Source organism: Dermacentor variabilis, chromosome 3 (assembly GCF_050947875.1).
Source record: "Dermacentor variabilis isolate Ectoservices chromosome 3, ASM5094787v1, whole genome shotgun sequence".
In the NCBI taxonomy this organism is placed as follows: Eukaryota; Metazoa; Arthropoda; class Arachnida; order Ixodida; family Ixodidae; genus Dermacentor; species Dermacentor variabilis.
In genome coordinates this window covers 205714439-205785414 of record NC_134570.1, presented here as the reverse complement: position 1 = coordinate 205785414, position 70976 = coordinate 205714439, and the positions used below count along the sequence as shown (strand labels likewise).

The window sequence follows — 70976 nt, the reverse complement described above, 5'->3', positions numbered from 1 at the left end:
GTCGTGCTGGAATAAACTAGAAAAGTTGTCATACGCGTGACTCTCAAAGCCAACATAACAAATTTATCTGCACCTTTTCTAGCTACTTTTCCTGACCGTATAATGGTGTTATACCTAGGAAAGTGCATTTCCTTATTCGGCTCTGTAAAACGTCCGGACATAGCTTAGACTGAGAAGCGTAATAGGAACTTTCGAACACAACAAATTCCAAATAAATTGGTAGGAGGAATGCTGCACATACTCTTTAATAGAGCATTGGCGTCGCGTATGAACGCACTTTTCATGATATATGGCACGCATGTTCAATGTTATCGAGTATATCTGCATGTATGTTTTCCGTTGGAGCTTATTATATGTACTTTAGTACGCGAGGCGCTGCCTTTATGTGACAGCGTCTCTAAATTTCTCACGAAATATATTTTATAGTCTGAAGCATTCTCGCCTTACACTTGGGTTATTTATTCAGGTGGTCAGAACATTTTTAAGTATATCGGTGTCCCACGTAACTTGGGTGAAAGTCTAATCTTGTGAAAGCGCCACGCAGCTGAACAGAATCAAGGTGATGTTCATTGCCACTGCCTTGAGCTAGTCAGACTGTGACATCTTTCTTTTTTTGGGGGGTGGGGGGGAGGGGGGTATTTAGCCTAAATAAATTGTAGTGGCAGCACCATTGGCGTCGCGTGAATGAAAAAAACAGACGCTCGCAACCTCATAAGCAGGGCTGCTGCGCTAGGCACTCGCCAACGCCAGCTAGTTCTCGGCAGATTAAACCAAGTCTGAGACATCGCCGGCCCGTCCTGCCTGCTCGCTTCGGAAGCCTGTTGAAGGCGGGTTCGCACTGTCGCCCGTCACCACATTTTGGATGAACCGGACGTGATCCAGGCCACATGTGTCTGTGGCACCGACAACCATGGATCCGACCAACGCTACAAATTTTCCAGGCCACAACCCTCTCGAGCAGTGTGATGAGCACTCCTGTTCAATCGTTTCCGTCCGCCTGTCACAGGTACTGGGACCAGCATCCCTAAGCATGGTTAATACCGGTCGAATCACAATTTCAGGTCGCTGGCTTCCGTAAAATTTCACTAGGCTAATTCAGTGCTCGCACCCGCTGCTCTTGGCGAAGTAGCGGATTTGCTGAATTCCCCCTTGTCTGCGACCGCTTACGACGACCTCAAGGCAACCTTCTTGCAACACACCGCAGCTTCCCAGCGTTCTTGGATCCAGCAGCAGAAGAGTTCGGGCACCCCAGACGTTGATAAATTCTTCGCGCCGCATGAGACAGCTACCTTCTCGGAGACAACACAAGTTCTATTGACGACGCGCTCTTACGCGTTTTGTTCCTGCAACGGCTCACGGCTAACCTGCAGAAGGTCCTGGCGATAGCTACTTCTTTGGATTTGACCGGACTGGCCACCTCGGTGCACAGAGTCATTGGAGTAGCCACCCAATCTATCGCAACTGCCAAACCGTTTCAAGGTGACAATTCGACTGCGCAGCGCACCATTGCTAGCTATTCGCAAGCACAATATTCTCTCGAATCACTGCGTGACCGCCTCGAACGCATGTTCTTTGCCACGGAACACCATCACACGCCATCATGTCGTCTATGTGGCCGTAGTTCCGATATATACCGACGCCCACACACGATCCGTTCAACCTCACAAAAACCTTTGGCGTTTGCCCCAATTTGACCTGGTTTGGCCTCAGTTTCTCCTGTGTTGAGTTAGTCTACGGCACCAGCTACGACTTCCATGCGATTTCTTCGCAACCGCCAAAGACGCCTGCCGCTGCCTTCACTCCTATGCGTGGCAGGAAGACAGGGCGGCCGACCTCTAGCAGTGGCGAGTGGTCTAGCCCAACCTACAAGTTGTCTTTTCTCCCTAACCGACAGAGTCACGGGACAGCGGTTTCTTGTCGACATTGGAGCCAACGTAAGCGCATTTTCTGCCGAACGCTCGGATCGCAAAGCGACACCTGCGATCTTTTTGCAAAGGCACCCTTTTGCAAGGTGCCGTCAGAGGCACCAGGACTGTGGTGGTCTCCTCACACTCCGTCACGCTAAACCTTGGCCTTTGACAAGCGTTCCGCAGGATTTTCCTGGTTCCAAATGTCTGACACGCCCTTATTGGAGCAGACATCCTACACCACTACTGCCTCCTTTCCGATGTAAAGACCCGCCGTCTCGTTGACTGTGTTACACAGCTGATCGCTTCTGGAATTCCTGCATCTACCAAATTATCGATCACGCCCTTTTATAGCATGTTGCAAGCGGCGTTTACTGCAACGATCCGCGAGTTTCCCAGCTTGACACGACTGCCGGAGTGAACACAACCGGTGCAGCATGACGTATGCCACCACATCGTCACATCTGGCCCTCTGGTACATTTGCGTTGTCGTCGCTTGTTTCCGGAAAACTCAAGAACGCTCGCGTGGACTTGAAACACGGGCTGGCACTCGGTATAACCCATCCTTCCTCTAGTAATTGGGCATCAGACATCACATAGGGCCTAAGAAAACTGTGAACTGGTGTCCATGTCGTCGTTACTTGGCACTAAATAACGTAACAGTGGCCGATCGCGATTTACTCTCGAACATTCAAGACTTCACTGTAGCGCTACACGGCGCGGCGATCATTGATAAGACCGACCTCGTTCGTGCCTATCAAGAGGACCTGTCGCTGAGGAGCACATCCCCAAAACCGCCATCACCCCACCATTTGGTGTTTTTGCATTTCTACGGGTGCCTTTGGCCTACGGAACGCTGGCCATTGATTTCAACGATTTATTAATTCCATCACCGAAAGCATAACTCTCGTTTTTGCGTACATAGACCACCTCCTCGTCAAAAGATCGCCCGTTCAAGCTCATCTGTGCACACGCAGCTGGTGTTTTCTCGCCTTGCTAGTCGAGGTGTTGTTATCGCCGCGGAGAGCCAATTCGGTTGTCCGTACCTCGAGTTTCTTAGACATCTAATCGACGCCAGTGGTACTGGACCACTGCCGTGCAAGATTCCTTCCATCGAAGGCTTTCCACCATCAACCAGTGACCAAGTTTCGTGAATTCCTTGGGTTCATCAATTTCAACCGGCACTTTGTTCCAGATTGTGTCCGAATTTTTACTTATCTATATGTTCTCCTTGGCTTCAAACGTAACGATGTGCTTCAGTGGAATGATGAGTCTGCTCAAGCTTTCGAAGGTTTCAAGTCCGCTCTCGTCGCGACCAAGCTGCCGAGATACCCAGAACCTGACGTACCTACTGTCATCACGACTGACTCGTCAACACCGCTGTCAGTGCCGTTCTGCATCAGTTCATCAGCGGTGTGTAGCAGCCACTCGCTTTCTTCTCCACGAAGCTGAAGCCTGCGCAGACCTGCTACAGCGTGTTTGACCGCGAGTTAATTGATGTTTTTCTCGCTGTTTCGTCATTGACTAGAGGGTCACACGCTTACAGTCTTTACAGACCACAAGGTCTTTGTGCACGATATAAGCTGCTCCACGTCCTGTTACACACCACTAGAGAGCCTTACTTTTCCTACACCTCCAAATTCACAACCACATCCCATTACCTCAAGGGCCCTGGCAACATCCCCGTCGATGCCCTGAGCCGCGTCGATGCGGTTTCCAACACACTAGAGGAGCATTTTCGTATCGACGTCGACCTACTTTCCAGTCACCATCACGACGACGTAGAACTTTGTACCCTCTGCAGCTTGTCGACAGACCTCCGATTAGAGGACGTCACTTCCCTTATAAAAATGTCTAGCAACGTTCTTTACACCGTCGTCAGACTATTGTTACTAAAACCTACCAACAGTCAACTGAAGTCCTACCAACTGTCTTTATACATCCTAACAACGCTATAGTATCACCCTAAAAACAATTGGCCAACAACTCCTAATAGAAATGTGTTCATAAGATATCTTTAAGCTTCCTACCAATTTCATATGAACCGAGCATATGCAGTGACCCAAGTTGGCAGCAAAAAGGCACATTGAAAAGTGACACACAGTCAGTGAACAAACTTCGCATCGATGAGCTTCATTGAAGAGTGGTCCATAACCAGTGGCACATACCTTCTGACCCAAGTTAGGATGATAAACGCTCATTGAAGAACGGCACATGCCCAGTGGCGCATTCCCCGTAACCCAAGTTTACATGAAACAGGTTCATTAAAGTGCTTCACATAGTTATTGTCACATGCACTTTCACCCAAGTTGGCCCGGCAGTTCTATATGATTTGTTTTTGGGACTCAAAGGCTGATAGCAATTCAAGGAGCTCTATAATATATGCAATGAATCTATGTTCTAAGCATGCGCGGTCTGGTCCTGCGTCGGCGCAGCATGTTCAAGCGGCTCAAGAACACCCTCCTGGTAGCCGTGTGCTTCAACTCGGCCTTCGGGGGCATCTCCAACTTCCTGCTGGGCCCAGCCACGGCTTCTCTCCTGGCAAACCTTCAGAAGTAGGCGCCGCTCTATCTCGCTCTTTACGCTACTCCGGTGGGACGAGAAGGGCATGTGGGCGCAAAATGTTCGCGTGAGGGCAGCTGCGCTTAAAGAGTTTTGTTCAGGACACTAAATATGAGCCGGGTTAGTCACTTAATTTACATTTGCTGTCTTTATTGCATGAAATTTGGCAGGTCCTTTACATCACAAGTCCCAAAATCACAAGTCCAAGCAGCACCGCACGGCGTTTGTTGAGTGAGAACTGACGCCGCGTCCAGAGTCATTTCTAGAACACGATGTTTAATTTTTTTTTGTTCTGGACAAATATGTGCCACTAAGCCTTTCAAATCATTCGGTTTATTTGTTTACAAAGAGCAATAAACGAAACCTTCTGGGGAGTCTTGCCGTCTAAAAGCTCCTATCAATACGTCTGCAAGGCCGGGCAACAAGGCACATGGCAAAACGACAGACATCATTATGTATAATTTCCAAAATCCAAACTAATGCAGTGACAGCTACATGCAGAGTTTCGCACTGTGATTGCACGTTCTGAATTAACGAAAATAGGTGTATTCTCCCATATATTTATCAATTCTTGAAGAACATCAAAGCGAAACAAGAGAGAAACAAGCATTAGACATACTTTCAGTAAAAAGCACTGCAACAGGCTCGAACTGCTTGGCAAAGCATTGCGTGTTTACAAAAAACAACTGCCGGGGGTCTCTCAACGTCGAATTTATTCTATGCTTTTACTGATAAAGTAACTTTCAATAAAGTGCAGTGCCATACTTGATGTTTATATATATTTTGAAGATGTGACACGTACCACACAACATTATTTCCAGTACATGAGTGAGTGCACCCAGGTGCTAGGCACACAATAGCTTTTAACAAATACTTAAAAGCCTCACACGCAACGTAGAAGGAACGCAAAAGACTAAACGCATGCATGTGCTCAATTTAACAACATAGCTTAACTGTTTACGCAGGTTTTATCGACGACACATAATCTAGATTAGAGGTATCAGGAATCATTTTTTTCTTGCAAAAGCTTACGCTTTGCGATGCTTTAGTTGTAGTTACACGCACACGATTGTGATAAATTGCATGAGATAAAATAGGCGTGCTGTACTTTCATTTTTACGTTTCACGGGAGGAGCCCTCAACAGCCAACTACAGAAGTGGCTGTCTCACACAGCTTGATGATATGCTAACTCCAAATAGGCCAAGACGAAGAAGCGGCACCAAGCATTTTGAGTTAATTGACAAAAATAATTTCCTGGCAAGCGTCCGCGAGGGCCTGTGTTAAGTGAACATTCTTATGTATAGCTCGAAAAATTGCGGCTGTTGAAGTCGATCGAATAAATTTGAATAAATTTTGATTAAACCAAAGAAAGAAATTGTGTAGTTGCTTGTTAGACCTAGTAATTCCTATACGTCTGGTCTTGAGAGTAGCATGCTCGTGTCATCTACGTGTATTGCAGTTCACAGTATTGTCGTTAATATAAATAATAGGAGACCTAACACACTCTCTTGCAAGGCTGCATTTAAAGGAGACAAAAAGTACGATTCCAAATTGTCGACATGAACGCGTTGTAATCGCTTTCATAAAATATTTGCAAGGCCAGTAGTATGCCAGGAATACGGTGGATGCGCAGCATGTGTAATATTTTGTGACTTAAGAAATGTTACTGAAACATGTAAAAAGACGTGCTATGAAGAAATATTCATTGACATTTTGCAGCATAATTTACTTGCCAGTAACGCTGTTGCAGTTTACTTGCGTTTTCTAAATACGAACTGTGAATGAGGTATTGTATCTTGGGAATTTCACAGACACACAAAAAATTACCTGCGAGATAGGATTATTTTTTTCAGTCTTATTAAGATAAAAAATGAATGACAGTGTGCATATAGGCCTGTAATTCGATGCATATTAGTTGCATCACATCTCTTCAGTACTAGAGTTACCCCTTTGTTTTTGTTTTCATATGTTGGACAATACTCCTGGTTAGGTGGTCTGATTGAACCTATAAGCAAGTGTAACAACTATCTCTTGTAAATGCTTCACTGCTGTAACCTGAAAGTTATGAATTATGTTTTGCTATTTTTTACGTTCATAAAAGTGGTGAAAATATTTTGCTCATCGCTTAGCGCAAGGAAATTGCTACCTGGAGAATGGCCCGTCAATATAATTACCATTGGACACTCCACTGTGAGTAAACACTCTGGTATACCTCTGTTTACTAAGTCGCTACTGACCTATGAGCGCTTCACCGGTCAGTTCGTCTCTTGCAGCATTTTTTTTTTTCTTTTGCGCTGGTTTCCCCTGCCTGGCCGCGGCCTTCGTTGCTCACCCTCTATACTAAGTCAGAGGACTTATTTTAACTGTCACCAAATATTGTGTCAATGTAAGGTCTCTAGGTCACCTAAATTCGTAATCCATTTCTTTTTTAAAACACTTCTAAATGTTCTCGAGCATGAGATTTCAGGAAGACATGACAACGTTTACTTTAAGCCATATCAGTCTGCTGACAGAAAGTACAACCCATTGTTTCACCTTCTTGGAAGTTAAACGGTGAGCTTAAATATGTGCAAAAACGACTTTATTTGTGCGATTTTATTTGTACGACTGTGTTGTACATTTTGATAGAGCCTGTGTTTTGAACAGAGCAAGTAATCAACTTACAAGGGAGATATTGGAAGCGCTTCAGATCATTAAGCGTGGTGTTGCTTGTATCAGTGAACCCTCAGTTTCTCTATCGACAACAGAACTGGCGTGTCTTGGGAGCGGTACATAGGAGCTGTTCTGTATCGTGTGTTCGTTGCGTGATACAGATGACGGCACTGTTTTTCCTTGTTGTTTTGAATCTTGGCAGAAGCTGTTTATTCCTGCGTCAAGAAATAAAACACTCAGTTGTTAGCGCGCCTACGTGGTTGTCCCGTGTCGTCTTCCTTCGTAAGTTGTTCTATTTAGCGTCTTCGTTCTGAACATGTATTGCAAAGAAACAACGACCAGCAATGTTACTAGTGTCACGCTTGAAGACCTTAGCGCAATAAGCGCTGCAACTCCGGCAAACCAACCACTCGTTTTCATATAACGGCGGGGCGCCCTGGCGGCGGATGGCTGTTTAAATATAGGTGATAAAATCGTATAAATTAATATGTGTAAATCGGGCTTATTGTTGCAGCGTTTTTATCACTAATACATCATTAAGATAAAACAACTTCTACGGCATGAAAAGAAACTAGATCGATTTACCTTTCCTTCACTTGACTCTAAAAGCCTACTGGTTCTTCTGAGACGGCGATGGCTGCTCAGCTGAACTGGCTCAGTCGCTCAAGCGTGTTGCGGGTGTCGTTCAATTTTGTGTTCGTCATCTTTGTCCTTGGGAAGATAGATAATATAAAACTTCGGAACCATCTGGGTTTGCGGGATATCAAGGCACGACTGATGCAGACGAGCTCGCATGAGACGAGCCGTCAGTGGAAAGGAGCGCATAGACGCCAGGGGAAAAGAGAGAGGAGGGCGAAAGAAGACGTGCGTCACGTCACTTCAGCTTTTACGTTTGTGGTTTACTCTTTTGCCGTTGATCACCAGGGGAGCAATTGGCGCTGTTTGAAGGCCTGACGTAATTGGGACGTGATTTGGCCCAACCAATGGGGGGCATACAGAGCTGCCCTGACATGTACACTGCGTGACATATGAGGACTTCGATTCGCCTGCACCACTTCACTGAGTTCATGAGGTGTTGCCCCCTACAACTCGTTACAGCGGTGCGGCATTGCCACCCTGTCAACCGTGTCATACGTTTCAAAACGTGAACGAAGGGTGCAGGGTTGGGTCACAATTTTTCTGCACCTTGTCTGCTGTCGCTGCCGACTTTGTGTCGGCATACAAGTGCGAACTAGCAGCGCAGCAGGTGACGCGGCACACAGACACAACTACTCTTAAAACCCTACGTAGCACTTCTGCTGTGTCTACGTAAGTGAAGGCTGTACCTAAGCCTCGGAAGTCTATCATACTTCAAGTCTTCAAGTCTATCAAGCTCACGCACTCGGTGACATTACTCGCACAAAACAACGCCTGCACCGCGGGTGTACTTCGGCATTTGTTTCTAGTGTCGTGTTGTGCCTGCACTGCTGCAATCAAGGCGCACACTTTCTGAACTTCTCGTGCACCACCGTTAACTGGCTCACAGTGGTTTAGGCAAATGCAACGGATCTCCGGCACTTGTGGATACTACTTTCTAGTTTTAGTTTCTGTGATATTAGTTCTAGCTTCAACTTCGGATCTATATGACATTGAAAGTAAGCAGATGCCATGCATGGGTGGCAATCGTTGCATTGCAAAGCATACTGCAGCCTCCTGGATAGCCATCACCGTTCCGGATTCAACAGAGTGTTACCAGGTGCACCACCCTCTTTGTGTAAGGCAAACAGCTATGTCGCACATGAGTGTGTGTGTGACTACAGCAGCGACACGACCGTGGCAATGATCGTGTGACGCCTACGGCCTGATTTCTTTTCCGTCATGTGGCTCAACCACAAATTATTTTTTAGCGTAGAGGACGGGAGGGCACTCACTTAATCGGTGACTGGGCGCGGGAGAAAGTGAGAGAGGGTTTCGAAAGCCGAACACTAACAGAAATTTCAAGGTGGGAGGCAAGTTCCCAGTGTGTCGCACCCTACTTACGCTACTGATTGCGGCCATTGGACGCCTGCTTATAACATGCCCATTGTTGAGTTCTACATTGGTACTGGACAAGCGTAAGCAAGAGAAACAACGGTTATGACGCCATCGTCGACTACATGTTATACGATCGTAAGCACCTATGGCTATGTCATGTGGTGTATATTAAAGCGACGATGATGTTTGCTCACCTGCGATGCAACGTTAAAAGCTGCTTGACTTGGGCCGGTAATGAAGGCGGTTCAGCGTTGCACAGTCTTTTACGTAGCGGTAACTGCTACGAGGAACGTACTAAGAATCTGCACCGATTCTGTGGACGGTGCAGGCTAACACAGCATCTCAAAGCGCAAGTTGCCGCGAGGAAAAGAACACGAGAAACTGGCACGTGACGGTCATGCCTGTCGGTTAGTCGATTTCTGCGCGAGCGGAGTGCGCGTGCGATTGCGGGCTAGTGATTAGAGCATTGGGCTACTATGCTGATAGGTAAAGGTTAGATTTTACTATCGGTCATGGTTATATTTTTATTTCACGAGACACCGAAGTGGTGGAGACACAGGAAATATCTACCGGCCTGTCGGCCTCCGGCATAGGGCGTGGAATTACCGAAAGAATACCTCGCGTTAAAACTGGACAGTAGGTAGGCATTAACATCGATGAAACTGCCATGTTGTGGAATACATTATACACTTAAGTTTTATTAGCTATTTTACCTCGAAAGTGATGGCGAAAACAAACATTGCGAGAAGGAGTTAACAGCATTATAAGACACGAGCTCCGCTGCGATTTAGTAGACGATCTTTTTGTCCTTTTTATTGCGATAACAATTGCGGGCACTTCAGGCGCATTTCAGCCATCGGTGTCGCCGTGATTTTCTGTAAGTCCAAGTGCAATCACATCATCGCTTTGCTCCGTATGCTTTATCTGCGAATGAAAGCGTGGGAAGGTGAGCCGGCGATGGTGGCTCAATCTCGCGCCCACGAGGGAGGAAAGCGGGGAGTAATTGCACCGTATTCCGTCGCGCACAACGCATTGGAAGGGGGGGGGGGTCGCCCTACTCCGGCGGCGGATGCATGTGGCGCGCCGCCTATATTGAAAGCGATCTGCCATGGGGGGACTGAGTGTGCCCAGTGCGCATAGCTTGTGTTCTTAGTGTGAGCTGTGTTATTGGCAGTTAGTTCGCGTTGAAGCAAGGCAGCACGATGGTTAATTCGCTCGCTCCCGATGCCACGTTTCCTCACTCCAGCGTTATGACAGCTAGAGTGCGCGGTCATCGAGTAAGATGTGTTCATGTTTACTTGTGCGTGCGTGACAGCATGCTTGTTAATTTAGTTAGTAAGCAATGTTTACAAGATTATACAGCCGATAAATCTACTATCCTTACTTCATAAGCTGTCTACTAATTTGCTATCGCTATCGATGTTTCGTCTTTCGAGCAAAACTGCGACATTTTTATCAAAGGACTGTACGTGGGACACTATATTTGTTACGTTGCTATTTGGATGTGGCTTCTGCTGCTAGTTGAGATTACAATTCAACTCATGGCAGCCTGGGAATGTGGCAGCCAGAAACTGCTTGCTCTTTACTTACATTCTTTCTGGATATCGAGACTACGATCTGTTAACGCATGCGGTTTTCTGGTATAGAAGTCATGCTGTAGTCAGTTGTGGAAAAATTCTTTTTAATGTAAATTTTTAGGAAAATTTGGTTGAGTACGGGACCAAAATCGACAGGATAATTAAACGCGTTGTCGAATAAAGCTAGTGTACCTGCTCATTTCATCCTGTGCCAACTAAATGGGCTTGCTCTTCTGCGGTCTCAGCTCGGACGCCGACGAGCAGGTGAACGCGCTGCAGTGGTGCCTGGTGAACTTCCCGGCGTCATTGGCTGCTTCGGCCTGCTCCTTCTTCTACGTCATCTACGCAGGCCTGTTCAGCTGGTGAGCCAAAGGAGCGCTTTGGGAATACCATTGCACATTAGGACGAACGGTTTCGATGCGCATCACGACGGCCCATTCATTGCCGCAGGGCCACAATCAACACCGCAGCGCTGCGTCTCTCGCCTTACTATTCTCCAGCGCTGCCACCTTTAGTCTCACTGGCTATTCCGCGGGTTTCTGTGATGACTGTCCTAGATTAATAAAAACGGCAGACTCGAGACGAGATGCTAGTCACCGTTCTGATTATTTGAATGTTCAGTGTTTTTAGGAGGTACGCTGTACCTACACAGTAGAGGTCAGCCGGTGCAGAAAACATTTTCTTTTACTAGCGCCCTTGTTAGCAGCAGTCTCGACAAGTAGACTAAATATGTACCGTAAGATGCATTGCTGTTGCATTGACTATGCCCTTCACACTACATTTTTCAACTTTGTGGAAACAGTGCTGCAGAGCATTTCGCTGCAGAATTTGTAAATTAATTTCTCGCCATTGTTGCAAAGCTGATAACTTCTAGCAAACCGCGATGTCTCGTGTACAGGCTGACTATGATTCTTGAATTAAAGCATGCTTGCTCAGTATATAATTCAAGATGGATTTCGTGAAATTTCTTCTTTTTTTTTTTGCTTGGGGGTGGTGATGCTGCACTGTTCCTAAGTAAAATACAATGCCCAATCGATAACGCAAACGTCATTGCGCCGGTCAGGGGGTGATACAGGCTACAAGTGGGCCAGAGGAGAGCAAGCTTCCGCCTTAGCACTGCCGAAGGATGAAGAAAGAAGGAACGTCTGGGAACAAAACCTGCATCGCAAGGGGGATTGACACGATGAGAGTCGCTCTGTCTTAGAGTGTCGTTTCGAGCTTATTGCATCGTACGACATTACTTATACGTTGTTGACTGGAAAGGTGATAAGCATTTCGCAAAGAAAGCCGTAGTTGCTGCCCTGATAGCGTACCAAACTCCCGGACACGCCTACCAAACACGCCCTGCTATTTATCCATGAAGACGCCGCAGCTTCGGGAGCCATCGAAGAATTCTACGGTGGGGTACTGATTCTAAAAGGCATTCAACGTAACAAAACAGCCGCAATGACTGTGAAAACAAATACTGTCCACCTGGTAGGCCAGTGCAAAGTGACGCAGCCTAACCAGAGTGATTTGAGGCCACGTGTGCATGGCCTTCGCTCTCTGCTTGTGCCTTACGTATACTATCGCTGTCACAGCGTACCGTCCAAACAATGGATTTTATACTGCAAGCTCACAATGTGCAAGTCTGAACAATTTGTCTGTGAAAGAGAGGTTTTGCTTACAGGGCACGACGTACCTGAAGTCACACACACAGCGCATCTGTAAGGTCGCGTCGTCAAAGGCAACCATTCTGAGCCGTGCACAAGCAGCGGACGTTCTTCTAAGTACTAATTCGCATTATGTCTGCCCTGGCGCCTTTCTAATGATCTGCGTGCACACGTCCTGCAAAAGAGGCAACTGCAAATGAAAGAGAAAAAGAAAAGAAGAAAATGCGCACTTTGAATTGGAGGTGGTTCAAAAAAAGCCGAAATCCTTCACTACGATACTCCTTCCGGCTCGAGTGTTGCTTGCGCATATTAAACCAATTTATCAATGAGTTTTCTTTCTTGCGCCTTCGGGTAATTTCTGCCTACGTGGTAGCGAGGCAAAAATGTATCCTAAGCCATCGCTCTCAGATTTCTTAACTAACGCGTGAAATATGGGCCCCCGTTGAGATGCCCTATGGATAAGTGCACATACACTAGTTCGTCCCTTATGCGAACGTAGATTCAGGGCATGCATCTTCACATGAGCCGAGCGTTTGCATCTCTATTTACCTGCGACGGACGACGATTACAATATTTTAACGCGCAGTGCGCCGTCAGTTCTGTATACCCCATGCTCCTACAACGCTGTTTCGCTTTCCGCACGAATCGCTTCAGCGGCAAGCGCTCCCTGCACACACTCTCCCTTATTCTAGTGCACTGTATCCAGGTGGCTAAATAAAAATAGTTACAAATTACCTTAAGTGAATGTTAAAAAAAATATCCACGCGAGTTTAGACTAGTGCCGCTCCGGTGCATGCTTCGATGTTATAGTTTCACCGCCAGGCGGCATTGAGCGAGACGAGCTGCGTGGATCGATGCACAAGCACGTGCAAGCAACGAATGAGAGGAGCGAACAGACCAGCGGCACGCCTCTAGCACGCGGCCAAGGGCCTTAAAATGGCCAAAGAGCTTGCTGTCGCCGCCGAGCTACGCGATTGGAGGATAATCTCCATTGCGCTAGCTCATTTGCGTAGGGGTAGCTGGCGTTGACGAGAGGTGCGTCGCGCGCATGGTTATCTGCGCTCAACCGGCCGACACGGTGGCCTCCGGACGCGCCCTCTGGCGTGATGTGGCTTTGATATGATACGAGCTGCTTTCGCAGTTACCAGCTGCTTCTTCGTTCATTCACGCGAAAAGAAAGGAGCGCGTGACTCGAACCACTCGTTCGATCGGCTGGGCCGCTTAATGCCACACAGCCGCCCGATGGTATAGCATTAGAGAAAGAAATTATAAAGCGCTCGCGCAAAGGAGCCCGTCTTCTTTCTCTTGGCACAAACCACGAGGCGCTGCCGGCAGTTGCCGCTGCTTTTAGAAGGGCTTCGCCTACCGAATGCTCGTTGCACCACACCACATGTGTGACGTAGGGGGCGGGGGCATTACTACGCCGACTGGAGTGACTCCACTATTCTAACATCCCGATGAAGGCTAGTTGGTTCACCCTTTAGATATAAGCCAATAGAGCGCGACTAAAACAAGAACACAGCGAGAAACAAATAGCGTAGAACAAGCGTCGACTGCAGACTGTTTATTTGAATAACTCCCTCCTTTTACACCCTGCCCTAAATAGACACGCGTACACAGATACGTATACATAAAAAATCGAGTCTTTTCGTGCAAGCGCACAATGTCTTTCTTATAAAGCAAGCGAGGGCGTTCTTCGAGCCGTTATTATATTAAATACTCCGTTATTTCTCTTTCCGTCTCAGTTCCATTCGATTCCTTTATTTTCGCATTCATCTTTGAAAGTACAAATGCTCGGACAGGAGCAAAAAATCCCTTTTATTAGCGGCTTGACAAGAAGCCCTGCCCGTATCGTATTTGGCTGCAGAAAGTTTGTGAACTCTTCTCTTATCATACATCAATACATCGATACATAAAATATATTGTGAGGCAGCTGTTAAACCTCGGCGGTTTATTTAGCAGGTCACGCGCTGAAGACGATGACGCTGGCCATGATGGTGAATATATACAGATGAAGAAGATGAATGAGTAATATAATGCTTACACAATTCCACCCGTACGTGGAAGCGGCCAACCGGGCCGCTGGTTATGACGGCAAACGCCGTATGAAAGGCTTTAAATGCGAAATATGTACAACCTCTGTGGCACGACAGCGGCCGTCCAAAGGCGGAACAACTGGAGTGACACGATGGTTAACCGGTTAGGTCTGTTTCCGAACAATGTAGGGCCCGATCAATCCAAAATCCAAAATATCTATCCAAAATAGCCATGGCAACCTTCTCTTAAGACCAAGATCGAGGGTAAGGGACGTCTGTGCGTAAGATGCGATGACGGAAGAGTTGATAGCTTGTAGGGGGTTCACTTTGCGCGGACACGGTGGTCATCTTTGGACGTAGTAATTATGCTGACTTACGCACCAGTGTCTGCCAACAAACGCAGCCCTGTGGTTCGGTCGGTTACATGGAAAAGGCGGCTTGACGACAGGCCTGAGTGTTTGCCGCATGCCTCGAACAAGGTAACACACATCGACAAGCCACGGCCCGAAGACGTCGGTGATAGTAGCACAGGACCAGCGATGAAAAACAGTGCTCAAGTTTTTGGAGCGGTTGTTGCATAGAAGAGGGCGCGAAAGGCTGATGAGTTGGATAGGGTCAGTGATTTAAATTACGAGTGTTGCGCATTTTTTGATGCAAGTCGGCGACTTGAGATGTGAGCTCTTTTACTGTTTCCTGAAGGGAAAAAATTAAAATTAGATTATGGAATTTTACATGCCAAAGCCGTGATCTGATTATGAGGCACGCCGCAGTGGGCGATCCGCAAATTCGGAACACCTGGGGGTCTTTGAGATACACCTAAATCTAAGTACACGGGTGTTTTCGCCCCCATCGAAATGCGGCCACAGTGGCCGGGATTCGATAACGCGACCTCTTGCTTAGCAGCCCAACACCATAGCAACTACGCAACTGAGGCGAGTTTTTGAAGGGAATCCACTTCTGCAAGTGCATAGCTACAGACAGTACTTGTGACGGCTGGAGTGGCGTCCATCATATGATCGGCCAGTTCGGCGAGTTATGACAAGGGATTATGCTTAGCTGTGACGAGAGACATGCGTACGTTGAGTGGAAGACGCGTTGTAGAAACAACTCACGTAATAGGGCCGTTTCCAAGGCGTCTAGATGGTCACTAATGAGGTGTTGCAGGTCACCTAGAAAATGAGTTGGACGTTGGTCACTGAGCTCTTCGTTGTTCAGGAGCTTTAAAATACGCCTATGCGCAGGCGGGACGAGACGGCGAATGAGGGCCTCTTTGATTGTCCTATATGGCGTCTCGTGATGTGGCTGGATGAGGATGTCAAGTATCTCGGCCATGGCCTGTAGCAGCAAAGCTTCAAGTAGGAGTTCATATTTGCGAAACTGCGACGTGACGCGATGACTGCGGAACTTGTTATTAGCTTGTATGAACCATAACGTAGGATCGGGAAGTCATAGCTGTTGTAGCGTAATGGTAGTTGTGGGCCCTACAACACCTGTAGAAGGTACCTGACCGGTTGCAGAGATAGTAGGACCGGTGTCGAGGTCGTCTGGAGTCTGGGTTTTATCCATTAAAAGTCGCGTTCGTAGTCCGGGTCACCAGTGACTGTAGAACTACCAAGCGCAGTTAAGAGCACCCGGGTTTTATTTTTACGTCTCATCACTTCATCGACTCCATCGTTTATAACTCCTCTTCCTCGTCTCTTAAGACGTACCGCACTACTCTCTCATGTCTAAAAGCGGCGACGGGCCTGGGCCGCTATTTTGTAGCGATGCCTTATGCCGTATTCTATGCTATTCTTATCATTCACCACACACGGCCGCCTGATCGCGTTGATAATGTGGGCAGACCATCGCTCTGACCAGTGGCCAAGCGCGAGAAGCCTGAAAAAGCATAGAATCGGAAAAGGCATCGCTACAAAATACCGGCCCAGAAGAAGAAGAAAAGTTTGCCACACGTGCTATTTTGTGTACGAAGAGCTTTTCTTACGGTAATGCTTGTATGCTATTTTTGAATAACGCTTGTTTCACGGCATTTTAATTGAAGTTGCCACGTTCCCCAAAGCCTTTCTAAGGTATTCCTAAGGACTGCAGTGCAGTCATAAATAATTCGGTTTCAGGGAGGGTGAAGCCATCAAGCGAGCCGAGGAAGATGCCCGGCAGAAGGTCGCCGAAAGACGGAAGAGGCATGGAAAGTGCAGGTGCGTAACAGTGCTCGGGTGTGACGCTGGGGTAACTACATGAAGTAGACACCAAACACGCAGACAGTGAGCGCATGTTTCGCCGTCGACAAACGGTGCTTTTATACCGGCGTGACGGACCCTCATGGTTGGCACCTGAGCTAACGACTTTTTCGAACACTAGTCGTGCTAATCGAAGCCATCCATGATGCTCTCAAGAGATGTTAATGTTTTTGTGACAAACGAGACTGACCCTCAATGGTTAAGAATCAGCGAAAAACGTCAAGCATTAAATAACGCTTCCTCAATGGGGACTCATATTCGTGAGGGCAGTAGTATGATTCTTTGGCTGGAATTACGGTATACGAAGACAGCTACATAAACCCTGGAATAAAGAAACTGCTGTTTGTTCAAAAAAAAGCTCAGCTGTTTAAACGTTGGCTCCGGAGCCAATACATCGACTAGTTAATCACTTTGCCTCAGTATTCCCGTTCACGCAATTTTCTAGAACGTTGAAACAATCGCGCGTGCTGTGGACTTTCATTTTACAGAACCATTGAAGTTCTACGAATTATCTGCACTTGTAAGTGCAATTTAAGAAACTTTGCTGAAAAATAGATGTCCACCAATTACTGCCCTTGTACAGAAAAAACCACAAGGTGGTGCTTAATTTGCTTTAGAAAATCTTACATTTGCCATAACGGCTCCTGGCAGCGTTTGAGAACTTGGAGCGTCGCTGAAGGTGGGGAACGGGTGGTCAACTGTCAGCGCATTGCATTACAAGCGACTGCGCTCACTTATGTGGCCGTGCCAATGTTGCACGTGAGTAGAAGGGCCATTCCGATGCGTCCCTTGAAGCCGATACGATCAGACAATTTCGGACACGTGTACGAACGCTGACAACCACTACATCTTATCGGTAAACACGCACGTATACTGTTTTTAGGCATTATCCAACAATGCGGGTGTTTCACTATGTTATCCGCTTGTTATACGGCGCTTTGGTGTAATAATTATATGGCGTATAGCTTTCTTGTAAATGATCAGTGTTGACACTTTAAATTATGGTGGCAATTTCCTTTATTTCCTTCTGCTATTCTCAAAGGCACGCAACTGTTTTTTAAATCTTACTTTATTAGCAAGTACGGCATCCTTCCGTCTAATTTTGTGTCCTGCATTGTGTTTACAACGCCTAATCCACACTGCATAGTAAACCAATTACTGTGCTGCGATTGATGCGAAAGCTAAGAGTGTCATTTTAGCTGGGGTGCTATAACGTGAAGCTATTCCAAACTTTTCTATTCCAATTCTGCAATCAGCCCTCCACGATCGGTCAAAAAATTTTCGCAACACCGCCAATTGGACTTTCTTACACGCGTTGTCACGAAATCGGCAGAGACGCCCCATTTGATACCCTTTGTCCACACTGATTATGCGTGATTATAATAAACGAAACGAACATAATTATTTCTGATTCGATGCGTTTTTCGACATTAGCTCTCTGCTATTGGTCAAGCGTTTTCGGGCTGCGTTCACATCGCCAGTCTCTCTGGCGCCGTCATAAAACGACGAAAATTCACCGCGTTAAAGTGACGTGTACGCGTTAAAGGCGCATTATTACGCCGAACAAAAGTGATTTTTTTTCTGAATAGCCAGGCAGTGCCCCATTCCAAAAGAAATAGGAGATGGTTACCCGCCGATCACTCTGGCACTAGCAGTCGGAGCTGCCAGGGAGCATGCATTTATTTGCGTATAATAAACCTTCTTTGCGTGACAGCGTAACGTTAACGAGCCCTTTCGGCACATATACGGCGTTGTTCTGCCGGCTCATCTTTGCTGAGGATCCGTTTTAGCGGCATCTTTCTCCTACCGTTACACGGCACTACAATTTTCGACCAGCTACCGCAAGCTAAGCTAGGGAAAACGGCGCAATCGCAGAAGCCGGCACCACCCTTCCCATCCGACTATCTGCTTTCACTGTGCTGACTCGGCCACATCGAAACCCTCTCTACTTGAGCGTGCTGTTCGCCTCGTGTAAGCCAATCAGATAAGAATAACTGCTTAATGGAGACAACGCTGTTCGCTTTTAAAGCAAAATAAGTGTCCCCCTATAAACGAGGACCCCTTCGATTGGGCTTTTCAAATAACGCTGTGTGTTACCACCCCGTGCTTGAGTCGCTGGCTACGTAAATTTGACTTCAAGAGATGGGAATAAAGCAGATTGGAATAGGTTTACGTTAGAGGGTCCCATGTTGCATTTTAGTTGGCGATTTGACATTTGGCATTAAATCGCCTGCCGCGCAGGATCGGCCTAGCCAACAAGCGCTCTCCAGTATCCAACAGTAGAAGACTGCTCCGGTTCTGCCCATAGGATTGGCCACGAGATTTGTTAGTAGCGACAGCAGAATGTCAAGAGGATCTCACGAACTTTCATACCTACTCCTTCCAAAACTTCGTCAAATAGACAGCTCCTGCCTTCGTCGTATTTTCAAAAGTGTTCTCGTGCACTGCACGAGAACAGTCTCATTATTTATCTCTCACTGAGAGATAAATAATGAGTCTGAATTGAATAATTTGCATTGAACAGGATAGTAAGTCCACAAGTGCGAGATTGGGCTTTTATTTAACTAACAAAGAAGCCTTGAAGAGGGACGAAATTTATTAGAAGCGTATACAATCTACCGAGTCATCAGCTCGTCTACAATGTTGGGCATTAATTGCGACAGAAATTTGTATGAGAATGCTTACTCATGATGGGCCTTATGTCATTTAGCCTCGGGCTGTCGGCAAAATCCACCGTACTGCAACAATTATAATTAACAATAACGTTGCAGCTGTAATTCTTCTGCGGACAAGTTTCTTCAGACGCGACGTTTTCGTGTTACTTCCTGAACACTTTGAAGCACCCATATAAAAAGTGATGAACGAGGTGCCCAGGCTAAACACAGAGTGTCTCACCATATTACCTAGAGGGAAATTTGGCGCCACCGCCTATGGGAGTTTTCTAACGAGCGCTGTGCCTTCATGGGAATGATGGTGTACGGGTGTGCGAGGCTTGTTTAGCTGGTGTTGTACGAAGCTTCGTCTAAAATGGGGTAATGGCTTCACAGATAACACGTTCTTCAAATAAAATCTTCATAAATGGTTTTCATTCACCCATATTTCATTTTTCAGTAAAGTTTATTGACCTACAGTGTATAATCAAGCGAAGAAAAGCAAGAGCAGACGACAAAGTATTCTAAAGCCAGCGGGAATCTTGTCTAGTCTTCCAACTTTAAGAGCCCACTGAGGCGTTGTATGATTCATATAATTGTACATTCAATCACAAGTACTCCTAATTAAAATTGTGTTTTGTGTAATATTAAAGATAAGACAGCTCTATACGCGCTGATTTAGTTGGAAATGGATCATTGTGCCAGACGGAACGGTGCTAGCCAGGTGCGTCTTCAAGGTGTCCCTGTCCGAGAACGATGCCAATCTGAAGTCACCATACACCGGCATTCCCATGCATGCAAAAGCTCAGCAGACAAAGATTTCCCTCTAAGTAGTACAGTGAGAAAATCTATGACGCTAAGACATTCAACATGGCGACCAGTGCTGATGACAGGAGATGGACAAGTGACATGAACAGGGCAGAGGCGCTCTTTTTAGCCAAAGCATCCTATTAAATTGTCTTGACCCGTTGTCTGTGCCGTTTGCATACAGGAAAGTGATCGTATGCCTCATGTCTTTATCACATCCGGTTGTCTGTATTGTAACGCACAGTTTTCCTACAGCTACGCAGATCTCCTGCTCTGCTATATGTTCACTGTCTTCAGTATCTTCTATGTCACCTGGTCCTATGCAACTGCCTACGACGTGTAAGTAAAATCATCTTCAATATTCGAGGATTTAAGCTTATTGACAGGGAACGGAAAGCGATATATCAATCGCTGACTCCGCAGGATATTACTGGGGCCTCTTCGTAGAGGCAGTTCTCATCGAAAGCTGTCATACCTTATCTACATAAACTTTATATGATATACCAGGTGATAAATTAATCGAAGCAGTCGAAAGAGCGGAACAGGTAGATGTATGTTCGGAAGGTGGTGGCGCTTCTCTTAGCCTGCTTGCGCTCAGCACCGACGGAAACATTATCTCTCTATTGAAAATAGGCACACCGGAATGGCTTTGAACAAATTGCACAGTCATTTTGTTTTTACTGTGTAGTGCTTCTGAATTTGTGAAAATGAAGCAGCCATTGCTGTATGGAGCGGGAGTCCACTGCGACCAAACAGATGGGGAAAGTTGAAGCGAGCTGAGGAACCACGTGCGACACCGTGGTACGATCCACGATTCTTTGGCGCATGGACAGTATAATAGCGGCAAAACCATGTGCTCTGTACCAGGTGCCGTGATTGAGAAGGGCTCCTGCTGTGCGTGATATATTTGTCGCTATGAGTAGCCGTACCAGCGGTTCTATATGTCACGACAACCACGTCTGTGTCTAGTGAAAGAAAATAACTCAATAATCAGGCATAGCTACTTATGCGCATATGAACAGTAGAAAAGTGACTGACAACTATACGCCTCAAGATCACCTAAACAGAGCACGCAGAAGAAAAATACTCCTAAATATCGGAGGCGAAGTGAGGAGCTTGTTACAAAACTGGCCCCCACTCCACGCCTTACAGAGAAATATGAAGCATTATCACAAGCTAATTTCCACTACTGAAAACGGAAACTATAGAACACGCATAAGTAAGGAATATGACACGAGATTTCACAGCCCAGATTTATCTGCTCGAAAAAGCTCACGTTGGTACACCAAATACCCCAAAGAACGTCTGCGTGATAATTCTTCAATATTTCAGAGCTCCCAATGATAGTAGATATGTGATCTCCCTGTCTGTCCGTCCGTCTGTCTGTGGTAGGCAGACTTATATAACCTTCAATAATAACAATCCGGATAAATTTGTATGTAGTCCACCTATTACTTCTGTTGCATTTATCTCGAGATACGTTTACGTTCATCAGGGAAGAATTAGAAGGACGTGCTTGCAGTTCAAGGCAGGCAGCCAGCTCCAACACAGGTTACTGCGCCAGAGCTGCGGCCTCTTAGAAGAGAGCAGAGCACGAATGCAATTATCTGGCCGCTTATGACGGCTTCCACACAAAAAAATTCACGACAGCAGCCGACTCAAGCAACGGCAAACATTTCCGTCGGCAAAATCGTTTGAAATAATTACCTTTCTACACAACAAATGACTATAGACTAGAGGAACCATTACACGATGGACATTCACGACAAAGTTGGCCTTGTGGTTCTGTGATCTCATTATGCTGCATCTTGTGGGGATCGGGGTGCCCTCCCGCGCCTCCTACTCCAGCTGGCGCGTTGTGGGTAGCTCGATCGCCGAGATCCGCGGCCACAATGACAACATGGCGGACACGGCTAGCGCGCAAGAGCAAATTTCGCGCTCAAACCGTTCTTCCCCCTCCCGGGGTGCATTTTTAACGCGTAAGCCTTTAGTCGCTCATGAGTGTCCGCGCACAGTCCGTGGTGGACGCAGGAAAGCGGTGATCAATTACAGCAGGTAAAAACTGTCACAGCGCTTGATGGATGAACCTTGGTGATCAATCAAAGTTGATAGGTGGCCTTATGTGAACAATGGGTGATCTATCAAAGTTGATATGTGGTTCCGAGGCATGCGAGAACAGAACAGCACAGAGAAGCATTGCCCACGGCTGAACATCATAGATCGCCTCAGAACCGCCATTGCCCGCAAAAAAAAAGAAACAAACAAAAAGTTAAAAAAGAATGATCAAGTCAGTAGGATGTCTCCGAAGAGCGCAATGGGTTCGGATCTTCAGATCCCACTGGCGGCACATTGGGGAAAAAAATACTAAAGCCCCCCAAAATTAAAAAAAAAAGAAGAAAAAGAAAAAAAACATAGCCGAGTATATCGGAACTCTCCGAAGAGCGCGCGAACTGCGCTTGCATCCCATGCTCGCGGCCACTGCGGCGTCCGTTCGTAGTACAGTTCAGACAACAGCAACAGAGGCGGTCATAGATAGGCTTTCGCCTATCGCAGTTTAACTCAGCAAAGTGCCCATAGATTTTTACAATTGCTAGTAGGTACAGCGGGGCGTGGCGTTTCTCGTGGCGCTCGATGTTTTCGTGCAGGCGTGAGTGAGAACGGGTGCGAGAGAGAAAATCTGGGGGCCTTTGCTCCTTGAATATGTGACTCTGCCTAGCCACTACGGAGGAAGTTAGCGCGTGTTCTATGCGCTTGTCCCCTAGACATGCCGGCATCGCGGAGTGTGGTCGAGTTTGTTTGCGCCGCGCCGCTGGCTGCCCGCGCGGTGACGCCGTGGGCACGGACGCTCCATTTGGTGATCGCTGTGTCTGAAGGGGCAAGGTTCTGGGGCCCTTTTTTGTCGCGACGATAGAGTGGATGTTTTCAAGCACTCCTCCAGGAGGGCACATGTAACCGGCGAAGGGAGGCTCCAGGAAAGCACCTGAGGTTATAATAAAGTAGGCGGCGCAGGATCTCCAGGGCACCCAAGGCGTAGCGGGGGGATCGAAGCTGGTAGCAGGGCGGCCCGTGGGTTGGGGCCGCGGACGCCGCAGCGTGCCAAAGGGTGTTCGCATAAAAAAAGTGGGCTGTCTGCGATAGCGGACAACCGATCTTATACACCCTTGGCACGCGCAGGCCTCAGCGATCCCCAACCCACGGACCTGTCTGGGTTCTAGCTTTGCTGACACCGTTGCCGCTTTTGTGTCATAGAGGCGCCTCCAGTAAAGCGAAATATTGACACGTTGTTTCAACTAGTAAAAAAAAAAACACGATTGAATAAATATATTAACGTAAAGCCGCCAACTTAAGACACTAAGTTCATCACTCCCACTCCCCGCGACTTCTGCCGGCACGCCTAGGACCAAACGCGTAGAACACGCGCTAAGAAACTCCTCCGTAGTGCCTAGGCATAATCATATATTCAAGGATAAAACGTCTCCACATTTTCTCTATCGCACGCGCTCTTACTCGCGCATGTGCGCAAACGTCCGGCGTCTCCGCAAGTGCGATGCCCCGCTATACCTACTAGCAATTGTAGATACGCTTCCGGGTTTGAGTCACTGCGCAAGCAAACGCCAACGGGACGCGTCCTGATTGGCTTTCCGATTAATTACCCTTGGGCGCCCTTTCCACCCGAACTTTCTTCCGCTGAGCGCTTCATCGCCGCTGCGGATGCGGCCCCCCGCAAGAAGGTGGTTACGTGGGGCCTTTGATTCCGCGACTTCTCGTCCTCGCGTTTGGTGGACCACTGCCCCGTTAGCCCTAGCGCAGCGGGTACGAATACGAGTACTCGATCGGTCTTGCGGTGAACCCTTCCCGTAAGCGCCGTGACTGTGTCACTGTTCTGCATCTTGGGTGAATAAAGCCGTGCCTGCTGAAGCCTTGTTTGCGCCGTGACGGAGAGTCGACGAACCCTGCCGTAGCATCTTTGTGCCTTGCGGAGCGTAGGAGCGTTGTGTTCTTTCCTGACCGTCGCTCGTTGGGTGAACCTTGTGCAGTCCCATTTCCACAAGCTGTAGCCCGAAGTGGGAGGGCGAGGGAGGTAGGAAGGCGCACTGCACCTCCGGTGCCTGATAGGTGGAAAGTATACAAGCGCTAATAATATACAATGCCCGTAGCGATCTGCTCGGAAAACAACCGGTGGTCTCCTATGTTGTGATTTTTACAGCCCAGCTCACTGAGCTGAATGGGCATGTTTGCTTTGATCGAGTTTGCCTTTTCGAGTCTTGATGTTGGGATCACGGTGGAAGAGCCCCATAAATCTCTCCTACCGTGTTTATCTGCCGAAACAGGTGCGCGACGCTTCCGGCATTATGCGGCACGGTGCTTCTGTTGAGTGCGCTGCCCAGTGGTCAGGACCAGCGTTCATGGGGAAGCGGGCGTCGGATCCTGGACTGGGACACGGTGCGCAGTCATGTGTCTTGGACACTGCTGCTGGTCTGCGGATCCACCTCCATGCTCTCCCAGATGGCCGAGGTAGGTGCAATAAGAAGGCAGAAGCTAGGGCTTACTTAACGTTCGTAATTTTCTGATTCTATATAGAGCGTATTGTTACATTTGCATTAGATTTCCTGCCGGCTTTGATAATAGCGCTAAGACAAAGTTCTGAGTTCTCGCGTTTCAACTTTATTCATTTATTTATTTTTGTATCCTAAAGGCCCAGAAGGGCATTACATAGGAGGAGGGAGTGTGCAGTACATCATTGTGTTAAGCATAGAAACACCTGAACAAACAAGAAGAAAAAGAAAGATATGAGTTGAGTAAAATGAAAACACTGTGGTATAAAGGAAGCTTAACGACATATTCAGGATGCCATCCATATTTAAATCAGGCGCAACAAGAGAAATATTGCACAATTCCGAATACGCAAACATAACAACACTGAAATGAATCTCGGAATTGGTAAGTACAGTATTGTAATATAAGAGTTGAAGGACGCATTTAAATGTACACAAGTAACCAAAAAAATGCGTGGCTCTGCTATCGCAAACATCACAGACCAGCGGAGCTAGGCGAAGTTAATCCTTCAAAAAAATCATGCCGTTCTCCTTTGTGGGGGGTTTCGGTTGAGACGGCGCGCTATTTGAGGCGCCCGCCGCAACAGAAGTGATTTGTTGAGACACCATATGCGTCGGTGTCATGTGCCAGTCGCTGCAACACCACGCCTTAGCTCAGATTCCTGCTAGCTCCGACGCCTTGTACTACCTGGTAGCTTCTTGAAATCCGCCGAAGCGAGCGTGCGGGTTTTTATGGGAGAGCAATGACTTCACACCACCTATGCCCACTCTAGGCCAGGGGAATTCGGGCTGTAAGCGGCCGTTCGCACCTCCAATGGATTTGCGGGCCTGACGCTGGAGGTTTTCGGTGGCGCATATGCCCGGAACCGACTCCCGGAGACGCAGAAAATTCAGTCGGCAGCGTTCGTTGTCTCTGGCCCGAAACTCGGGATCCTCGGCTCGGCGACGGCGTTTGTCGGCGGCGACCTCGCCACAATGGGCAGGATCGGCTCTCCTTCGTCTATCGGAGTCCCGCTGAGCCACGCGAGGACCTTCCTTGTAGGCGGCTTCTTCCTCGGGAGTCTTGCCTTTCTTCGGTCGCCCCATGATTTGAGCGCCTAACTTTATGCGGTAGAAAACTTGAAATTCTGCAAATCAAGACAGAGGAATCTGCAAAATTCCGCGGCAACATTGAACAGAAATAAGCTACATGTAACAGTTTATTTATTAGGACCTTTCAGACTACAAACAAGCTTGCATGTTTAAAACTGAAGGAAGCTGTTGTGGCTGAGTATCATAGGATGCTTTGTACTCTCTTCACTAAGATAATGGCGCTTGTGGGACACAATGTCACCATAGCGACTGAATGATCATTCTGCGCCAACAGAGCTGATCGGCATTGACAGGTATTTAAGGGCAATGGAAGAAAGCGTTGGAGTGAGCTGTTCCATCCCCGTCCAGAAATGCAGAACATCAAAATCTACACCTGGATTTTCTTGTTGAGAAAGAAGTGGCGCTAAGTCCCTTTCACTAGACTTGAGTTCTTGGGCAGGCTTGAGGTAGACTTGCCATTCAGCAGCTAGCACTGGTGACTCTTTCCCAAGTCCAGGCACACCTCCAAACTTTGAACTCTTCTCTGAGAGACTCCCGACTTGCAGAGGATCCAAGCTCCTCACACTCGTGGAGAACTTCCAAGTGTCAGATTTCTCCAAATATGCTAGCGCTTTGCTAGCTGCTTTACTCATTGCAGCCTTCATTTTGATTGCAATCCGATGGGCCTCGTCATGTAGAATGTTTTCTTTCTTCAGTTGTGCTTCAAAATCTTCCTGTGCAGCTGTTTCCAAATATCCCCAGAGTACAAACAAAGCATTGTACGCTTTATGACAGGCTACACGGTGACCCTCAGCTGCTTTCAGCAGGCCGGCAACTTTCTTACCAAATACTGCAATGCGTCGCATGCTGTACTTAAGCTCAGTTGAGGGCTCATTCAAAAGTTCCAGAAGAGAATCAACACATGCAGTCTCTCCATACCGTTCATGAACTTGCCTTAGCAAAGACGAGTAGTTCTCAAAGTATACAGGATGCTGCTCAACAGCTCCCCCCCCCCCCCCCCAATCTACGAATTCCACCTACTTTTGACATGTGCTGGAGGTGTTTTGGCACACTGAATCCTGCACTTTTCTAGATGAGATTTATAGAAAGCTCTCTTTCTACTCGACAGCCGGAACGCCTTCTCTATACAAGCGACTAATCTGTTCACTAATTGAAAGGATACTTGCAATGTGCTGCCTACGATGTTTACTGCATGTATGGGCTACACATGTAATGTGAACAGCGCCTTCGCACAGTGGCTTTATGCACTCATTAAATGATTTCACCATATAAGCAGCGTTATCGCGTACAAAGCCTCTTCCCTCCTAGAATTCAATTCCGTACTTCGTCATTGTTCTCGTTACAATGCGGCCTATCGCAGACGAGTTCACTTAATCTACGAATTTTACTTCGACAAGGCAGATTGTAGATTGTAGAGTGCAGATTGTAGCGAAGCACTCGCGCTTCTGGCTGACTGGACGAACAACACGTTCACAACCGATTTTGATCGGTCCTCGGTGGTTTCATCGGTAATTACTGACACCGTCGTACCTTGAAACATAGCTTTCAAAGCTGTTTCATGCTTCTGAAACAGTTCTGGAAGTCGCATCAGATCCAGGCACCCAACCGCTGTTCCGAACGTGTGTCTGCAGAAACGTTCTCAGTTTCGGATTGTCCACCTTCTCTAGGGGAATATTCGCGGATATTAACACGTCCATGAATTTAAGCACAATGTCGTGTCTCGCCTCGCCAGCGGTGATTGCGGATTCAAGCGTTTGCAGTCGGCTTTCCTTTCTCGGCGTTCCTGAACCCCCAGCGCCGTCTTCTGATCATTCCTCGCCATTTTTCGCTTAGAAGAGTATCTTGTTTCTGCATTCTTACGATGACGGTTGCTCTCGATGTGCTCGTCAATAGTTGACTTGCGCCGATGGTCAACTGCTCGCAGAAACTCGGCAAAAAAGGGCTCCTGCATCTTCGTGAAAGCTGGCGTTCTTGTATTCTCGAGCACGTTCTTTGGCTGTCTTCTTGCTCAAATGAGATCCTGCGCGACATCTTGATTACCAACTCGAAACAGAAAGCAAACCGTTAAATTACGCACATTCTGTTGAAGCAAACGTTGGATGCATTGATGACTACGGCTACGGCTGAGCCCTTTGATTCGGGTGGCGGCTGCGCTACCTAGCCAACTTGTTTATAAGGCGAGAGTAATTTAATATGAAATTAAATTTCTTCATCAGTAAAAGGTGCCGAGGTAATAAAAGCTCGCCCACTATTAATTACCAAGAATATACGACTTTTCCGTCTGCTTTGGCACCTTTCACTTGATCTGTCATTTGTAAGACGCGTACCGCTACCGTGTGAAAATTTCGAGAAACAGCGTTTCGCTGCTGCTTCAAAAAGGACTTTTCTTTTTTTAAATCGCATTTCCGCGAAAAAACATAAATTCCGTGATTTTTTGCGGAATCGCGGAAAGCTAGTGGCATTACCCATGGTAGTTGCGCATTCGTGTTGACTAAACGAGAGAGGTCTGTCGGCTGCTCAGAGCTTTCTAGCATATCAGTGACGCCACGGCTAAGCGTACACTGGCTTCTCATCGGCTGGGGATAAGGAAGCGCATGCAAGCCACGGCCAGACTGCGCCCTACGCACATGTGTGATGCGAGGAGGTTGCGCAGCTCGGCGACGCACAGCGGGGCCGAGTTTTCTGTCGGCGCGAAACGAAAAGCTTAACATGCAGCGCCGCTGCCATAATTCTAAGAGACGTATACGCATATAAACAGCCATTGTTCATGGGGACGCTCCAGAAGATGCTCCAAAACTATCTGCATCAGTGCGAGCGACAATGTTTTCGGCTAACGTTTATGCATGGCACTAGAGGTGAACATTGGTATATTAATATACGAGCAAATTTGGGTCACTTTGTTTTCATGATCCCGCCTGGTTGAAATGTGATGCGCCGGTTTAACGCCATTGGTTGGAAATGTTGACTCGCCCTAATATTCAGAATGAAAGAATGTTAAACGCGAATATTTGCGGTGAGTGTTCAGAGCTGCTATTTAGCAGTAACACGCTCATGTAGGGTGAATATGAAAAAAGTATGAATCTTATCGCCTTATTCTGTACTGACTCCATGCGGTTATGCAGAGTAACAGTAGCTGGGTGCCATATTATCAATGCATATTCTAACAAACACAGGATGAGAGTTGTGTATGCATGAAGCTTCGTTTCTGAGTTGGCAGGATACAAGTGACGTTTGTTTAATCCTGATTTATTAAATGCCGTCTTGGTTATATATTATTTGTGTGTGTGTGCCAAGTTAGGTCTGTGGTTAAATAGACGGTACTTGAAACTTTGCATTCCATCCATGCCTGTATTGTTTATTGTGTAAACGTTTAGAGGAGTATTAGTAAGTGTAGAAAATGTAGTAAGCTTTGTTTTTTCCAGGTTTAGCTCCATGTGCCGCACCTTACACCTCTGGCTAAGTTGCACAAAATCTGTTTGTAAGCTAGTGACATCTTCAGGAGTTATCTGCCTATAAATGGCGCAGTTGTCCGCAAAAACTCTCACTTGAGAACTTATTTGAATGTCATTTTTGAAAAGCGTAAAAAAAAACAGATGCAGTTCTTGAGAACTCGAATCCATATGGTAAAATAGCATATGTGCTCTCTCACATGTTTTTAATTAGTAATTTCGGCTAAGGGTTACGAGTTGTTTAGGCAATATTTTGTACTTGGTTCCCTATAACACGTACATATTATATAACTTGTATATATTGCTAAATTATGTGCCATTACACTCGATTGTGTTCCGAACTAAGTGGCAGAACAGTATGCTAGAGTTGCATGGTTTTTTTAAAGAAAATAACCTTCTTTGGGTCGTTCAGCCGTTCTCGGGGTCGGGGGTAGGACGGTAGTACGGCAGTGGGACTAGCACTATAGAAGGCGACGAAATGTGCCGAGGAAAACAGAGCCGGGCCTTGGGCAACCGAATTGCCAAGAAGAGTGGGGCGCGGAGGTGGAGGCTTCGCGGTGAGCTCTTGCGCAAAGGACTAGCGGGGAGGGGATGTCGGGTCGGACTGTACAACGTAGAGGCAGGGGAGTGTTCCGTTGAGCGCGACGGCGTTCACGCCGACTTGCCAAGGAGAGTGGACGCTTTCGCATTCCGCGGCTGTCTCGAAGAAAACCCGGCAAGGCCAGTGCAGGGGCTGGTGGAAAGGGTGCGTTCTCTTGGGCGCCAAGGAGAGGGGGGTGGGAGGGGGGACTGTCGCTTGTTCCGATTCACTTATATTGATCTTCATTGATGGTTTCCGCATCATTATTTCGTAGTGCATCGAGACGTTACGTTTACCTGTGAGGTCATGTGTTGACTGCCTATTCCTGGAGCCCTCACGCAACATATAATTACGCTTCTGGGAAACTTATTTCATGCACGTTTTTTATGCTGCTGCATCAATTACCAATGACCAATAATGTTTCATTCAATTCCGTTGACTCTTCTAACGTAGACAGCATGTCGTAAACTTTCAAAACTACTCCCGTGTCAAGCATACACGGCAAACATGGACTAATACGGAATATGCTTGTAAATCGTCTAGCCTTTATTCAAGAACTTGCGTAAAATGAGTACTAATGACAGAAACAACTACTCAATACGAGCCGCACCCGCATCCATGCATTAGAGCTTTAAAGGGACACCGAAAGAGCTTGGAGAGATTTTGTGGACGCGTAGTGTACAGCTGCAGTAAAACGTTCGCGCCACAACGTCAGTGAAACGTCTCATGTTAAGAGAGCTACGGACGATTACAAGTTACCTTCATACTTCGCCGAGTGATGGGGGCTAAGCTCCGCATTCACTGGCTCTGCGCCATGATCTGACATCATGTCGCCTACTTGGGATGTCTGGGAGACAGCGCGCGAAGCCTCTCCCCGCTCGCCGCCAGGCTGTCGATCCTCAGCGAAAGCCATCCGAGTAGCGTGCGTCGCGTGCGTTCTGTCGATGTGTTGAGCGTGTCCTGTATTGCGCTAAACGCAGGCAGGCTAGGCGTTTTAACGGATTCGCCGTGGCGTAAAGTCCCCCTATAGTACTACTACTGTTGTGAAGAAGGGGCTCTAGCATGAGCTGCCGGCGCGGTGCCAGCCACCCGCTGGCGCAGAACTTCACCAGCCAAACATAGATCAAATGTTGTAGCCAAGTGTAAAGCATTTTAAACATTTAAGAAAACAATGTGTTCACCATTACGCAGGAGCCCAAGATTTACACAAGCAGAAAAGTAGGATACACTTGGTTCCTGCTACATTAGCTCTGCGTTTGTCTCATTCAGCTCTGTAGCACCAAGTGGCAGCACCCTGCAGGCCGCTAACGTTCGCGCCTCCGTCCCTCTAGCAAAACTCCCACTACGCCTGCGTTTACCAGAATACCGAACATGCAAAAACCCTCGAGTGTGGTAGCAATCTTTCGGCCTGAAGTGATGGTCACAAACTCGTAGCTTCTGGCGCCCATTTGGTACCGACATCCGGATGCGGCGCCGTCGCTCTCCTTGCCTGTTGCCTTGCTGGAGGACACGACTTCGCAAGTTGACACGTCGCCGGTCGCTACGTTTGCAGCCCACAACGCAACAAAGGCGATTCGTGGTCCTCGCGAAAGGAAACCTCGACACCCACACTGACCGCGCAGCTCGCATCAACATGGAGCACGTTGTAACACAAGCAGACGACACTTAACTGTGCTGGAAGTGATCGAGCGTATAGCGATAAATTGTCGTCGGGGATTCTCTTTGTTACTTTTTTTGTAGAAACAAATTAACCAGCATTTCAACTTTTACGAGCGACATTTCTTCACCATAAAGTTGGAAAAGTTCGCGATGAGGCTACCTAGTCAACCAATCGGACAGCTTGCCTACCTCACGTCACGTGCGCCAACTGCGTAAATTGTAACGGGGCGGGTGGAAGCACAAGGGAGCAGCGCCACTGCGATCGGTAGCGATGAGCATTTTCAAAACTTCATAATAAATTAGACGCTTTACGCGGACCGCTTAAATGTGTCACCTAATAATGGGAAGGACCTGCCCTTACGATTAGGTACGTTTGCCCGAAAGAATCAAGATTGCTTCAGGGCCCCTTTAAAGACATGCACAACAATCCTCAGATGCCAAGAATTTCTTTATCTCTCGTGTTTGCGGCACATTTGGCTGATCTGTTCAACTGCAGCTGCAGTTACTGATGAATTTACCGATTTCAAGCTGAGCGGTTACAATGGGCACGCGCAGCGCCATAACCTGGTCAAGGCGGTGTTCGACAACGTGGACATGGCCTTCTGGAAAGCGCGCTCTCCCGTCACCATCCAGCTGCTGATGGCCTTCACGGCGGCAGGCTTCGCCGAGCTCATCAACAGTATGCCGCTCTGCAACCTCATCATGCCGGTGGTATTTGAGATCGTGCGTACCTTCTGTGTCTGTGCGTTCATAGACTACGCAGCGAAATACGCAGTCTTCATATTTTATAGCTCCATATACCAAAGACAAGATGAAATGGGTAAAACGCAAGTGCTGATTTTTTACTGAAGTTTTATTCGAAGCACGTTACTAATAGCACGTGAATACAGCGTAAATTTATTCCGTTCGGACTTCATGCCAATCTCTTGACGTGAAATTTACGTGCGGGTGGTGATCCGCAAGGTTATTTCAACAGGCCAATCCAACGATCTGCTCGTTTATAGAAGGGGACTCCGGTTTGCTTTCAAAGCGAATAGCACTGCCCACCGTGAGATGTTGTCCTTTATCTAATTGGCTTAGGAGAGGAGAGGGGCTCGCAGAAAACGGGAGGCCTTCGCTGGGGCCGAGCTAGCGCCGTTAAGCAGATTAACCTGGTGAGGAAAGTAATGCTGGCGCTATCGATGGTTCCGCTTCCCACTGCATAGCTTACGGTGGCTCGTCGACGATTGCCGCGGCGTGCAACGGGGCGTTAAACATGCCGCAAAAAGGGAGATTCAGTGAAAATGTTGGCATAGCGACGTCGTAGACGTGCCAAAAGGGCTTGGAAACGTTATGCTGCAGCGGGAATTTCTTTATTATAGACAGACCAAGCTATTCTCGCCGACTGTTCCGAGTACACAGCGCTGGAGCGATCAGTGCACAGCTATCTTCTATCTCTTTCTGAAGGAGACAGTTTTCGGCTATTCAACGAAGAAAAGAAAACTATGGGGGCATTTAATCAATTCTTATGATTGCAGATGCGAGAGCATTACTTGTCGCCGACTGTGTCGCAGAGTTATGTCCCTGAGTTTAGCGTTGCGGCGAAATGTTGCTGTGTTTAGTGCTACTGCGCAATGTTCCCGTGTATGTTGCTTATGAAGTCGCAACAGCGCAAGACGACGAACCGGCCATGCTGCGATCTCTCAGCTTAGATTTATTTGCGGAGTTCTCATTAAAGTAGCGTTTGACGCACATTGGGTTGAGTGTTCTTTCGCGATCACTTTTCAGCACGATGACACCACACTGCCAAAGCGATTACACTACTTTTCCGAGTGGCACCATGACACTATATTTCTTCATCGGGTTCGTAGGCGAACTCCACCTCGTACTGTGGGGGGAATGTCACAGTCCCCATCCGACGGGTACTTTAAGCGCCTTGGATCTTATTCGCCGCCGTCGCTCATGCGCTGCGGCGATGGCGTCTGCGGGTCCGAGTTGTTAAACAAAAGCATGGCCTTGTGGTGGGAATAGCATATCGATGCGTACCTTACTTCGTGCACTGTGCGTGGCGCGTTCTCGAACACGATGTGCCTCGGGAGGCGGTTATTTGGAGAGGCGTATCTCATGCACGCTGAGATCGGCACACATCGCACCGATGAACATTGACGTTTAATGAGCGTCCCGATTCAAGCATCCTACGACTAGCATGGACGTGCTAGAGTTACTGTATATGGCTCCCACAGGGAGCTATGTACATTAATTCTAGGTCGCGCCACATCGTTGCGCCATCTAGTGAATTACCCGCCAGGCAGAGCCCAACCACGTGCACATCCTCGAAGCTATTGCAGCGAAGCTGTTAGCCTCTAGTTGGCCGGGATTTTTTTGTCTCCGTCAGAAAAAAAAAGAGAAAAGATTGAACCGAGAAAAAGTCCTTGGAATCACGCACACGACACACAGCTAAGTATTCATTTTCAATAAAGAAAAGTGCAAAAGAAGCGTCAAAACCGCATCATGGATGATAAGGCGCATGTGAACACTGCTAGGCGCGTTCCTTCTTTCCGCGTGTGTTTCCCGGTATAGATTACGGTTGCATAAGCTACTCCGGTGGGAAAGGGGGCAGCATCAGCATACGAATCAGTGAGCGGTGCCACCAAACTTCATATTTAAAAGGGAGACCTGTCTAGCAACTCATTCAGTTTATTTCAAGACCGCTATGGGTAGACCACGCAAAGTTAATTCTCCTGAAGAGCAGCGTGAATAAGATGAGCGCCGACGAGTGCAAAACCGTTATGCTCAACAACGGTGTCCTGATAAGACAAGCCAGAACAATAAAACATTTCGTGTGTCCAGCGACGGAATTTGAGTGGTTTTCTAACAGCTTCGCTGGCCATACACTTTCGCATGGTCGCCGTGGCGAGTCAGTTTTTTGTGACTGTTGCCTGTTGCAACAGCGGTGCAATGCAACGGTGGTGTAGTGGTTAGCGCGCTCGACTGCGGAGCGGTGGCGGCGGGACAGAGCATCGAATTCCCACCGTGGTCACATTTAGAGAGTATAACTGCTGTACGCTACGCTACGTCCTGGCGGCTTGCGTGCCTAGGCAAGAAAGGTGGCCGCCACCCCAGAGATAAGCAAAAGCGTATCGCCGGGTATGCCACAGCTGCATATATTTGCGAGAGGCGTGAAAACGTATTGTGATTAAAAAAGTATTGTAACAAAATATTAAAACCCGAATAGACTATGTTCATTGTGAATTGCTGCTTGGCGTCAGGGGCTCTGTAATGAAAACTACGTAAGCTTATCTCAGTTCCCTTTCACCCGTGCAATGGGTCGGCCGGGGGCTGTGGGCACTGCGGAAGAACAGCGCGTTTGCGAACAACGCCCCGGTGAACAGACGCGCGAATGCGCGCGGCACCGTCCATCGGCTCGTAATATGGACGAAGGTCGTGCCGCAAACGCCAAGCGTGTGCACCTTTGGTTCCAGATCGCCCCTACCGACTCAACTCCCATCGTAATAGTAGGCGATTTCAACGTAGACGTGTCTCGGCCATGCGGAAAGTGGTTCGTGGCGCTTCTCTTGGAAAGGTTCGGCACTCAATGTTAAGCTAACGTCAGTGTGTCCACTACGCGTGATCGGTCGTGCATAGACCTCACATTCGCCGAGAACATTTCCGGTGTCGCGACAGAGCCACTGGCAGTGTATCATTGCGATCATAAAGCGATAGTCACCTTGGTGACCAAATGATGAATCGAAAAATATCAGACAGAGGAGGGTTTAAAATCGGGAAAGCATTGAGTATACTATTTATTTAAAAAATAATCGTGAAAAAACGAAATTCATTGGGGTGTATGTCTTTATTTTCAATCAACATCTTTATTATGAACATATTTATCCCCATATACAGCTCCGCTGGTCATCCACCATCACAGAAAAGAATGCCTCTGAATTTCTTTTTCTAAAGCGCAGCTCTTAGGCGCCCGTTCCTGCGGCTAGCATCGAGTCGTCCCTCGTAATCGCGCGAACGAGCAGAGCCAAGGATGAAAGTGAACGCGAGCGCCGCGAGGTATTGAAAGACAGCGACAGCGAAGAGAGCACGAAGAGGAAAGCGGAGGAGGAAGGTGCAGCGGCACCATGAGGCGGAAAGCGAAGAAGGAGGGTATGACGACAGCGTGTGAAGCGTAGTGCCGCGCAAGGCACGCACTGCGGTAACCATGGCTACGAGATGGCGCCAGAGTAACGCGCGTCGTTTGTATGGAAAGAAAGCGCAACATGAGTGCAGGTTTGACTGCGGCGGCCAGTGTGAATCGCACCCACGCTTCGTCCACGCGCTGCCTCTTGCGATCTACCCATTAGCGAGGCAGTCGCGCCACACTTCGCTCCGTTTGTGCCGTGCCAGACGAGACATTGTCCACGACAGCCAATATCTTGAGAAATGAAACCACGCATAGAGCTGCGCTAAAATTGTGCATAAGTGAGTATCGTAATCGACGGTGAAAAGTTGGCGTAATTTGTGTGCCATTTTTCTGCCATGACTTTCTGGTGGCGGCGGGGTCGCACAATGAGCCAAGTAATGTTCTCGCATTAAAAGACGTTGAGTTTTTTTTCGGCATAATGATGCATCTTTAGTCAGGGCACGTAACATTGACGTAGTAAAGTTTCGTGGTTTTGTGACGTCACGTGACACAAACTCGGTGTGGCCATAAAACATTTTGAGCAATCTAGAAGAGCTATATGGTGAGAAAAACGCAGATATGAAGATTAATGTTTCCCTTCTGTCCCGTTGCGCCTGCTTGTCGCTGTCATTAACTGCCACGAGAGAAGCACCTCGGTGGCGTAAATCGCACAGCCAACGCCTGCGTCACAGCCTGTCGCATTTTAAGCGGCAGCAAACTCTGCTAGATGCTGTGTTCGTTTGTACGAGAAACGTTTGAGAGCGCTGCAATCACGATGCACAAGCAGGCATGTCACGTGGTATATTCTGTATTTCGCGGGCATCTGCAGTAAGTCGGAAAACACTAACGCCTAATAGATAGAAAGTTGGAAACTGTTTATTCGGACGTTTTGGACAACTTTCTAATTTGAATTTTTTGCCTAACTTCGTTGCTTCAGAAGTTGGTTAAACAATCTTGCCTGATTATACAATTAAGCAAAATACAAAAGATAGTGTGACTTGCTACGTACTATAGTCAGCAACATGCATCTGGTCGCGTCGTCTTAGAGTGCATCGGTATATTTTCAAAGACTGGCTAAAGTTAGCTGGGAAACCCTGTATATGCAATACACACACACACTTACGTTGCTCGTATGCGTCTTTTTAGTATGCTGACACTTTTACGCATCCTTGCCTGTCTAGTTTACTTATATGCTGGTTTATAACATATAACTATATCGTTGATCCTTTATTTCCCAAACAAATACCACATATTCGTTCATAATTAGGATGGTTCGCTCCTGTGTTGCCTAAAATTTTATTTATTTCCCTGTCGTTGCTTACCTTACGCTGCAACCACACCACCGAATTTTTTTATCGTCAGTTTCTTTATGTCATATTGTAAGCCTGTTTTGCGACAATATTTCAGTGGTACATTTTAATGCTTGCACAGAATCTCACTGCATATTTCTCTCTTTGTTTCTTCCGCTTCCATTTGCATTTGGTCTTGAGCGCTTCACTAAATGTTTACGAGTATAAGGCGGTTGGAAAATTACGAACACAGCAAAAAAGAAAAAAGAAGAATGTGGCCAGAGGGACAAAGAAACAATAGCTTCCCAACCATAAATACAATCCAACTTGCTGAACTTTCGGTAATTTCAAGCGCACCAGCTCTATCATTTGTGCCTTTCTGTTACTTCTGTTGATGTTGATCGTAATTCTGTACCTTTAGAATTTATGTATCCTGCTCCATTCGTGTAGTACAGCAGACGCTATTCTGACATGCTTGTTGGGGCCTTCTAGTGGAAAAGCTGTGACGAACAACCTGAAATTGCCGGAAAGCGTGCTGTTTCTTGCACGACAAAGTTAAGATCGCTCTCATCCTATAATGGTCACGAGACTTTTTTTTTTTTTTTTGAGGGGGGGGGGGGTGAAGGTCAGGGGGGCGGTTATGTACGAGGAGGTTTTTTATGACGCGGAAAAAATTATTACACAGTTGGTAAGAATTAAACTACCATTCAATCTGGCGTTTTTTAAAACGCTCGTCACTAGAAATTGTTCTCATAGCGGATTTAAATAAATAATCTTGACTAACTGTGTAACTAAAATAATTCATAAAGTGTTTCAGTGCCCCCGCACAGTAGCGGCCAACAATTCATTTAGTCGAGACCTCGTAGAACGTACCTGAATATTTTAAACCTTGGCTGGCATCAGCTGGAACGCCCTGCATATTCTCTCACCGTGAACTAGTTACGTGTTCGTGTAGCTATACTATGTAAGACGACTTGGAAATATTGCGTTCCGTTTGTTGCTCCATGCCTACTGTGCAGCTATATTGCACACTGTCTCGATTATGTCCCAGTCGCAGTTCGCAGGTGTATCCCACAGTCTAAAATAAGCTTCGTGCGCCTCTGCCTCGAACCGCAGGCATCGGTCTCCACCACCAACCCCGTGCTGTACGCGATTCCCGTGGCGGCCGCGGCGTCGTCGAACCTCATCTTCCCGTCGAGCATTCCTGTCGTCATCCTGAGGGACTCTCTCGAAATGCGTACGAGCGAAGCGGTGAGCTCCCTCTTCCGCTTATCGCTCGCTTGCGTCTAGACATTTCTTTTTTTACTGAAGACATCAGCAAAGCTGGAGAAACAACGGAAGTGCATTATACAGCCAGCTTTCCTGAAGGTGCAGGCACGCGTTAGCCATTGCATCTTTGTAACAAATGCAGAGCTGATAAGAGAGGTGGCTGTTTGGCTCACCAACCATAATGCGCAGTGACGCAGGTGAGTGTTGCGCACTGTTAAGTTCAGTGCACAGAAAGGATCACTCTCGTAAACAGTTTTCACCGAGATATGTCAGCAAGGTGTTTATGAAGCAAAACAAGTAAGTTTTATTCGGCTGTCACGTGGATGTTAGGCTTAACCGAAATGTTTAGCGCCTGTGTCTTCTCCGCGCAGTGCTTATGGACTTCGTTCTTCTTCAGGTACCCAAACGCGTATTTACAGTTTCCTTTTTTTTGTACCTCGAGAGCTTTCTTCAAAGCTCGCAAATTTCAGCCTCGGAAAAGTTAACTTCGTCGATATAGTCGCACCTTGTGTCGCAAACGCGGTTTAGAAAGTTCTGCAGCTTTACTTGCGCCCATTACTTACTAACCAAGATCGAATGCGAATTTGTTCAGTGGTCATGGCGTGGCGCTGCTGAGCTCGATTGCTCAGGTTTGATTGCAGGGACGCGGCGGTAACATTTCAATAACAGGAAAGGCAGAAACGCCCGTGTGCTCCTTAAAGGACCACATGTAGTAGAAATTATTCAGTAGTCTGAGTACCCCTTGCCTCGTAATCGCATCATCGTGTTGGCACCATTGTAGATTATTTATTTATTTATTTATTTCAAAGTACCTTACAGGCCCCAAGGGTGGCATTGAGTAAGGGGGGCGTCATTGAACAAATGACAAGAGAAAACAGATATATGAGCGCTAAAAAATGTGAGAGTCAAAAATGTTTGTAATGATCACATGCTTCCAAAACAGTGTTAAAAAAACGCTAAATCAATACAAGGAGTTATCGGGAAAGGAATGAAAAGTACATTTCACCCTAACATAAAAGGCGATGTAACACTTGCGCAAAATAACGTACATAGCGCGAGTACATAAAGCAAACAAAATTGAAACCACAATAACAAGAAAAAGACATTATATGACATGACATATGTACAGATGAAGATATTTGTTATGATGAAGACTGTAGGTTCAGTAGTTGTCTAAATTTATCATTGCTCATTTGAGCGACAGTGCTATTAGGAAGCGAATTCCATAACCGAATCGCTCGTGGTAAAGCCGAGAAGTTAAATGCGTTAGTGTTGCCATAAATGCGAGTGAGACTTAAATCATTATAAAGTCGTCGTGATGTGCAAGACGCGCGTTCCAGTGGCAAGTTTGGTGGCTTGATTTGGTGAACATATCTATGGAGCAAGGACAGGAGTGCTATGTCACGTCGGCTACTCAGTGATTGAAGGGAAAGGTCGAGTTTTATTTGAGTAATGCTTGACTGGTAGCTGTAATTTCGGGAAATAAATCGACTAGCTCGGTTTTGGATGGCTTCTATCATGTGGATTAGGTATTCCTGGTAGGGAGACCATATAGGGGACGCGAACTCGAGCTGAGGGCGTACAAATGATATGAATGCTAATTTACGGATGTTAGACGGGCTATTACGCAAGTTGCGGCGAATATACCCAAGAGATTTGGAAGCGTTTGCGCATATGGTTGCAATGTGAAAGGCCCAGGAAAGGCTGGGTGTAAGATTTACGCCTAGGTATTTATATGCTGATGCCTGAGATATTATATTTGTGTTCATATAATAGGAAAACCTATGAGTTGATGTTTTTCGCGTGAATGTCATTAGTTGGCATTTAGATGAGTTAAGTTGCATTTGCCAGTCTTCACACCATTTGGTAACGAGATGAAGGTCCTCTTGAAGAATGTGATGGTCATCAAGGCTGCGAATTGGTCGATATAATATACAATCATCGGCGAAAACACGCATGCAGGATGAGATGTTATTGGGCAGATCATTGATGTAAATAAGAAAAAGCAAGGGTCCTAGTACGCTATCCTGCGGTACACCGGAACTGACATATGCAAGGGGTGACGTAAAATTATTAACGACTGTAAATTGCTGACGATTTGTTAGGAAGTTACGAATCCAGGAGAGCGTTAAGCAGTCTAATTTGAGAACGGATAATTTGGAAATTAAACGGCAGTGAGCCACACGGTCGAAGGCTTGAGAAGTCCAGAAAAAAGCAATCTGTTTGAAGATTATGGTCCATGTTAAAATGCAAGTCTGTAGTGAATTCTAGTAACTGCGTCTCACATGACAAACCTTTCCTAAGCCCATGTTGGTTAATAAAGAAAAAATTATTTGATTCCAAATGATGATATATGTGAGATGCAATGATATGTTCAAGCATTTTGCAGCAAATACTTGTCAATGATATCGGCCGATAGTTTTCTGGGGAATTCTTGCTACCATTTTTGTGGACTGGTATCACTTTTGCAATTTTCCAGTCTAAGGGAAGCTGGCCTGATGACAACGACTGGCGGAAAATATTGCATAAAAATTTGCTAGATAACGTGACAGTATTCTTTAAAATTTTTGAGTTAATATTATCGACACCCGAAGAAGTAGTCAACTTAAGGTTATTTATGAGACCTGTGATACCGTCCTCTGTTATATCGATGGATTGCATGTACTGGTAACCTAGATCAGTGACTTCCGGTAGATTAGAATGGTCTTCTACTGTGAATATGGATGAAAAAAATTCATTAAAGACGACTGGGCATTCCTTGTCACTGATTGGAGCTTGATTCCCATCACTTGGTGAAATGTGATGTGAGCCACTATTGGGTGAAATCACCTGCCAGAATTTTCGGGGGTTGTTTTTAAGTAGTGAAGGTAGATCTTGAGAGAAGTACTTTTCTTTAGCCTCTTTTAAAGATGACCAGTAAACTTTCAAGAATAAGCTATATTTATCCCATACCACGGGTGAGTTTGTACGCTTTGCAGTTGCGTATAGCCTTTTCTTCTTGTTTCTGAGCCGTCGAAGGTGCTTGGTGAACCAATGGTTCTGTCTATCGCCTGTTATTCTTATTTGGGGGATATACGTTTCCACTAAAGCACACAGCTTTTCTTTAAACAGAAGCCAGTTTTCGTTGACTGACCGAGCAGAAAACGAAGCTAAAAAGGTGCCAGAAAGAAAAGTATCAAGTTCTTTGTTAATATTGCCATAGTCTCCCCTGTTGTAATCACGAATGGTTTTGTTTGAGACGCCTGTATATTTCAAGGGAATGTTAAGAGTAAGTTGTAGTAGCTTGTGATCACTGAAACCGTCTAAGCAAACAACTTCACCAATTGTTTCAGGGGTGTTAGTGAAAACTAAATCTAATATGTTAGTGCCACGGGTGGGCTGGGTAATTATTTGGAATAAATTGAAATCTAACATTAAAGAAATGAACTCCATTGATGTATGACAAGAGGATGATAGGTTATTCCAGTCGATCAATGGAAAATTAAAGTCGCCAAAAACATAGACGATATCAGCCTGACAGAGCTCAAGGGCTTTAGAAATACTATTGCGCAGTTCGACAAGAAAGTACTGGTTTGCATCGGGAGGACGATAACAGCATCCTATCAGTAGCTTGTTTCTGTAGGTTTGACATTCAGCCCATACTATCTCAATACTGGAATCTACATTAATAACTTGTGAGGTAACTGTTCTTTTGATACCAAGGAGTACGCCACCACCTCTCTTTACGGTCCGATCACACCTTAAAATGTTATATGTGCTATCATGTGGAAATATTTCATTATCTGTTATTTCAGAGTGTAGCCATGTTTCAGTAAGAACAAGAATATCTGAACTGCAGTCATCAAGAAATGAGGCAATATCGTCGCGTTTAGGCAACAGACTTCGGATATTTGTGAAAGATATTGATAATGATGGTGCGATGACAGGTGGTTTTGACTTCCTGCAGTTCACATCATGCAGTGTAGTTTGCTGCTATTTAACACAAGGAACAACTGTATTCCGAGTGCTATCAAACATATAAATGGCGTCCCCAATTCGTAGTCGATCGGTTGACAACGTAAATGGCTTTGCTTCAGTTTTCGCAAAAGCAATTAGCTGCTTTCTTGCCTGCCGGGTAGCTGGCGAAAAATCCTCGCGTATTGAAAAACCAGACCCTTTCAGTTTGCGTGCAGAAGACAAGATACGGCCTTTGTCTTTGAAAAACGTCATTTTCGCAATAATAGGCCTCACCCTGCCTTCCGCAAACTTCCCTAATCGGTGCACCCTCTCAAACTGCGCAGTCGTGAATTCCGTACCCAATTTTTCGGAGCAAAATTGTATCACTTTTTTTTCTGAAGCTGCCCAGTTTTCCTTAGCCTCATCAGCTATTCCAAAGAAGAGCAGGTTGGATCGTCGCATACGGTTTTCTGCATTTTCACATCTAGAAGATATTTTATACAGCTGATTGGAAACGTCACGCTATGTTTCCAAACACGTTCCAGAATCCCCAGCTGGTTGAGATGGCACAGATGATTCCAACGCTACTAGCTTCGAAGTTAGCACTTTGATTTCGTTTACGGCGGCAGCGCGTTCCTCGTTCGCTCGTATCAAGTCACTGCGCAAAGTCTTCTCATTTTCTGCATGTTTGCGTGCAGTTTCCAAAGCAGCTGCCTGTCCCTTTTGGAAATTTTTACAATCGGCTTGCATAGCAGCCACGGCGTCTTCAAGCTTATTTATTCGTTCCAAGGCAGCAGCGAAGGCGTCTGCCTCAACCTTGGACATTGGGCCGGGATTCGGCTCGACGTCACCCGCGAGGACAAGTAACAGCTCAAACAAAGTAAAGTACATTTTTGCAAACAAAGTAACCAACCGCTTAAACGCGTCACTCCACTCTGTCGGGCACGACATCGCTATGATACAATAATCGCTAGATTTAACCGAAGCAGCACCCGCCAGGTAACTAACCTGCAACAATGGCATTGGTGAGGAAGGCATACTTGAAACGATGTCGTGCCCGAAGCGGACGGTGGCTGGCTGGCTTTTAAATCCCCCGTTGGCTGTGACGACTGTAGTATCAGTTCCAGGTTGCCAGACGAGTAGTCGAGCACGATCCATATTAGGCCTTGCGTGCGCAGCCAGATCACAGGTTGGGAGCGGTCCAGTTTCGCCTTGTTGGTTGGCTCCGAAGATGATGTAGCAATAGGCCCATGTCGTGGCAATCTGCAACAATGGCATTGGTGAGGAAGGCATACTTGAAGCGATGTCGTGTCCCTACACGACATCACAATAATTACACCACAATAAAATTATTTATTCGCCTCCGAAATAAGTACGCATATAATTTTAACGCGAGAGCATTAAGGAGCGCGTGCCGCAGAAAATCTCTTTTCGGAAATCGTTCTGGCAAAAAGGTTTTCGAACCACCCATACCGAGGCCCTCCTTGTGACGCAAGGAATTTACTTAAAATTGAATTTCCCAAGCTAAAATACATGGAAAAATCGTAAACTACGACTTACGCGCAACCTACAGACATGATAGCTCTCGGATTGTAATTTGTCTGCTCGAGAAAACATAATTCGGTTACGCGAAAGCTCGAAGAAACCCCTTCACACGCGCACGCAGACCGGCCGCGGCGTCCTGCCATTAGCGCGCGCCGGCGCAGTGGGTGTCTCGGGGCCGGGGAGCGGCGCGCCCAGATCCTTGCAATATCCCCAGCTGGCGCTCTCCTCCGTCGCATCGCGGCCCACGCAAGAGGCCGCGCTTCTACCATTAGGCACGCCTTCGTGCATAGCGTTCGCGGCCAGCGTTTCCCGGTAAACATTAGGGTTACACGCGCTCCAGTTGCCGGGAACCGTCAGACGCGTTCAGGGATCTTTGAATGCTATCGTGTTCAACTCTTAAGGGCGAAACTTCAGCGTCCTCCGAATTTTTTGTATGGTTCCGTGTTCACTGTATTGACGTATTAATGTGTGTGTAAATGTATGTATGCATTTTTGTATATTCACTTTATATAATAACTGTCTATTTAATGCATGCATCTTCATCAGTAAATACATGAGTCTGGAAAATATATTTCTATATGTATTTTTTATGCGGCATACACGTAGTTCACGATTTCAAATGTGAAATAGTATCTATGTTATTACCACATTCTTTTGTGTATGCGGTGACATTATGTTTTCCTAATGTATTAAACATACGTCAAATGACGTGATGATGCAAGTATTTATTTTTGTAGTGAGAAAATAAAACATAGCTACGTTTTTTTTTTGTATATGCTACTGCCGATTGTGAACTGTTAAGGGTAAGACGCCTTCGTTAGGCATTTTCAGCCTTTAGCCTCAGTTCCGCTAGCGGGCTTTGTATCCACACTGTGTTCGATATGAAGGTGTTCATTGTTATTGTGAAGCTACGCCCTAAAATAAAGACGTAGAGATTGCGCGATTATTGTAAGTAAGCGTTCAGCTAATAGATCTGTATTATGTACTCCTAGGTAATTTTACTACATAAATATCTGAATATGTGTGTGCAACAACGAACAGTATATCATGTGCCTTATTGATTTCCGATACACCAAACTCTATAAAGTTTGATTTGCAATAAACCTAATACGTAACGCCACATTAGCTACGCTATGAATGCCGCCACATTCAGTTCGGTCGAAGCCCTTCCTACTAAAAAATGTCTAGGTACAACTAGCAGTAGAAGAGCGGGAATTAATAAAGAAACTCTTTGCAGTTAATCCGCAATTACTATATATTGCCACATCCAGTACGCGGCACAAAGAGGAAGACGAAGATCTCGTGCATTGCAGAAAAGAAGAAGAGGTCCCTGCGCGATCGTTCTTCAGTTGCCCTGCAATTAAAGTGTCCTGCCCTTTTTTATCAGTTCCTGCTGCTTATGAATCGTGACACTGGTGGAGGTGCTGGGTAAATGTTCGGGACGCCTGTCAGCAGCCCCACATCAAGCCCAGGACGTTTTCCGTGTGTCGAAACAACCGTTCACCGTGCCAGCCGTCGTTTATAGGCATAATCCCAGAATTTGGTCCCCTACCGGTCAGTCTGCCTGTTACCACGAGTGCCCAAGCCATGGCATACCCAGGCCCTGCAGAGGTGACTCTTTTGACTCCTCAATCTCCCGTGAGCTTATACGGCAACGCTTACGAGGATGCAGGAGACTGGCTCGAGGAATACGAGCGCGTAGCCAAGTATATTGAGTGGTATGCTGGACATAAACTATCCCATGTGTATTTCTCTCTTGAAGACGGAACCCGCACGTGGTTCGTAAATCGCGAGGGAATCTGGCCAAGCTGGGATGAGTTCCGCCGCCAGTTCCTCCATACGTTAGGGAGCAACGTAAGGCGAGACCACGCGGAGCGTCTTCTCGAACCCCGGATTCAAAAGCCGAATGAAACTGGTGCCATGTTCGCTGAGGACATGGCTCGTCTTTGTCGGCATCCAGACCCCGATATGCCCGAGGCAAGAAAACTCAGCCACCTCATGTGCAGCGCAAATGAGCAGCTGTTTGCCGGTCTTGTGTGGAACCTGCTGACGAGCGCCGATGTATTTATTAAAGAATCGACGGCCATAGAGCACGTGTTACAACTACGAAGCAGCCAGTATGATCACCTGACCAGCGCTGGACCGGTAAGTGCCGCAGCGGTGACGATCACAGACGAGGGTTCCTTACACCGGCTGATACGCGAAATTGTTCAGGATGAAATTAGGAAGCTCATTGCCACGCCAAATGAATGCACAGCTGCATCGGTGGCTGAAGTTGTGCGCCAAGAAATAATGCAAGCGTTTGCGAGCCAAATCCCCAGACGTGGCAGCCCAGCTACGCAGATGTCCGTCGACCACCACCTCCGATGCCGACGCCGCAGTATCAGCAGCAGTCAGCACCGGCATCAGCTTGGTACCATACGGAACAACCGACGCGACCACCGCTTCGCAGAACCGACATTTGGCGCACAGCTAAATACAGGCCCTTGTGCTTCCGCTGTGGGGAAGTGGGCCACATATGCTGTCATTGCCCTTATCGCGTCGAAGGGTACCAAGCGTTCCCGTCCACTGCTTCTCGTCGTGCTTTTGACGCAGCCGAGCGAACATCGACGTGATTTCGACGAGCTAGCAAGCCGTTTCTCCCGGTTAACGGTCGCGCTCCCCTTCTCCCGGACATCGTTTTCCAGCTGCAACACGAAGTTCCACCGACGTGGCCCGAGGGCGGTTTCCCAGCCCACGCCGGGAAAACTGAAGGCCGCGACCTCAGGGGGGAACGTTGCCATATGTCGAAGTGCCGAAAATTCCCCATTGCCGTCGAACGAGAAGCCGATACAGCAGAATTATTTGACGACAGACGACATGGTTAGCGCCGATGTTAATGTATCAATTGACGGCCACCACGGGACAGCAATAGTAGGCACTGGTGCGGACTTTCCCATCGTAACTGAAAAACTGGCGGACAGACTTAGCAAAGTGAAAATGGAATGGTCAGGGCCGCACATTAGAGGTGCTGGAGGCGAGCTATTGACACCGACTGGCAAGTGTACTGCAAGGGTCAACACAGGGGATTCGTCATTCGTCGCAAATTTTGTTATTCTCCCCGACTGCTGCAAAGTTGTAATCGTATGTGTGGTCTTAGCGAGTACGGCGCCGTCATCAACATACCAGAAGGTATACTAACCTTTTCTGGGGACGAAAGTGCAGAACTACAATGTAAGTATTTGGGCATCATAAACGACTTCACCGTGCCACCGTTATTTTGCCGTCTTGTTTCCGTCAAGTGCGACACAGAGTACAATGGGGAAGGTATTGCCGAGCAGATAATAACGCTTTTGCACACTCAAGGTGTCGCCATACCCAGAAGTCTCGTTAAAGTAATGCATGAGCAAACAGAACTACTATTGACAAACTTCAGCAAGCAACGACGAAACATTACAAATGGCGCAGCAGTTCCTTACCTGGACGAGATTGCGGAATTCGGTGAACACTTTGCATTACAACAAGGAGGGCAAGACGCTTCGGCACCGTTGCCTGTTTTTGACGTGAGCGCGAACTTGTCCCCAGCGGAAAGGCAGTGCCTTGTAGACCTGCTTCACCAGTTTCGCGATTGCTTCTCGTCGACATCCAGAGTTGGTCAAATGCCACTGCCGTGCCGAAGCACCGGATTATCACGGAGGAGACAGCGAGAGCAATCCGACAAAACCAGTACCATGTAGCACGAAAAGAACGCGAAATGATCCGTGAGCAAGTCAAGAAAATGCTCGACGACGACGTTATCCAACCATCGAAAAGCCCGTGGGCATCGCTGGTAGTGATGGTCAAAAAGAAAGACGGCAGTCTACGTTTTCGTGTCGACTACCGTAAGCTGAACCGGGTGACAAAGAAAGACGTATACCCATTATCGCGTATCGACGATTCTCTCGACAGGCTGAAGCATGCCTGCTACTTCTCGTCGATGGACCTCAAAAGTGGCTATTGGCAAATCGAGGTTGACGAGAGAGACAGGGAAAAGACTACTTTTGTAACGCCTGATGGTGTTTACGAATTCAAAGTCCTGCCCTTCGGTTTATGCTCAGCTCCAGTAGCTTTTCAGCGACTCGACTCATGGATATGGTTCTGTCAGGCCTGAAGTGGCCGACATGCCTAGTATACTTCGACGACGTCACAGTTTTTTCGGAGACGTTCGAGGAAGACCTGAGACGGCTGCTGGTGGTTCTACAAACGATCCGGTAGGCCGGCTTAACCCTGAAAGCAGAAAAGTTTCACTTTGGTTTCGAGCAACTCCAGTTCTTAGGTAATGTTGTAAGTGATCAAGGCGTCCACCCTGAACCCGGCAAGATCACGGTCGTCGCAAATTTTGAATGCCAACGGATAAGAAGGCGGTGAGGCGTTTCCTAGGTCTCTACTCGTATTACCTAATATTTATAGCCAATTTTTCACAGATAGCTTGTGCTCGTGCAGTGGCAAGGTGAAACCGAGAGAGTCATTGCATACGCAAGCAGGACGCTCTCACGTGCTGAGTCTAATTACTCAACCCCAGAAAAGAAATGCCTTGCGGTGGTATTGGCAGTTGTGAAGTTTCGCCCGTATCTCTATCGCCGTTCCTTCAGTGTTGTCAGCGATCATCACTCGCTTTGCTGGCTAACGAACTCGAAGGATCCGTGTGTGTGTGTGTGTGTGTGTGTGTGTGTGTGTGTGTGTGTGTGTAGTGACTTTTGAAGGAGAGGAAGAGAGAAGTGCAGTGCCGTAACTGTCTCTCACAGGAGGACACCTCAACAGCACTGCACAGGGAAAGGGGAGTAGGGAGAAAAAGATCAGGGAGAGAAGGAAAAGAAGGCGGCAAAAAATAAGAAGGGTGAAGAAGCAATGCGGGGCTTACAGCCGCGCTCTCAGCTGCGTGTCACAGCAAAAGTCAAGTAGGACAGGAAGCACTTTCTTGACAATGGAAGGGTGGGCTGCCGGGAAGAGAAGTGCTCCCTCCGAGTCACAGGGCAGTCCTACACGACGGTATGATGCAAATAGCGCAGTGCGCTCAACATCGAAGGCCGGGCAGCGGAGCAGAAGGTGCTCAAGCGTTTCCTTCTCGCCACCATCCAAGCACGCGGGGCTGCCTCTTCCGTTCAGTCTGTGCATTCTGGCGACCGTGTTGTAGCAGCCGACGCGCAGCCGAAGGAGAAACGAGCGGTCCCAGCGGGAGAGACCCCCGCGGGGGAGGAGGCGAGGGGGCGTACCTGCAGCAACGCGCGGATCTGGGTGCTGCGAGCGGAGGATGCGCAGTATCTCCGTCTTGGCCACGTCGAAACGGGTGACCGAGCTGGCGAGGGGGAAGCGAGTCGAGAGAGCTTGCTTCGCGAGGGTGTCGGCCGCTTTGTTCCCGGGCAGGCCGATGTGCGCGGAGACCCACTGCAGTGCCAAATCGCAGCCCCGATTTACGAGATGGCGCAGTTTTGATCCCACGCGCTGCACAAGCGGAAGACCGGCATAGTCCTTCCTCAGCATGCACAGAGCCGCACGCGAGTCCGACAGTATCGCGGCAGACGATACACCGCACAGCTGAAGAAGTAGGTCAGCCGCGAGGTCAATCGCCGCGAGTTCGGCGACTGTCGACGAGGCAGGAAAACGAAGGCGGCACTGTCGAGACGCGGAAATGTCCGGTGCCGTGCACGCGGCAGCGGCGGAACCGTCACTAGACACAGATCCGTCAGTGTACACTAGGAGTCGGTCGCGTAGATGTTCGAAGATCAATGCAGCCGTCTCCTGTTGCATGACGCACAGTGCTGTTTGTCGCTTGCTCTTGACGCCCGGGACGGTGATGTTTATGCCGAGGAGCGCGGAGGCGTGCGGCGAAGGCGGCAGGGGGAGGAGTTGAGGCAAAGAGGCGATGCGAGTGCTGAACTCGGTGGCAGGCTGGCCCATGCCCGTGCCCTCAAGGGTGTGGAGGCGGCACACGAGACGCTGACCCTGTGGCGACCGTTGCAGACGCTCGATGTGGTCGAAGGATCCGTCCAGTCGACTAGCACGTTGGAGCCTAAGGCTTCAAGAATTGGATATGACAATGGTGTACATGTCCGGACGAAAGCACTCGGATGCCGACTGCCTTTCAAGGTCACCGATTGAGCAGGAAGTCACAGAAGATGACGAAGACATGGCTTTTACAGGTGTTCTAGACACGGCCACGATTGCTCGTCAACAGCGGGAAGACAGCGAACTGATTCCGCTTATTGAATTTTTAGAAGGCCGGATTACAGGCACGCCCAAAATATTTGCAAGGATCTTGCCATAATTCTGCTTCCGTAATGATGTTCTTTACAAGAAGAACTTCTCTGCAAGCGGAAGCAGACGCCTACTTGTCATCCCAAGATGCCTCCGTCATGAGGTCGTGTAAGCCTGCCACGATGAACAGACATTTGGCTCCCTCGGCTACACGAGCACACTGGCCCGAGTCAAAGAGAAAATTTACTGGCCAGGGATTGCCCCCTTTGTGAAACATTACGTGCGCACGTGCCTCGATTGTCAGCGACGCTAACCACCATATATGAAACCAGCTGAGCTTCTTCAACCAGTCCAAGTGCCCACGACCCCATTTGCCCAAATCAGGATGGACGTTCTCGGACCATTCCCGACTTCTAATACCGGCAATAAGTGGGTACTAGTCGCCACCGATTACCTGACACGCTATGCAGAAACCAATTCCCTTCTAACTGGCACCGCAGTCGAAGTAGCGCGATTCTTTTTTAAAAAAACGTTATTATCACCGCTTGTGCACGATGCACAAGCGGTGATAATAACGGACAGAGGGACTGCCTTTACGGCTACACTTCTAAGGACAGTGCTAAGCCACAACGGCACGGCTCACCGAAAGACCACAGCCTATCACCCGCAAACGAACGGCCTAACTGAACGCTTGAACAAAACTATCGCCGACATGCTGAGTATGTACGTGGATGGGGAGCACAAAAATTGGGATGACATTCTACCGTACATCACTTTCGCTTACAACACCACTCAACAGGAAACAACGGGAAAGACACCATTTAGCCTTCTTCATGGCCGTGAAGTAAAGACGATGCTCGATGCGATGTAGCCAGATGACTGCGGTGGTATAGGCACGGACGCTGAAGCTTTCGCTCAACGTGCTGATGAAGCGAGAGAACACGCCCGCGTCAGAATCGCCCGACAACAGGACTACGACGCTCTACGCTACAATCTACGGCGCCGCAACATCACATATCAGCCAGGCGACAAAGTGTGGGTTTGGCGAGGGCTTTCAGAAAAGCTACTCCGTCGGCGAGGGCTTTCAGAAAAGCTACTCAGGGGGTACTTTGGTCCGTGCAAGATTTTACGGCGCCTAAGCGACCTGAACTGTGAGGTCATCTCTGACAGTCTGACACCTCGTCTGAAGGTGCGGGCGGATTGAAGCCCGCACTTGTCTGACACATCTTCCTGCTGCTAGGTGAGCATCGGGACGATGCTCTCTCTGGAGGTATGAAAATGCCACATGCAGTACGCGGCACGTAGATAATAACGAACGTCTCGCGCATTGCAGAAGAGAAGAGGACCCTGCGCCATCGTTATTCAGTTGGCCTGCAATTAGTGTGCTGCCCTTCTTTAGCAGTTCCTACTGCTCGTGAATCGTGACAATATATAGAGAATCTTGTTTGCGAAGGACCAAAACATTAATTGCGGTTTTGTTAAATTTCTGAAAACGCAAAGGGCTGATTTCCACTATTTGACTCGCAAAGAGCCGTTCGTGTCTGATAGATTTACTTTAGCGCGCATGTGCAATGACACCCATTATTCTCCTCTGCTTAGCTCGCTTTTATGCAGCTATGCATTCAAGTCTTTGAAATTATTTACTAGCTCGGTACACAGTGTTGGTACACATTCAATCTACAACTCCCTCGCACAACCTCGATTGGCCACACTGGCAGCTTCCGTGCTTTGGTACAACGAGAATACGGAAAGGAAAGTGGATGGCAGTAGTTATTATTGGTCGCCGAATGACTGTCAAGTGTCAGAACTGAAGCAATGGGAAAGCGGTCAGGCGAGGAGTGGGGATACTCATAAACCGTTCACCGACGTTTCAAGGAACCCGCCTGGTTGCTCAGTGGCTATGTTGTTGGGCTGCTGAGCACGAGGTCGCGGGATCGAATCCCGGCCACGGCGGCCGCATTTCGATAGGGGCGAAATGCGAAAACACCCGTGTGCTTAGATTTAGGTGCACGTTAAAGAACCCCAGGTGGTCAAAATTTCCGGAGTCCTCCATTACGGCGTGCCTCATAATCAGAAAGTGGTTTTGGCACGTAAAACCCCAAATGTTATTAACGTTTCAAGGAACGAATTCACACTTTACACGTCGCTTTATATCTAAAGCTTTCCTTTCGACGACAGATAAGTGTGTGGCGACACACTCCGCGCATATTTCTGCGCACCCTCCGTCTTCTTATCATCTGGCCCAGCATAACACAGCTGCACGCTGGGCTGCATGGTCGATAAAACACAGCGCCACCGCCACGTCACCCGAGGTATGCGTCACCGACGGTGGCTATAAAATCAGGCTGCCTGGCTGAAAAAGGTCGACTTCTACCTTCCGCTACTGGGACGAACGTAGCGTTGGTATGACCGTCCGCTGCCATCGTTAGTCAATAAAGAAGCGTTACGTTTTTATGTTGGGATTCGTCCTTCGGCAGACTCGACATCTCACATCTGGTGACCCGGAAAACGAACCAAAACGCATCGCCATGGACGAACAAGACGCCCTCCAACGACAGCTGGAACTTCTCAATAGACAGCTTCACGCGCAGAAAGAGGTGATCCAGAAGCAAGAGCAAAAGCTTCTGGTACGGCACGACCAACCCGATGGTTCCGTGCAGCAGCATCCTGCCGGCTCCGCCGAGGACGTCAGAACCCCAGCACATGGCATCTCACACGCTGCCCTGCACGGCGTCTGGTGTGTCGCTGTCAAGCTTCCGCCGTTTTGGGCCGACTCGCCCGAGGTATGGTTCGCCCAAGTCGAGGCCCAGTTCTCCCTCGCGCACATCACACAAGACCGGACCCGCTACGATTATGTCGTCGCCCACCTCGATGCCCGCTACGCCAGCGAGGTCTGGGATATCCTTGCTAACCCACCAACGGCCAACCTTTACGAACACCTCAAGACGGAATTCATTCGCCGCCTGTCACTCTCGGAAGACCAGAAGGTGCAACAACTTCAGTCCGCAGAACTTGCCGAGCGCATGCCTTCGCAGCTCCTCCGCCACATGCGTGCTCTCGCGGGCAACATGGAAGTCCAGGATTCCTTACTGCGAGCACTTTGGCTTCAACGACTTCAACGAACATAATTCACCGTACCACGCCATCCTCGCCGAATTTCCCGGTTTGACGCGCCCCAGCGGGTTGCCACGCGACGTGCAGCACGCCACCTTGCACTACATCCGGACCACCCCAGGCCCCTCTGTTTTCTGTCGCGCCCGTCGCCTTGCCCCGGCCCGCATGCGCATAGCCAAAGCAGAGTTCGAAGCCATGCTCCGGGAGGTAATCGCCCGCCCCTCCGACGGCTCATGGGCCTCGCCACTTCACCTCGTCCCTAAGAAGACCGAAGGCTGGCGGCCCTGTGGGGACTACCGTGCCCTCTACGCCCGCACAATTCCGGACAGGTACCCCGTTCACCACATACAGGACTTCGCCCATTGCATTTCCGGCTGCCACATTTTTTCCGTGCTAGACTTGGTTAAGGCCTACACGCAGATACCCGTCAATCCGGACGAAGTCCCGAAAACTGCAATTATTACTCCTTTCGGCTTGTTCGAGTTCCCTTCATGAGCTTTGGCCTGAGGAACGCTGGACAAACCATTCAACGCTTCATCGACGAAGTCGTCCGCGGCCTCGACTTCTGCTTCGTCTATCTTGACGACATATTGGTCTTTTCTCGCAACACCGATGAACACCACAGGCACCTTCGTCTGCTTTTCCAACGCCTCGATGAACACGGCTTACTCGTCAATGTCCCAAAGAGCACGCTCGGCGCTTCAGTCGTCAAATTCCTCGGCCATGAAATCTCATCAGAGGGAACTCGACCCTTACCTCAACGCATCTCAGACATGCAAAATTACACTTAACCAACCACCGCTAAAGACCTTCGCCGTTTCGTCGGCATGAACTTTTACAGGCGTTTCTTGCCACACGCAGCCGACTACCAGGCTCCCCTCCATGATGCCTTGGCTGGTCTACGAGCAAACCAACCCGTCACGTGGACACCGGCATTAACAGAGCTTTTCGAAAAATGCAAAGCTGCTCTTTACACCGCCACACTTCTCTCCCATCCTGTTCCAGACGCTCCCTTGAGGCTCTTCACGGACGCCTCTAGCATCGCCGTAGGCGCCGCTCTTATGCAGCACGTGGACAACACCTGGCATCCCTTGGCGTTCTTCTCCAAGAAACTCTCAGCTCGAAAAACGAGCCCTTCTGCGGCCAGTCTCACCGACGAAACCACGGCCCCCACGCCGTCGAGTTCGCCAGCTTACTACAGAGAACTTCTGGCGATATACGAAGGAGTTCAGCACTTTCGCCACATTCTCAAAGCGCAACACTGCACTATCTACACCGACCATAAACCTCTGACCTACGCCTTCTCTCAGGGCCGCGACAAACTCCCGCCGGTCCAGCAGAACCAGCTATCGTTCATCGCCCAGTTTACCACCGACATCCAACATGTCAGCGGGAAGGACAATGTGGTCGTCGACGCGCTTTCACGTGTGGCAGCTATTAGCCCTTTGCAGATAACAGCTGTTGTCCTCGCTGAGGCTCAGACTACGGGCGCTGAACTGCAGAAGCTTCTTAAGGGCGGGTCCTCGCTACAGCTGCAGCAAGTCCCTATACCTAAATCGACAAAGACTATCTACTGCGACATATCAACAGCACGAAGCAGGCCTTACGTTCTCCTTTCCCATCGCCGTGGCCTCTTTAACCAGCTACATAATCTCAGCCATCCCGGCATACGCACCTCTGCACGCCTCGCGGCGGACCGCTATGTCTGGCCCTCCATGCAGCGGGATTGCAGCACCTGAGCGCGCTCCTGCATTCAATGCCAGCGCGCTAAAGTCACCAGGCATGTCACTTCACCACTCGGCGCATTCCCCCGGACCTCTGGTCGGTTTCAACACGTCCACCTTCATATCATAGGGCCCTTGCCTCTAGCTAGACGCTATCGCTACTGCCTCACCGCCATCCTTCGTAAGGTACTCAAAACCACGACCTATGGTGGGAGTCGAACCAATGACCTTTCGTGTTAAGGAGAAATGAGTTAAGGTACAGTTAATAAATATAGAGTTAAGGCACTCGAACCCACGACCTTTGGCCGGAGTCGCACCCACGAGCTTTCGTTTTAAGGCGAAATTAATTAGGGCACAGCTAAGTATTGCAAATTTAATTAAGGTGGCCGAACCCACGGCCTCTGGTGGGAGTTGAACCTACGACACTTCGTGTTCGGTGAAGTTAAGGTACAGTTGAATAATATGGAGGCACTCGAACCCACATCCTTTGGTCGGAGTCTTGCCCACGACCTGTCGTGTTGAGGCGAAGTTAATTAAGGCACAGTTAATTATGTAGTTAGTTAGCTACTCGAACCCACGACCTTTGGTGTTCAGGCTACGAACCCTCCACCTTTGGTGAGTGTCGAACTCACGACCTTTCTTGTTAATGATGCACAGTTGACATAGATCAAATTAAGCTACTCGACCTCACGACCTCTGGTGAGAGTAGAACCCACGACCTTTCGAGTTGGCCGAAGTTAAGGTACAGTTAATAAATATGGAGTTAAGGCACTCGAACCCACGGCATATCGTGTTAAGGCAAAGTTAATTAGGACGCAGATAATTATCTAGTTAATTAAGGTACTCCAACCACGAGCTTTGGCGGCAGTCATACTCATGACCGAGTTAAGTCGTGCTGAGGCGAAGTTAATGAACAGGTAATTATTGTACAGTTAATTAAGGCACTCGAACCCAGTATCTCTGGTGGGAGTTGAACCCTCAACCTTGGTAGGAGTCGCAGCCAGTACTTTTGGTGGGAGTCGAAGCCACTGCTCTTGGTGTTATGGTAAAGCTTATTCTTGCACATTTGAAAAGGATAGAGTTATCGGGGAACTCGAACCTGCTACCTTTGTTGGAAGTTGAACCCTTGACATTTGTGGGAGTCGAACGACGAAGTAGGTGTCCCAAGAACTAGTTGCTGAATGACTGAACGAGCATAGGCATCGCGCGGTGGTCGGAATGGCTTCCCATTCATCCACACAGGGGCAACTAGGTGCCCCCTGATCTTCTTTTCTTGAAATATGGGCATTCAAACTTTCTCTTTTCCTTTCTTTGCAGGTGGTGGTAGGCCTGGTGCTCAAAGCCGTCTTGGTTGTGTCGGCGGTGTTGTCTACTAACACGGTGGGCCGCCTTCTTTTTGAGGCCAAAGCCAAGCGCTTCGAATCGACAATGCCAAGCGTAACCACCCCTATGCTCAACGCGAGCCTCACCGCCGCTCCATTCGAGTGACGGCGTCGGCTTCAGCCACACAGTGCCGACCAAGTCGGGTCGAGTCTGTGCGCTCACGGATAAGGTGCCAATAAGGACACGCATTTTCTCTCACCCTTTTTATGACGATTTAAAGTGAGTTGAATCGTTTTGTGACTGTGACAGTGAGCAACAAGACGCCTAGTGTGATAGTGACGAAGTGTACGTGATAGCGTGCGCCCTCTCACGACGTGATGTTTACTTCTCGACCTGTGCTAGACCCGTTGTGCATCTGCACGCCACGTCACTTGGGTGATATTGGCGATTCGTCTCCAGTGGCATGATATTCCTGCCGAACAGTTCCCAAGAAAACGCCCAGAAAGGTTGCCTTTAAGATTACTTTTTTTCACCGTGAGTGACCGATGTAGTCTCGTGAACGCTTTCCTAATTGCGCTATTTTTTTTCACGTTGTGTGCAAGTATCCACATTAGCCTATTACTTTCATATAACTGTGGTGCACTTTCCGTTGCTATGTCTACCATCAATGTCTCGTGTACGAGTCCTCCGACAATTTGCATGCGTAATGTAGGTGGACAACTTATTGAGCTGCCCGCCGTAAGTAATTAGAAGGCGATGAAAGCGCAAAGGACCATGACTGCTCCGCCGAAACCAAGGTAACACCAAAGCTGTTGTTTGCTAGGTGATCTTAGACTTCAGTAATTTTCTGTAGGCAGCTCAAAGGCTTATCTGTAGACGTGTTACAGTATGCGGGTTCGTTACCAAAGGTTAAAGCTTCTAATTTTCGCGGACTACGTGACGCGCATGTCCCAGAAATAAAGCCCGTACAGTCATATATGAGAACATAAATTGGTGATTGAAATGGTGTTCTTCGTTTCAAAGGGTTCCTCGTTTCAAGTGGATACGCCGTGCTAGCTAGGCGGCTATACTTCGTATATTGGAAGATGTGACGTGACGTAATTAATTAAAAAGATAGCGTAATTATGTTATTTATTCAATTGAGCTGTTTTATTTCTCGTAGAGGCAATGGCCGCCTCATCGAGTAATTTAGATCAAGGGTTAGAATTGTGCTATCTGCTATCAGATAGGCAGTCTTTTAAAAATTTGGTTCATCTAAAAAACACCATGTATGTATTTATCAAGGTTGTGGCAAGAATTGCTCTTGTGAAGGAAACATACCAGTAGCTTCTTTCCCCTTCCTCATATCGTACGAAGATATGCCATGTAATTGATTCGGTGCAGCATTGCAAAGGTTGGGTAAGACTTTAACTTGTGTTTGCACACACGTGTGTCATGAAGAGATTCCCATCAAGTTGCCAGCTGTCATAAATAGTAGACTCATTCAGTGCCTTCACTGTGAACGTTCTGCGTACTTTTCTGTCAAAACTTTCTTTTAAGCGACGGTCAGTAGTAGGCAACCCTGGAGACGGATGTAGAAAAGTGTGCAACTGATCCACAAAGCGTAGGTATGGTCCATGACCAAAGCAACGCACACGTCGTTAATCGAACCTATAACACTTAGAGAACGCATACATTCCATAAAGATGAAACAAGCTTGCATTATCGTAGAGCTCAATGGCTCAAAATTCGCTTCCGTGTCCCCCTGCTCCATTCATGAAGACTGTCGCAGTTCTTTTTAGCGCATGAGCAAGGTGAATAAATTTGATCGTGGTTCCTGCCGCACCCGCGGGCTAAGACAGTTATACATACTGCATGTTCTTGGAGATAGTATATTGGCTTACAAAATTTCCAAGTCTGTTTTTACTTCTGAGGGTTGCCTGACAAACATTTGCAGGACCATGTCGCCGCACAACAACGAGGTCACGAAAAGTATTTTCTTAATATCCGAGTGAAGCTCTTGTAGCAGAACTAAGCCACTGTCGGAGGAATATATGCGATCGTGGAATAGTGGGCGTTTTGCGAATATTCAAATTTTCAAATACAAATAGTGGTGCTATTCGATTCGTGCTCGATTCCGCGATTCACCATTCGAAGTTGTCGAGTATTCGTTCTGTTCAAATACAAGCAGAAAGCAGCAGTTTTGATGTCCACAAGGAGAAACACTGGCACAAGTGGAGGCTTCCGAATGTTCATGGTTTGTCACCGCAGCAACTAGGTTCCCCGCTCAGTTTGATCCAAGCACCATTTAAAATAATCCACGTGCCAGCCAATTTATTCTGAGTGCCAGCATTTTAATTCCAAGTGCCATAAAATTAAGCCAGGTGTCACCACACCTAATCCCAGCGCCATTCGAATTATTCATCGTACCAACTGATTCAGTCCTTGCGCCAGCCATTATAATTAAAGTGCCACACATATTAATTCCGAATACTGCTCGAAATTGATCGAGGGACGAATAATTCTTGCAAAAGAGATCGTAAGAGGTAGCAGGAGTTCCATCTTTTTTGACGTCTTCACTGTATCGCTGTCAGCACTATACGAGCATAGTTTCCACGCTACCGGCGTCGTTATGGCTGCTTCGAAGCACTTCCGTGTGGTATATCACTCATTTCTTCCTTTTCGAGTCGCATTTCCGAGTGACAAGTGTCTCTCTCATAAGTGAGTCACAATCGTGACGCGCACTACGCGACTTGGGTTGCGAAAATGACATGTGATTTCCTTTCCTTGTCGTCATGCACGTCGTTCGAAATGGTTCGCAAGGGTAAAAACTTGCTCGCCATTACTCAGGCACTTCACATAATCAATAAGCGACTCATTATAACTCACTTAGCTTGTACTTTGCATGTACTCTTATGCTACCGACATGCATATATACCGAAATGGTTCTGAGAGTGTGACGTCTCATTCTTGAAGTACATGGTTAGGTCACTAGTGACTCACTTGACATTACCGCCGTCGCACCTCTCCTAACGGACCGACTAGCATAACAAACAAAATAGCTTTCGGAGCTTAACAACCTGCACAATATTTTACAGTCAAATGACATGACAAATTATCATTCGTCTGACGTCACCACGGTTCTCATCAATGCGTGCACTCTCCTAACCTGCCGACGTGCATATCAAAGAAGTGGCTTACAAAGGGCAACACCCGGCTCACTATAACTCAGTCCCATGATGTGATCACTACCGACTCATGTGACATCCTACGGTTCTCACACACGTGTGCACCCTCCTAGCCTGCCGACATCCATATCAAATGAAACAACAACCTGCTCAGAAAATAGCAACCTGCTCACTGTCACTCGTCGAATGACCTGATCAGTAGTCACTCACGTGGCGTCACCACAGTTCCCACCCACGCATGTACACTCCTAACATGCTGACATGCATATAAAACGAAATGGCTTTCAGAGGGTAACAACTCGCTTAGTATCACTAAGCCAAATTATGAGATCACTGGTGACTCATTAAACATACCACGACGCTATTTTGCAGGTTGACCTTCTTGCAGTCCATCGTTAAGCTTTGCAAGAAAAATATATGCACTAAATCCCACACATCGCAGATTCAGCTAGTCTTTAATTTTGCACCTATATTTGATTAACACGTGGCAATAAACAAAATATTGGACGACATCATCGTCGCTCAGTAGACACACTTTGCTTTGCATAGACATACACTTGGATATCAGGTTGGTAGTATAAAAAGGTTCCTGGTCATATGAGACGAGTGGTTCTATTATAACCAATTCTTTTCCAAGAAAAACGTGTGACCAAATGCGTATATGTTGCACGTGAATTTTAACGCGACAGCGTTAAGGAGCTCGTGTCGCAGAAAAGCCGGTGTCGTCGGCGTCGGTGTCGGCGGCGTTGGCCGTGAGCGATAAATTCCAGCAGGCGCTTCATGAATAAAAAACAACTTGCAAGATGGGCTGGGTGGGAATCGAACCAGGGTCTCCGGAGTGTGAGACGGAGACGTTACCACTGAGCCACGAGTTCTTTTTTTTCTTTATTGCCAACTTGGCACAATACAGTGAAAAACAACATGATAACATCTAATTAAAAATCCTAGCTTGTATCTGGCTAGCATAAGTGGGTAAAAAACGCTTTACGGTCAGGAGTTCGTCCAGATAAACACACCAATCTGGCTTTTCTTCCTTCTGTTTGTACACATCTCGTAAATATGCGATGCTTTCGTTGAAGTTGTCCAGGGCTGACCTCGCGTTGACGTCCGCATTACGCACTGACATTCTGGTTTTCCAAACACTGTGCATTACTAGAATCATTAGCATATCGTACGGCGCACCTTCGCTTTCGACGGGAAGAAATCGAATGCCGTAGGGTGTAAGCGGCAGTTCCTTTTTCAGGGTTCTTTGCAAGATGCCCCATAAGAATACGGCATCGCAACAATCGAGAAACATGTGCTCGATTGTTTCAGGCCTTTTGCATATTACACAGTCTACCGACCATGGTACCATCAACCCTTTTTCCTTTAGCCACGGTATTGTAGAAAGTGTGCCACTATGGAGCATGAAAAAGAAAGTTTTGACTGACGATCGGATAGTCATACTTTTAACCCTTTTTAACACATTGCTGCCTGGCCCAGGATTGTACATCCTTCGATACAAGGGAACAGGCATCATAACATCAATTAGGTCTTTGTAGAGGCGTTTTCTCTTGACCTCGCTGAGATATTCCATTGAAAATCTTACTTTTAGAAACTGGACAGCCGCAACAATTTCATGCATGTATCCGCGGACGTTGCGCTGCATATGGGCGCATGATGACACAATGACATCTGGCAATGCGTTCGCCAATCTCACTTGCATAACACTTCTTAAAAAAGGATTTCTTTGATTGCGATAATATACGAACCTAGATACAAGTTGTCTCACGAACAAATGAATCAAACCCAGTCCTCCCGATCTCACTGGAAGGAACAAATTTGTGCGGCTCACCCTTTCCCATGATGAGTTCCATACAAAAACAGCCAACACTCTATGCAGTCGTTGAATACTCATGCGCGACATGTGAAACGCTTGCAAAACATACCATACTCGAGCAATAATAAAAATGTTACACACTGTGGCACGGGAAAAAATTGATAGGTCTCGTCCTCCCCATTTTTGTGTTGTCTCTCGAGCCTTGTCTGTCTGTTCTTTCCAGTATTCTTGTATATCCTTGTAATGTTGTAGTGGTACGCCTAAGTATTTACTTGGAGTAGTCGTCCACTGAATGTTGGCGTACGTGACTGGCACACTATCCCATTCACCAGGCCAGAAACCCTGACATTTATTCCAGTTTATTCTGCTCCCTGTGTATTGGCAGAAAGCTGTGGCATCTTTTATCGCATTTGTTACACTTTCTCTATCGGTACAGAAAACAGCTATGTCGTCGGCGTAAGATAATATTTTGACTTCACAAGCCATAATACGAAAGCCTCTTATTTCCTCATTTTGAATAATCTTTAAACAAAATGGCTCTAAATAAATGCTAAAAAGTAGTGACGACAGAGGACACCCTTGTTTCACCGAAGAGACGACATGGATGCTTTTGCTGACTTGATTATTAATTATAATTGAGGCAGAGCATCCAGTGTACGACATTTTTACCCCTTCCAGTATTATTTTCCCTAAATTTACATATTCCATAATGGCAAACAATATTTCGTGCGTGACAAGGTCAAAAGCTTTTTCCAGATCTATTTGGAGCATTGCCACGTGGTTGGAAAAACATCACAACACTCTAAAATATTTCTTGCTATATGAATGTTCGTCGTTATGCTCCTACTTTTAATTCCGCACGTCTGGTGTGGTCCGACTATATCTTTAATAAAACCTTGTAATCTTCTTGCCAGGACCTTCATGAATATCTTGTAATCTACGGTAGAGAGGGTAATTGGCCGGTAAGAACCTACCAATAATTGCTTAAGTCGGTCGTCCGTTTTAGGAATGAGAATGATATGTGATTGACGGAAGGAAAGGGGAAGCTCTTCTACGTCATATGCCTCTTGTATTACCGCATGCAATGCCTTAGCTATAGGAGTTTTAAATTTCTTATAAAACGCTGAACCCAGTCCATTGGGACCGGGGACTTTCCGGGGTTTAAATCATCGAATGATTTTTCAATTTCCTTTAATGTAGTTGAGGCTTCTAGGACTGATTTTGCATTTTCACCTAGTTGCGGCATAAGTGGAAGAAAAGCGTTTACAAATCCCTTGTTTACTTCTTTCCTTTCGCCAAACAATTTCTGAAAGTGCTCTATGAAAGCGCCTTCTATATCACTTTTCTTATCTGTGACTGCACCTCGGTACCTTATTTCTTTGATTTCTGTTTTGGTCGCGTATCTTTTTTCGTCACTAAGGGTGCGTTTGGTGGGCGTTTCGCCCATCCACAAATGCTCTGCACGAGCCCGTATCACTGCTCCTCTATAATTTTCGACATCGATAAGCTCAAGTTGTCGCTTGACGTCTCGAATTTCTTTACTGCGCAGGCCGGGGGTAACACTTTCTTGGCTGATCAAGAAGTCTAACTGGGCTTGCAGTTCTTTTTCGTGTTTTATTTTACTGTGCTTAAGTGCAGAAGCCCGTTCTATCGCCTTAATCTTTATTTTTTCTTTGAAACGCTCCCATCTGCCAATTATGTTCTGGTGATCTTCAAGTAAACCATTAAGGTTTTCCGTTGCGTAATCTACGAAAGGTTTCTCATCCAATAGGTTGTCATTAAGTTTCCAGAGCTGCCAATTAAATGTACTTTTTCTTTTTTCTGCTCCAAGCGAGAAAGGCACTAAGCTGTGGTCGCTGAAAGAAACATGATTGACTGTGTAATTACTCCACAAAGGTACAAGAGCTGTCGATATATAAGCTCTATCTAGTCTAGCGTGGCTATTTCCTTGAAAATGAGTGAACTGGGGGAAGTTACATGAAAACAAAGACCCCACGTCATCTAAGTTGTGTTCATCCACTATTGCGCTTAAAAATATTGCACATTTATCTCGACTAGGTCGTTTGTTCACTCTATCTTCTGGTTCACAAACGCAGTTGAAATCACCCAGTAATTTGACCAGCTTATCGCATAGTAGGTGTTTTTCCATTTCCTCAAAGAACACTCGCCGCTTATGTTCCTTGTTTGGTGCGTACACGTTAATCACCCTCCAATTTTTCATTGCGAAGGTGAAATCACAAACAATATAACGACCACATTGACTGACACTCAAAGATTCCTCTACAATCTCAATAGAATTTCGAAAAAATAGAGCACAACCTGCTGACAAACCTACTGCATGACTTATGGCAACATTGAACCATATCTAAAAGGTGATACCATGCGATCACTTTGTTCCTGCGTTTCTACCTTTGTCTCTTGAACTGCTACGATGTCCAGCTCATTTTCTAACAGCAGGCGACTAGGCTGGTACTGTCGTCTCCTAGACGCCAGACCTCTGACATTTATCCTCGCTATGCGTAGTGCTGTGCCTGATTTTAAAGCCAGTTCTTTTTATATATTCTGCAAAATGATCGCATTACAGTACCCCTTTACAATCTGAAAAATTAGTTAGCATAGTATAACATTTACAGCGAAGATGAACCTTGTAGACACATCACGTATGCAGCACAATGTGCGCTAGAGGCATCTTCTAACTGGAAAGGTTTCACGACACTTGCAAATGAGTCCCCACGTCTACCCGAAGACTCCAAAAGGTTGCGCTGCCTGGAGAGTCGGCGTCAAGACGGAGGTTTTCCCGCCGGCCGCCGCTCAGCGGAAAAATTCGGCCTCTGCTTCAATAAAGACCGTCTTATGCCGAGTCTCTTCGGCGGTGGTTCTGTCGCTTCAACACCTTTGTCTGCTTCCTCGACGCTCTCCTCCAATGGCCGCTTGGTGGGCTGTCCACTGAGGGTTTCGACGACGTCCATGCAGGTCTCTTGGGTTTCTTCCACTTTTGTATCCTCGCTGATAGGTTGACAGGCGTCCTTCGATGTGGTGGCTTTTTCCACGGCCTGGTCTTTGGTATCCCGTTCGCGCTCTGCTGGTTGACGCCTTTCCTCCAAAAAGGGTTTGTTGGCTGCCAGCGTTACCATTTTGTGGACTGTGGTGTCCTTTGACGGCTTCGAAGCTTCTTCAGCGTCGTTTTCATCCATGAGAAGTTCGGATGAATCCTCGCCACTCGTAGGTCCAGCGACGCTGGCGTACTTCTTAGGGCATTGACCTTCTTCATGTCCGAATCTATGGCAGGCACTGCATTTTGGAACCCGGCAGTCGCGGCGAATGTGCCCCGTTGCATGACAGCGCAGGCACATCGGCGGACGGCCTGATACGACCACCAAAGCTTGTTCACCTGCGACGTTCAGCTGGTGTGGTAGATCATCCAGCTTAACGCCTGCCTTGAGACGCATGGACACCAACTTGGTTGTAGACCCCTTGTCAGTGATTCCGTGTAGTCGCCACCGCTCTCTGCTAATTTCTGTGACTTTTCCATAAGGAAGGAAGGCCACCCGCACGTCTTCATCTGGAACGTTGTGCAACAGCCAGTGCACTTTCATCCTTACATCTTGGTTTCCAGGATCAATGACGACGCAGCGCCGGCCCTTGACCTTCAATTCACTCGCGGCGAGTAACTTCGTCACGGCTTCGGGACCACTGAAAGTTACGGCCCACACGTGGCTCATCCGATACGCCCCTAAGGCGATCACTTCAGGAAGCAGCGACAAACCAGACAATGCGTCGCGAAAATCTTCGACTCGGTAAGGCCACGCTTGAACATCTCCGTGAAGAAAAACTGTATTAAGAACAAGACGACCTGTTGGCAAATTCGGCAAAATCAACTCGCAGCCTTCTTCAGATGAAAAGTTCCTGTTGCCGCGGCTGGCAATAGCCGCTACGGAGCTCGCCATCGCACAACCGTTCGCTTCAGCGGCCGGAAGTTCGATCACTTGGCCACGAGTTCGATGCTTCAAAGCGGTACAAAAGCGCCTCTAGTGAACGCGGTGTTGCCTTAGAAACGAGCTGTTTCCAAGGCTCAGGCGTGCGTCGCTTGCTCAGGCGCACGTTTCGTTGTCGCGCCGAACGCTGCGTTGCTCGACGCTCACCGCGTCCGATGCGGGGCGCGTAGTCGCTGCGCCGTAGCCCATTGTCTTACACCCCTTGGCGGGTCGATGGGAACGCTATCGCGTTCCACTCTTGAAGGCGAAGCTTAAGCATCCTCCAATATTTTTTAAATATCAATGCTGCAATTATGGCAGCGTTCGCGCTAAGTATTCTTCAAGGTGGCGTCATGTGAGTCACCATGGTAATGCGGATGGAGCCTGTTAATTCGCCTCTCTCTTCTAGTCCGGTCGGTAGCGCGAATCCCGCGGAACAGCGCAGCGTAACTCACTACTGATCACATCATGTTAATGAGCCGTAGTGTACAGCTACCTGCCCTTTCAAATTTCTTGTGATATACGTGATAGCACGTGGGGGAGTTGATGCTCGCACGCGACTGTGGTGACGTCACATGAGCCACTACCGATTACCTCATTTCACTGAGTGATAGTGAGCAGGTTGTAATCCTTCGAAAGCCATTCGTTTAATATGCATGTCGGCAGGTTCGTAGAGTGCATGGTTGGGTAAAAAGCGTGGCGACATCACGCGAGTCACAAGTGATCATATCATGGCACTGAGTGATAGTGAGCCTGTTGTTATCTTTGCGTGGTTGAGAACCTTGGGTACGTCACGAATCACTGTTGGTGACGTAATTTGACTGATTGATAGTGGGCAGGTTGTTAAACTTGGAAAGCCATTTCCTTTGATAGGCTAGATAGATGGCAGGTTAGGAGAGGTGCGATGGCGGTAACTTCGAGTGTGTCACTAGTGATCTAATCATGTGAGTCAAGAATCAGCCTTTACACTCTTAGAACCATTTCGTTTGATATGCTAGTCGGTAGCATGGGAGTACATGCAGGTACTATCATGAGCAATATGAAAGGGAATACAGGAACGCGTGGCAAACAGCCTCGAAACAGACTCGGCGCGATACGCGGATGGCACTGTGAAAAACAAAGGGGGAAAGGAGGGTGCTCTTCCACTAGCTGTTGGCACTCCCACCACGCTGGCATTTCTACAAAGGAGCAGCTTACATCATGGATCGTCGGACAGCCGATTAGATGGTAATCGTCGTCAGTGGGTTACACCGATTTAATTTTTCTTTCATTCTCTTTTTTTCTTCGCGCAAGCGCTTGATAGTACTCCGAGACCAAGTTTGCCCTGTATTTCAAACCGATTCTTTATTTGAATCGACGCACCCGGTTGTCAGTGGCACCTCGAACAGCGTCGACGATCGAACTAATGACGACAGAGGAATAGAATAAAGAAAAATAAAAAAAAGAACATTGATAAACTGTCTCTCGTGCGAATTTGTCGCACGAAGTTCGTTCAGAAAAATCCACGTCGCACACTGCAGTGGCCAACGCAGAGCAGTTAACTATGATTTTGTAGCCTCAAGATGCCTCGAGTGCCTCTTAAAGAGCGGGTAGATATAATAGAAATGTCTAAAAGAGGTTGTACGCAGCGCAATATTGCTCTCGTGACAGGCCGCCCATTGAAAACGGTCAACCGGATTATCCAGGCTTACCGAGACGAAGGACGCATAAACGATGCGCCGCACAGCAGACCACCCCGATAAACAACGAACGACCAAGACCTTTGCATCGTGGCTGCCGTCAGCGACAAACCATTCCAAAGTGCAAAGGACGTTCGAGGTGCTGTTGGATTGGAGAACTTGAGCGACAGCATGGTACGACGAAGGCTTAGAGAAGCAGGACTGCGAAGTCGCATCGCCGCAGAGAAACCTCTGCTCACTGCAGCCAACAGAGCAGCTCGCCTGAGCTTCGCTACAGAACACCGCAGCTGGAGCGAGAGTGAGTGGAAGTATGTAGTTTTCTCTGAGTCCACGTTCTCGAGCCGCTGGGACCAACGAAAGAGAGTGTGGCGGACCGAAAACACACGCTTTAGTCCGCAGAATATCCAGGAGGTGGCCGCGAGCGGACGCGGGCCTGTGAACGTCTGGGGGGCGATTTCCCACGAAGGCCTAGGCCCACTGGTGAGAATAGATGGGAGGTTCACCAGTGCTGTGTACTGCACTCCCCTGTATGTTGAACGGGCCGCACCCGGATGGGTGTTATTTTTTCCAGCAGGACTTGTCTCCCGTTCACACATCGAAAGATGTGGCGCGCCTTTCGGAACAGCGAGGGGTAATGCAACTTCAGTGGTGCGCGAAGGGTGCCGACATGAACATTATAGAGCACGTTTGGGGCCGTATGAAAGGGAACCTTTCGAAGAGCTCACTAGAATTGGCGAACTCCGACCCACTATGGGAAGCAATAGAACATGAGTGGAAGCGCCTTCAGCGTGATACCGCATTCATCGAGGCTCTCCACACGTCTCTGCCCCAAACAATGGAGGCCGTCGTTCAAGTAGACGGTGGCATGACGCGTTATTAGGCCACCAACGAACAAAACAAAGGACGAGGATAAGCTGCGATGACGCTATTGCCCTATTTCATGTGCTTCAATATCTTTTTTTTATTTTCGGCAAGCGCCAATAAACTTATTTTGAACTCACCCTAAAGACCATTTTTTCCAGATTTACAAGATTTACCAAAAATCAATATCGATGTCTGGAACAGTGCTACCTTTTGTAACGATTCGACGCAAAAGATTACCAGTGACGCAATATTGAACAGTGTTATCACTGTCTGCTGGCGATCCGAAGTTCCGCACTTTGCAGACGCACGGCGGGAGTGCGAACAGTTGTTAGAACAGCGTCCCCCCTTGCTACTTTGTTTCCGACGGTGGCCGCTGCGTATCACCCATACAGCTGGGTCTGAAGGTGTTTTCTACGCGTTCCTGTGTTCCCTTTCATATTGCTCATAATAGTGCAAGCGTAGTTATTTATGAGTCGCTTAGTGATATCAAATTCTGGAGTAATGGTGAGCATGTTTTACCTTGGTGAACTATTTCGATCGGCATACTAGACGATAGGGAAAGAACTCAAATGTCATGATCACAACCTAAGTCGCGTAAAGTGTGTCACGATTGTGACTCACTTATGTGAGTCACTGTTGTCACTCGGAAACGCGGAAGTGTTTCGAAGAAGCCATGAAAGCACTGGTAGCGTGGAAACTGTGCTTCTACAGCGCTGACACCAATGCAGTGATGACGTCAATATGTAGACGGAATTCATGGCGCCTCTTACGATCTCTTTTGCAATAATTATTCGTTCCTCAATTGATTTCCAACAGGAATAAATTACTGGCACTGGGATTCAAATGAGCAAAAATGAGCAGCATTTTGATTAAGATTTATTTATTTATTTATTTATTCATTTCCTCAAAGGTCTCTGTTGAGACATTACATGAGGGAGTGGGGAGTTAGTGACAAAGAGATACTACAAATTACAAAGAGATATTTCCGATGAGTCGCTTGAATGCAAGTGGGTCGATGATAGTGGCAACTTCGGCGGGCAGGCCATTCCAGTCTCGTGTTGTGCGCAGAAAAAATGATTGCTGAAAAGTAACGGTATGGGATTGTGGGGGATATACTGTATTAGAGTGACTGGTGCGGGCAATGCGATGTGCTCTTTTTATGTACGGGTTGTCAAAAGGCAAGGAATGAAAGAATTTATGAAAAAGATTAAGACGGGCTATTCTACGGCGTGAGGCTAGAGAGGGTAGGTTTATTTGGGCTTTTAGTGCCGAGATGCTTGTATTGTATGAATAAGTTGACAGGATAAATCGTGTCGCGCGGTTCTGAACCGACTCGAGGGCTTTAATAAGGTTATTGTGGTGGGGGTCAAAAATAGCTTCGGCATACTCGAGCTTAGGCCGCACAAAGGTTAGAAAAGCAAGTTGTTTAATAGAGGGAGGAGCGAGGAAGAGGTTACGGCGTAGATAACCTAGAGTACGATTAGCAGAGTTTATTATGTGGTTAACATGACAGGTCCAAGTTAAGTCACGCGAGATGTACACACCAAGATATTTGAATGAATCCGTTGTTGCAATCTGCGTGTTATTGATGCTATAATTAGGGATAACGTAGTTACGGCGACGATGAATAGACATTAATACGGTTTTAGCAACATTTAATGACATGAGCCAAGTGGTACACCAGTTTTTATGCGCGATAGGTCATTTTGTAACGCCAAATGGTCGCTGGGGTTAGTAACTGCTCGGTAAACCACACAATCATCAGCGAAGAGTCGGATATGAGAAGAAATATTACAAGGTAGGTCATTGATGTATATTAAGAAAAGGAGGGGACCAAGTACGGTACCTTGAGGTACGCCTGAAAGCACGGGTGTTAAGGATGAAGAGTGTGAGTTAGCGTATACGAATTGCTCTCGGTTAGTTAAAAACCCTCGAATCCAGCTTAGAACACAAGGATGAATGTTAAGACGCGATAACTTTATTAAGAGACGACCATGAGGGACCTTATCGAATGCTTTTTCGAAATCTAAAAATATTGCGTCAGTCGGGATGTTACGATCTAGGTTTAAATGTAAGTCGTGCATTTAAATGTAAGTCGTGGCTTGCGCAAGGATTGAATCAGTCGGCACGTCGATTAGTTTGGATGGCGCTTGGATTATATGTGGTGGCGCCTGGAATAAATTATTGGCACTTGGAATAAGAATGCTGGCGCTCACAATAAACTAGCTGGCACCTGGTTTATATTTAACTGCACTTGGATTAAATTGAGCTGGAAAACACGTAGATAAGGAAGCAAAAATATGCAGATCCCACGCAATATGGGAATCGATGTAAGCGAAGCTTTGTCTGCTGTTGGCGTTCATAGACGTTATTTGGCGGTGAAATGCTTACTGCATACGACAGTCGTGACCTGATGTGAAATGTTACCTTGTCTGCTCCGCTTGCGTTTGTTCTTGCTCCGTTCGATGCTTTATGCGAGCCTTCGTCTCCTGGGCACTAAGTGCACGATTCGGCGCCATTCTGGCTTGTAGCGTTGTAGCTCACACAACTGCCCCCTATTCTCTATATATTCCCTCGTTAACGTTCTACCCACCTCCTCCCTTTACATGTCGTTGCTTTTGAGGGGGAACACAGAGACAAGCGTGGCAGTTCCTGCACTGCATTTGCGGTTGAGGCCATGCCTATTTAGGGCGTCCAGAGGGCATTGTGCGCATGTGACACAGCATAAATGTGGACATGAACTTCTCTGGTCGTTTTTCCTTTGTGCCACACTCCTGTCATGTACTAACGCGATAGCTTTAAGTGCCTCATGTCGCAGAAAGTGCGGTGTCGACGTCGTGGACGTCGCTTGTCGAAGAATCGTTCTGAACCACAACCGCGCTGGCCCGCCACGTGGCGCATAACTTGTCTTACATTCTTTCCAAATTATCCCTTGCAATTTTAAGAATATTAGCTGCATAAACAAGTGCCACGAAAAAAAAAAACACCGTCAGCGCGGGCCTTTGTTTCTGCTACATGGCCACGTCTCAACCACGTGGCCAGCGTTAGCGGCGTACAAGACCACAGCAACAGCAGCAGCAGCAGAAAGTCGAAAGTGAAGGCAAAACAAGCTTCACTTTAAAATAAGAGGCGATCGAAGGCGATGTTTTTCTATCAAGTGAAGCTGTAAAGCTAACTCCTGGCCAATATATGGAAGGCGGATTGCACCAAAGTGGGAAAAACAAACTAAAGCCAACTCTTGGCACAAGATAGTCACACAGATCATGCCTTAATAAACCTGATTTAAAAAGTTAAACCCATCATGACATAGAGCGATGGAGGGTTAATTAAGCGTCAGCTGTCTCTCGCGTCCGCTGCTCTCTGTGCCTCATGACAGCGGTACTATCGAAAGGTGATATGCGACGCCAAGTGCGGAAATGAATAGATACATGAGAGTTGGCTGTACCCTTTAACCATGTGTTCTGCTCTTTGAGGCGTGC

The 70976-nt window shown here is 47.4% G+C and overlaps 1 protein-coding gene and 1 pseudogene across 1 annotated transcript; one reads left to right on the top strand and one right to left on the bottom strand.

Annotated features, from left to right (window-relative positions):
- The first annotated feature begins 10931 nt into the window (after positions 1 to 10931).
- LOC142575001 (uncharacterized) lies at positions 10932 to 42827 on the top strand. Its single transcript, XM_075683978.1, has 7 exons — positions 10932 to 11074; positions 16515 to 16595; positions 20351 to 20434; positions 24427 to 24610; positions 31987 to 32154; positions 37987 to 38121; positions 42774 to 42827. The coding sequence occupies exons 1-7, from the start codon at positions 10932 to 10934 to the stop codon at positions 42825 to 42827; spliced, it is 849 nt and encodes a 282-aa protein (XP_075540093.1).
- LOC142573852 (uncharacterized) lies at positions 25893 to 27283 on the bottom strand (annotated as a pseudogene).
- Positions 42828 to 70976: the final 28149 nt, after the last annotated feature.

Bases quoted from the DNA above. Each gene is read 5' to 3' on its own strand.
- LOC142575001 (XM_075683978.1), top strand. From the start codon at position 10,932: ATGGGCTTGCTCTTCTGCGGTCTCAGCTCGGACGCCGACGAGCAGGTG. The intron at 11,075-16,514 runs GTGAGCCAAAGG...ATTCGGTTTCAG, and splicing joins TACGCAGGCCTGTTCAGCTG to GGAGGGTGAAGCCATCAAGC. The intron at 32,155-37,986 runs GTGCGTACCTTC...CTCGAACCGCAG, and splicing joins TGCCGGTGGTATTTGAGATC to GCATCGGTCTCCACCACCAA.